This window comes from Trichosurus vulpecula, chromosome 1, assembly GCF_011100635.1.
Source record: "Trichosurus vulpecula isolate mTriVul1 chromosome 1, mTriVul1.pri, whole genome shotgun sequence".
NCBI classification, from domain to species: Eukaryota; Metazoa; Chordata; class Mammalia; order Diprotodontia; family Phalangeridae; genus Trichosurus; species Trichosurus vulpecula.
Window position 1 is genome coordinate 328828775 of NC_050573.1, and position 72089 is coordinate 328900863.

General features: G+C 36.1%; 1 pseudogene; it reads right to left on the reverse strand.

Moving 5' to 3' along the window:
* Positions 1 to 37233: 37233 nt before the first annotated feature.
* Positions 37234 to 38210, reverse strand: LOC118837910 (annotated as a pseudogene).
* Between the last annotated feature and the right edge of the window lie 33879 nt (positions 38211 to 72089).

Consider the following 72089-nt stretch of genomic DNA (forward strand, 5'->3'; position numbering starts at 1 on the left):
AAGGTTATTTCAGTCTGCACTTCTCTAATCAAAAATGATTTAGAGTACTTTCGTCATATAACTAGAAATTGGAATCATTCATTGGAAATCTGCCTGTTCATATCCTTTGACCATTTATCAATTAGTGAATGACTCAGTCTTATAGATTTGACAAAGTTCTTTACATATTTTAGATACGAGACTTTTATTTGAGAAACTTTCTATAAAATTTTCAAATTTTATGTTTTTCTTCTTCCTTGGCTATATTTATCTTATTTGCACAAAACTTTTCAGTTTAACATAATTGAAAATTTCCATTTTTTACACCTAACTTTGCTTTTTATTTCTTGTTTACTCAAATTGTTCACCTATCCACAAGTCTAATAAGTAATGTTTTCCATGTTCTAATTTTCTTGTAAAATCTCTATGTCTAAGTTATATGTCCATTTTGACCTTATTTTGTTAAATATTGTGAGATATTGGTCCATGTCCAGTTTGTGCCATACTGCTTTCTAGTTTTCCTAGTTTTTTTTTAACCAAATAATGAATTCTTCTCCCAAAATCTCAAGTCCTTGCACTTGCCAATTAAGGTTATTGTGTTTGTTTGCTGCTCTAATTGTGTGTCTACTCTATTCCATTGATCTACCTTTCTATTTCTTAGTACCAGATACTTTTGGTAATTATTGTCTTATATAGAGCTTAAGATCTGGTACTGCTTAACCTCCTTCCTTTACCCTTATTTTTCCATTATTTGTTTTGATATTCTTGATTTTTTATCAAAAGTGTTTTATTATTTTTTTAATTCAGTAAATTTTGGGCAAGTTAATTGGAAGGGCATTAAATATATAAATTATTTGGGTAAATTTTTTATTTTTACCATATTGGCCCTGCCTACCCATAAACAATTAATATCTCTTAAATATTTAAATGTGATTTTATTTCTATGAAATTGTTTTTATAATTGTGTTCATATAATTCCTGGATTTGTTTTGGAAAATGTATTCTTAGATATTTTACACCGTCTAAAGTTATTTTAAATGGGGTATTTTTTGCTATCTCTTCTTGCAGTTTTGTTTGTGGTATGTAAGAATGCAGATGATTTATATGGATTTCCTTTATATACTGCTACTTTGCTAAAATTATCAATTATTTAGCTAACTTTTTAGTTGTCTGTGATTTTCAAGAATATTATGTCATCTGCAAACAGACATGATCTTATGAACTCATTCCCTATTCTGATTCTTTCTATTTCTTTTTCTTCACTTTTCTTCATGCAATTTGCTATGAATTCCAGTGCAATATTGAATAACATTGGTGACAATGTGCACTATTGTTTCACACCTCATCTTACTGGGAAAGCTTCTTGTTTATTTCCATTACTAGTAATGCTTGCTAATGTCTTTAGATAAATGGTCTTTTTTTAAACAAAATTAAGGAAAAATCCATTCATAGCAATACTTTCAGGTGTTTTTAATAGAAATGAGTGTTGAAATTTATCAAAAGCTTTTTCTGCATCTCTTGATACAATCATATGATTTTTTTAATTTTTATTATTGATTTAACTAATTATTTTAATATTTTTCCTTATATTAAACCATCCCTGCATTCCTGGTACAAATCCCACTTGATCATAATTTATAATCTTTATCATATATTGTTGTAAATATTTCATAGTTCTAGTTCTTTAATAACTTACAGCAACTTACATATTAATTTATTCAAACATCATTTAGCCTCTTTTCATACTATATAGCATAATTGTTTGTCTTAGCTTTCAAGCTTTGTGGCAGTCAACCACAACCTGCAATCAGAACTACTCTCATAAAGAGAAATCCAACAGATTTTTCTGAGTTCTCAACCTTCTCAATCTCTCTTTAGTGTCTAACATTGTAGACTACTCTCTCTGGATACTCTATCCTCTGGATTACCATGATCTCTGTTTTGCATCTCTTCTATTATCTGCCTGGACATTTTTCAGTCTTTTCAAGACAATCGCTCAACTCCTACTCAGAAAGAATGTATATATTCTCAGGATACATCTCACTGCTTCCTGGAATCCCTTCCTCTTTTTTTTTCCAAATCTCAGCCAAAGTCACACGTTATGCAATAAACTCCTCTTAGTCTTCCTTAATTTTAGGGCCTTTCTTCTGAGACTTATCTCCAAGTGATTCTGAATATATCTTGTTTGTAAATGTTTGTTTGTATGTTGTCTTCCTCATTAGACCATGAGATTCCTGGGTGAATGAATGGTTTTGGCCTTTCTTTTTGTCCCCATCACTTAGCACATGGTAAATGCTTCAAAATGTTAGTTGAGTTACTCAAAGATTGTTCTGTGTCTTTATGCATCTTGGTGATCTCATCAGTATAGATAGATTAAGCTATCATCTCTATGTGAATAACTCCCAAATCTATATATACAACTTTCATCTCTCCTTAACTTCAGAAAAGCATTTCCAACTGCCTATTCCACATGTCCACATAGAGATCCCACAAGCATCTCCAACTTAACTTTTTCAAAGCAGAATTCATTATTTTTCCCCTAATCCACCCAATCCTCTTAACTTTCCTAGTTCTGTATCCTATGTATATGATTCCTAGGACATTGTTCTTTCAATCATATAGGTGCAAGAGTTGTAGGGGAAAAGGTAAGGGAATAAGTATTTATGTTATTTTTTGGGGGGAAGGGCAATTGGGGTTAAGTGACTTGCCCAAGGTCACACAGCTAGTACATTTGTCAAGGGTCTGAGGCCAGATTTGAACTCAGGTCATCCTGACTCCAGGGCCGGTGCTCTACTCACTGTGCCACCTAGATGCCCTTGGGAATAAGTATTTATATAGTGCCCACTATGTGCCAGGTACCATATAAAGCACTTACTACAAAAAATTATCTGATTTGATCCTTATAATAAACCTATGAGTTTGGTGGTATTCTCCTATTTATTACTCTCACTTGTCTCCATGAATAAACATTTGCCAAGTTTTATTGGTTCTCCCTCCAGGTAGACCAGGAGATCTTTACTTTTTTACATATGTCTGTCAGGGACCCATTTGATACTCTACTGAAGTGTATGGACCCCATCTCAGAATGTAATTATAAATAATTGAAATAAACACAAAATTTCAGTTAGATGTTGCTATTTAGTCATTTTTCCAGTAGTGCCTCACTCTTCATGATCCATGCTAGGGATTACTTGGCAAAGATACAGGAGTGATTTGGCATTTCCTTCTTCAGCTAATTTTAGGGAAGATATAATGGAGGCAACAGGGTTAAGTAACTTGCCCAGGATCACACAACTACTATGTTTTTCTCATCCAAGTTTATAGGTCCCCTTGGAAGCTATCAAATTTATCATTGGGACTATGGAACCCCATGTTAAGAACCACTCATCTAGACTTTTTCAATACCTTCCTTAGTGATCTTTCTGCCTCCAGTCTCTCCCACTTGAATTCATCCTTGACACAGGTACTTAACTGAGATTACTAGCATGGAATTTTTACCATGTCACCATCTGATTTTAGTACTCATTTTAAAATGCTGAAGGAATCTAACTGTCCCAAACTCATTCTCTGATTATGTATTTCTCACATAAGATCATGAGTTCTACTTCGAGAAAGAAATATTTTTATTGATATTTTTTGTTTTTATCCAATACTTTTCCAAAAATTGCTCTCTCTTCTCCCTACCTAACAAGACACCCCTTATAACAAAATAAGTTTAAAAAAGAAAGACAAAACTAAACAATACAGCAACTCTGTTTAGCAGTACAATAAAGACATCAGGCCCAAAGTCTCCGTTTCTGCAGGGAAAGGAGGAAAATGTCTTTGGTGAACTTGCATCGGGGGTGGGGGAGCAATCTTTCTCATATGTACATAAATACAGCTCATACTTCACTAAAAATTAATACCATTTTCAAAAGTTCCTCTCATCCCCCCACCTCACATCTCACATCCGTCTAATATAATCCACAAACATCTTATCGTTTTTTACAATCTCTGGTGAAGAGGTAGTCTTTCACCTTGCCAAGGTCAATCTCTTTATGGAAACCCTTGATTCAATCCCCTCCTACCTTTTCTAGCAGAATAAACATACTATCATTACCATTCTCTTTCTAACTTTTAAGCTGTCTTTACTCCAAATATTATTAAAACAGAAATTGTGTATAGTGGTATTTGGCTCAGCCCAGTATAAAAGGAAATAACACTAGGAAACTAAGTCTTTACCTTTGAGTATTATATAATCTAAATAAGTCATAGGGAACAGATTGCAACTAGGTAACTAAAAAATGGCTTGTTCTGCTGCTTCTCATCTAAAAGTTCTGTTTTATTCTTGGTAATATCTGGGCTGAAAACACTGTGGTGGAGTGGCTAATTAAGCGTTCTTAGAGGCAGGATCATCTGTGTTTACTTCCTGACTAATAAGACTACTGGTTTGATTGTGAGTAGAACAATTAGAATTTTGATGCTTGTTGGCAAAATAACTCTAGGTTAAAGGTGTGGCTTGGCTGAAGTACTTTCCACATAGGATTTTATCCATACAGATTCAATTACAGGACAACCTTCCACAAAAAGAGGACAAAAAGTTAATATTTTTTTTAAATTGTGGATTGCATATAATGGCACTGTTGATCTCTCATGGAAGTTATTTCTTTGAATCAAGCTCAATGCAAAAAAAGTTTAAAGGTAATATTTAAAAAAAGTCATTGAGGCATTTATCTATTATGATTTGTCCATGGCATCCATGTTCAAGGTGTAAAAGGATAACACTTAGCAAAAAACATAAGCTTTTACACAAGATTAATGCAAAACATCTTGTCAAATGGTGCTTCATGCATATATTTCCACATAGGTATGCAGATTTTATACATTATTCCATACATACATTTAAAAAATCATCCCACAGGATAAAATGCAAACACAATGGAAACCAAATTACATAGTCACACTGAATAAGCAAAATAGTCATTTTAACTCCCATACAGCTTCAAGATTTTTCAGAGGCTATATTTAGTCCCGGGATCTTTTTTGGAATGTAATTCATTGGGATGGAGGAGGGTAGAAAAAAAGGTAAAGACAAGAAATTGACTAAATTTCCCCATGTATCATCCATAATCTCATGTTAGCACTTTCTTAGACTTGACCATTTCCAAATAAATTTGACAAGAATTTTGTTAAACATGTGTTTTCAAGTGCCAGGAATTGTGCAGAATGCTAGAGGTTCAAAGATATAACAAAACAAAACAATACAAAAACTCAAAACATATACTATTTCCTGTCACTAAGCTCATATTGGATGTAGGAAAATAATGTGCAAACAAACAAACACATAATTAAATAAATAGTCATATCTGAATTCGGGATATTAATGTTTCTGGTTTACCACTGTAGAGCCTCCTATTCTTGAATTCCATGTGCTCATAGCTTGTTAAACCCAATTCTGACTTTCTCCTAATATTCACCTTCTGCACAATTCTTTCCATACTACTTAAAAAAAATTTGGAAGGCATGCAACTATACTGATTTTTTCAGCAGAAATTAAACTTTTTTCCTCTCTTAATTGTGGCCTTTCATCAGTCTTTTTATTCTTTATTTTCTATTCTACTCAATTAAACCTCTTTTCCCAGGTTATCTCTTCTTTCCACAAGTTCCCTATGCCGGCCTCCTGTATCAAAGGACCACATGTCAGATTTTACAGATGAATTGGAGACCACCTACCATTAATATTCTCCTATTCTATATTGGAACCAACTTCTATATCATTCCATCATCTTTCCTCATTTGCTCTGGTTTCTCAGGAAGAGGTTGCTTTTTGACCAACCCTAGGCTAGCCTCAAGATTTTTGTCATTAATCTCTACCTCTCCCCTTCTTTTCTCTTCTGGAAGCTTGTCCCTTCTCTGTGACCATCTCTAATTTTCAATCCTTATTAGCTGACTCCTCTTCTGCTGTCTATAAAAATGGCCAGGTCTTCCCAAATCCTTAAAAAAACCCTTCATTTTACCATCACCTTAGATAAGTATCTAAACTCTTGGGAAAAACTCAGACACACTCATGTACACACACAAACACACACACACATGTACACACACATGCACACACATGCACACATGCGCAAGGCACTCAAACAACCACTCAAACTAAGTAATCTCTCTTTTGTTACCAATATTCCCTATTGCTAAATGCAGGGGATTTTTTCTCAGTCCTTATTCTTCTGGTTCTATGATATGTTACCACTGTTGTCTGCCTCTATTCCTTATTGCCCTGTCCTCTTCTACGCATCATGACATTGCTTTCATACTTTTCCTACTGTTTGACCAAACCTTGTTTTTTTTTTTTACTTTTCCCAATTATAATAAGGAAGTGAATATAGTTTTAGAAAAGTTATATATGATAGACCTCTGGAGAAAACTGAATGGAGATAGAAAAGAATATACTCTTTTCTCAGTGGTAGATGGTACCTACACAAAAATTAACCATGCAGTAGGGCACAAAAACACTACAGTCAAACACAGAAAGGCAAAAGTATTAAATGCATCCTTTTCAGATCATGATGCAATAAACGTTACATTAAATAAAGGCCCAAGGAAATATAGGCTCAACACTGGAAACTAAATAACCCAATGCTAAAGAATGAATGGGTCAAACAATGAATCATAGATACAATTGATACTGTCATCAAGGAGAACGACAATAATGAAACAACATACCAAAATTTATGGGATAGAGGAAAAGCAGTTCTTAAGGAAAATTTTATATCTCTAAAAGGTTACATGGATAAAATAGAGAAAGAGGAGACCAATGAATTGGGCGTGCAAGTAAAAAAGCTAGAAAAAGAACAAATTAAAAATTCCCAATTGAATACCAACTTAGATATTCTGAAATCAAAGGCAAGATTAATAAAAATAAAAATTAAGAAAGCTATTAAACTAATAAACAAAACTAAGAGCTGGTTTTATGAAAAGCCAATGAAATAGCTAAATCTTTGGTCAATTTGATTTTAAAAAAAGAAGAAAACTAAATCACTGGTATCAAAAATTAAAAGGGTGAATTCATCACCTCTGAAGAACATCAAAGAAAAAATTAGGAGCTAGCTTACCCAACTGTATGCTAATAAATCTAAGTAAAATTGGTGAATATTTATGAAAACATAAATTGCCCAGATTAAAAGAAGAGGAAATAAAGTACTTAAATTGCCCCATTTGAGAAAAATAAATAAATTAAACAAATGATCAATGAAATCCCTAAGAAAAAATCTCCAGGGACAGATGGATTTACAAGTGAGTTCTACCAAACAGTTAAAGAACAGCTAATTCTAATACTCTATAAACTATTTAGAAAAAGTAGGCAAAGAAGTCCTACCAAATTCCTTTTATGACACAAATATGGTGCTAACGCCTAAACCAGGAAGGTCGAAAACAAAGAAAGAAAATTATAGACCAATTTCCCTAATGAATATAGGTGCAAAAGTTTTAAACAAAATTTTAGCAAAGAGATTACCACAACTTATGATGAGAATAATATACTATGACCAGGTGGGATTTATACCAGGAATGTAGAGCTGGTTCAATATTAGGAAAACTATCAACATAATTGACCATATCAATGCCAGAACTAACAGAGATCATATGACTGTTTGCAGAAAAAAACTTTTGACAAAATACAGCACTTACTCATATTAAAACACTGGAGAGCATAAGAATAGATGAAGTTTTCCTTAAAATGATAACCAGTATCTATCTAAAACCATCAGCAAACGTTATATATAATGGGGATAAGCTAGAAGAATTTCCAATAAGGTCAGGGGTGAAACAAGTATGCCCATTATCACCACTGTTATTCAATATTGTACTAGAAATGTTAGCTTTAGCAATAAGAGAAGAAAAAGAAATTGAAGGAGTTAAAATAGGCAATGAGGAAACAAAACTACCACTCTTTGCAAATGATATTAATGGAATCCTAATAAATCTGCCCCAGTCCCAATATTCTAATTTCCTTATGGGCACCACCGAACAGCATGCATGTCCTGATTTGATCACATAATCTGGCTTTAACCACAGCTCAGACCCCCAGACTCAATATCCAAACTTCCTCACTGCCTCACTAGAAGAGCAGGCATGTCTATGAAATCTTGCCTCACTAGAACAGTAGGTGTGTCCATGTGATGGAATCCTAGTCACTGCCTCTAGCTGGCCTCTGCCCCAATTCTCATATTTCTCACAGAAACAGCAGACGTGTCCATGCCCTCAACCATAGCCACATCCATTTAATCTCAGACAGGACCATGTTAGCCAGCCAATTAGAAAGCAGCACCACCAGGATTTCCAAGCAGGATATGGATCCCAAATCAATAGAAGGAACTTTCCCTAAATATACACCTGTGCAGTAATAACAAAAGCTATCCTTTGGTTAACTTTTGATGTAGAGAAGCTTATTATAATATCATTATCATATAAACATGGCCCCGCATAAGCGTTTTTCTATATGAATAGTGGGTAACTGAATGTGAAGTTCCATAAATTCTAGAGCTCCTTTCCTATTACCTCACCCCTTAACAAACCTCTCCTATATTTTAATACACTTATATTCTGCAATGATGTAATTGCATCTTTTGCCCTATAAAATTCCCCATCTTCCTCTCAGTCCACTTCCTAAGAGGCATCACTCTCAATAAATGCCTTTGCTTTGGTTGAAGATGGTCTGATTCTGTGAGTTCTTTTGAGAAAACCCCACAATACACCATGAAACCAAAAAAATATGATGGTATACTTAGAGAATCCTAGAAAATCAGTAAAAGAACACTACTTTAAACAATTAACTTAATCAAAGTGACAGGATATAAAATAAACCCACATAAACTATCAGTATTTTATATACTACCAATAAAGCCTAGCACAAGAGATAGAAAGAGGAATTGCATTTAAAATAACTGCAGACAGCATATAATGTTTGGGAGTCTACATGCCAAGACAAACCCAGGAACTATATGAACACAATTACAAAATAGTTTCACATAAATAATGTTAGATCTAGGTTATTGTCAATGTCCTCACTCCAAGATTTTGTCCTGAGGTTTTGTCTGATCTCTTTCTTCATTCTCTCTGTGATGTCATCTGTTTCTATGTGTTTAGTTATCATCTCTACACAAATGAGACATACCTGCAAATCAAACCCTAATCTCTCTTCTGAACTCTAATCACACATCACCAAGTAACTGACTTTTGGATATTTCCACCTGTATGTCTCCCAGGCCTTTAAAATCAAGTTAATGGCAGAACACATTACCTGATTCCCATCCCCATAAAACCCTTTTCACTCTTTTTTGAATTCCCTCTGTCTATTAAGGGAATCACCATTATTCCTAGCATCTATCACCTAGGTTAACAAACTTAGAAGCACTCAATACTCTTCATTCTCCCTCAAACTTACATTAAGTCAATTTCCACATTTGGGGAATGTAATCTAAGTCCCAAAGTCCATTGTCATAGGACTCTCTCCTCCATTGCTGAGATTAATGTCCATGCTTGCACAAGGGGAGGGATTGACAAAAGTGGGAAGTGAGAAAAGGAAAAATTGGGTTTTCATCAGGATCTTCTGTCTTTCTGGGTTCTGTAGTCACTTTGTGTATGTTTCCCTTTCACTTCAAGATAGAAGGTGGAAGCTACCAATCCCACTTCAGGTTGCTGGAAAAAAAGACTCTGGGAGGAAGACGACTTGAAAAGAGCTGCTAGTCTCCATCCCTACCTTGCAATGCTAGAGACTTAGGGATCTTCTCTGTGGGGTAAGATCTAGGACTCTCTCAATTGACTGAGTCAATTTATCATGCTTCTAGTAGGAGAACAAACACATTCATTCTGGATTGTGTGTTACATATACTCTTACATATACTTCCTCTGATTTCTGTTTTACAATTGAATAAATATGTTTCTTTGTTACTTAATATGTGTGCTGATCATTGACTTGTCACTTGATAGGAAATGATTCAAGCCTTCAGTATAAAACTTGGGGTCTTTCTTTGCAATGATAAACTGATTAGAAGTTTAGCTTGAACTGAAAATCACATCTCCTTGATGAATAATATTTAGAGTAATATATATGTGCATATGTTATATCTATATGCATACATGTACATGTGTTGCATATAGATAGACACATACATATATTTATATGTATATATATATATATATACACATATGTATACATACACATATAAAATACAAACCAGGCAAATAATAGACATAATGAAAAATGTCAATGGAAAATAATAAAGTAGAATTGTAAGATATGTGACTAAAGTGACTAAAATTGATTTTGGAGAAGAGTTGAGAAAACATGTTGAATAACTGGAGGATTTGGTAGGAGTAGAATGTTATCATCCTACTACATAGAGTGATAGGGGCAAAGGAAAGAGGACAGAATACAAAGTTATGTAACCTTTACTATGTACCACGCACTGTACTAAACATTTTTAAACAATATATTTTTTAATTTGATCTTTACAACAACCCTTTGAGGAAGGTGCTACTTTTCCCCCATTTTATAATTAAGGAAACTGAGACAAACAGATTTGCCCAAGGTCACATAATTACTAAGAGTCTGAGACTGAAATTGAACTCAGGTCTTCCTCACTCCAGGTCCAGTGTCCTAGCATTGTGTGAATGACTTGGTTGGCTTTATTGAACTGATGATTTTGTTTTCCTCTTTCTTTTAAAATCTTAGTTACAAAAGATAGTTCATTGGTGAGGGTAGAGATACACAATAGAAAATTATTGTAATATAAAAACAACAGGCATACAATATTTAGGACCTATTACTTCTAGATTTTTTATTTTATTTTTAAATTTATTTAATATATTTATTTTTCAGCATTGATTTTCACGAGAGAATGAATTAAAAATTTTCTACCCATTTCTACCCTCTCCCCCACTCCAAGATGGCATATATTCTGGTTGCCCTGTTCCCCAGTCAGCCCTCCCATCTGTCACCCCATTCCCCACCCCATCCCCTTTTCCCTTCCTTTCTTGTAGGGCAAGTATTACTTCTAGATTATGTAAATTCTTCCTTATTTTAGAATCCTTAGCTTGCTTTAAGGTTCAAATGCTCTGAGAAATCTTTCCTGATACTTCTATTTTTTTCTCTTTTAAGAGATTTCCATAAAAATTATTTTATATTTACTTGCCTTTTCATTTTATATGTTGTGTACCCTTGAAAGCAAGGCCTCATTCCCTCCCTAGTGCCATGACTTTAATAGAAGTTTCATAAATGATGGTAAAATTGAATAAAATTGAATCTTAAATTAAGATATTAACATATGAATATATTTTGTGCATATTATTCATCTATATTCAAACTACAACTCATTTACTCAATTAAAGCTCATTAATTCTACCTTTTTAAAAATTAGCAATTTCCATACTTCTCAGTTCCATAAAATCCTCCATCATCTCACTATTCATCTAAAATATTTCATTGCTGAAATGTCAAAACATTTTTTCTACATCATTGTCATTTAAAAAGTATTTCAACTTTAACAGGAATTATTTTAGTTACCCAAGATTGTCATTTTTGTTTTCTTCCTTCAAATATTCTATTACAACACCACATATTGTTAATTTTATTTTTTCATCAGTTATATTCATAACGAAAGCTATTTTTTGCACTAAGATCCTAAGGGAAGATAAGATCACTCTTTATCATATGTACATATGCAGAACACATACATACATACATACATACATACATACATACATACATACATTCATACATACATACATACATACATACATACATACATACATAACTAAAGCAGTAAGGCACTCTGAGGAAGAAGCAGCACATTTCAAGTAAATAAAACTACAACCACAACCTTGATCAGCATCTCCCTACAGATGCTGATGGCGACACTCCCAAAACCTGAAAGAAGGGACTTTAAGAATAGCAGTGTCTCTCTCACTCCAAACCACCAGACTTGCTTTTAGCTCAGCCCCTATAACCATCATTGAGGGGAAAAATCAAAGAAAAAATTCTTATTCAATCTGGGGAGGAGGATAAATACCCTCATCACCACCAATAACAACTGATGACCAATTGCCATCAAAACTCAGGTAGCAAAAATAGCCACTAAAATGGCAGCATTCCCCAGATCAATATTCCTTCTTCTGGCCTAGCCCTCATAGCAATTTGGAAATAACTCCTATGGAGAAGGTGCCAGCCATATGCACCAATGGCCATACAATAGTCAAGTAAGCCAGCCTACCTTAAGCATAAAGCAGCTTGAAGGAGAAACAGAAGGTAGCAGGTACCAGGTACATAAAATGATCATCATCACCATGACAGCCATATTTTCTCAGGCCCTGATGGAGATAGCCCAGGCAGCTGAACCCAAGAACCTTGGGAACAGCACCAATCACAGCACACCTTAGCTATCTTCCTGGGAAGCCAATCTTGTGGCAACTGCTCTTGAAAGTACCAAAGCTATAACTACCAAAGATTCAGAAAGGAAAGTTCTTGTCAAGAGAGTTCTTGGAACCATCAAATAGCCTTATATCTCAAAAAGATATTATTTTATCAATGGAAATGACATTAATGTCTCTTGCTTCTTTTATGTATAGCTAGGACTTGATACAGTGGCTGGCACATAGTAGATAATGAATAAGTGTTTATTGATTGATTGATTAAAGATCAAGGCATTACTATCTACTTTGCCAGTACACTCTAAGGATCATGGGAATTTTCTATTTGATTTACAGCTGAAACCTTAAATCTATTTTTTCTTACCAATTAGAATGTGAGCTCCTTGAGAGCAGGGATTGTCTTACTTTTCTATTTATATTGCCAACACTTAGCATAGTGCTTTGAACTTCTTTTTTTTACTCATGTCTTCATTACCATAGGGGCACTCAATGGCTCGGTGGATCTAGTGCTGGGCTTGGTGTCAGGGAGACTTGAGTTCAAATCCAGCCTCATACATTTATTAGCTCTGTTACCCTGGATAAGTCACTTAACAGTGTTTGCCTCAGTTTCCTCCTTTGTGCAATAAGCTAGAGATGGAAATGGCAAACCACTCCAGCATCTTTGCCTAAAAGATCTCAGATGGGATCATGATGAGTTGGACAAGACTGAAACAATTCCACAAAAAATTCTTTCACACACACACTTATAAAAACATATAGGGTATGGATACATATATTTTTAGTATGGGGCAGAGCCAAGATGGCAGCTGGAAATCAGGGACTTGCTTAAGCTCTCCCCAAAATCCCTCCAAACACCTGTAAAAATGGCTCTGAACAAATTCTAGAGCTGCAGAACCAACAAAATTGCAGAGGGGAGCTGATCTCCAGCACAGGTCTATCCCACAGTGCTGGGAGCAGAGCACAGCCCAGTGTGGGCTGCACCAGGACAGACCAGACCAGGAGTCAGTCCAGAGCAAACCTCAGGGCCATGAATCATTGAGATGTGGCAGTTACCTGACTTCTCAAGCCACAAACACCAAAGACCAAGGAGTAGGTTAGTGGGAAAACAGGTAGATTGGGTTAGAAAGTGGTCTGGATCCAGCCCTGGGGTGGCAGAGGTGGTGCTGCAGTGGTACTGGCAGCAGCAGGAAGCTCCTGAGGCTGCTTCCAGAGATCCAGCATCAGCTGCTTCCTGAGTCCCTGGATCATATGGTGGGAGGAAACAAGTGGCAGACTAAAGCAGGAGTGCAGGACTTGCATTGCCCTGTTTAGATCTAGATCACAATCATGGTTGTGGCAGAGCTTGCAGTGACAGTAGAGTAGAAGTAGCTCTGAAAATGACAGCACAGGCTCTAAATCTTGAGACAAAGCACTCTCTACTCTACAAGCAGTCACACCCTGACAAAAGCTTAAAAGTCAAGTAGTTGGATGGGAGCATGGCTAGGCAGCAGAAAAAGACACAGACTCACACTCAGACTCAGATTCTAGAACCTTTTTTTCGTTGACAAAGAACATCAAAACATACAGCCAGAAGAAGTCAACAAAATCAAAGAGCCTACATCAAAAGCATCTGAGAAAAATATTAATTGCTCTCAGGCCATGGAAGAGCTTTAAAAGGATTGGGAAAAGCAAGTAAGAGAAGTAGAGGAAAAATTGGGATTAGAAATGAGAGACATGCAAGAAAACCATGAGAAACAAGTCAACAACTTGATAAAGGAGACCCAAAAAATATTGAAGAGAATAACACCTTAAAAAATAGACTAACCCCAATGGTAAAAGAGCTCCAAAAAATTAATGAAGAGAAGAATACCCTGAAAGGCAGAATTAGCCAAATGGAAAAGGAGGCCCAAAAGACCACTGTAAAAAATACCTCCTTGAAAATTAGATTGGAGCAAGTGGAAGCTAGCGACTTTTTGAGAAATAAAGATATTATAAAACAGAACCAAAAGAAAGAAAAAATGGAAGACAATGTGAAATATCTCATTGGAAAAACAACTGACTTGGAGAATAGATCCAGGAGAGATAATTTAAAGAGTATTGGACTACCTGAAAGCCATGACCAAAAAAAGAGCATAGACACCATCTTTCAAGAAATTATCAAGAACTGCCCTGATATTCTAGAGCCAGAGGGTAAAATAGAAATTGAAAAAATTCACTGATCACCTCTTGAAAAAAGATCCCAGAAAGAAAACTCCTAGGAATATTGTCACCAAATTCTAGAGTTCCCAAGTTAAGGAGAAAATACTGCAAGTAGCCAGAAAGAAACAATTTGAGTATTGTGGAAACACAATCAGGATAACACAAAATCTAGCAGCTTCTACATTAATGGATTGAACATAATATTCCAGAAGTGAAAGGAGCTAGGATTAAAACCAAGAATCACCTACCCAGCAAAACTGAGTATAATGCTCCAAGGCGAAATATGGATTTTCAATAAAATAGAAGACTTTCAAGCTTTCTCAGTGAAAAGACCAGAGCTGAATAGAAAATTTGACTTTCAAACACAAGAATCAAGAGAAGCCTGAAAAGGTAAACAAGAAAGGGAAATCAAAAGGGACTTACTAAGTTTGAACTGTTTTGTTTACATTCCTACATGGAGAGATGATGTGTGTAATTCATGTTCATGAGACCTTTCTCAGTATTAGGGTAGTTTAAGGCAATATACATATGTACATACATATAGATATAGATATAGAGAGAGGGCACAGGGTGAGTTGAATATGAAGGGATGATATCTAAAAAATAAAATTAAATTAAAGGATGAGAGAAGAATATATTGAGAGAGGGAGAAAGGGAGAGATAGAATGGGGTAAATTATCTCACACAAACCTGGCAATAAAAAGCAGGAAGGGAAGAGGGGGCAGGTGAAGGGGAATGTGTGGATCTTTCTCTCATCAGATTTGACTTGAAGAGGGAATAACATACACATTCAATTGGGTATCTTACCCCACAGGAAAGTAGGGGGAAAGGGATAAGAAAGGGAGGATGATAGAAGGAAGGGTAGATAGGGGGAAGAGGTAATCAAAAGCAAACACTTTTGAAAAGGGACAGGGTCAAGGGAGAAAATTGAATAAAGGGGGATAGGATAGGATGGAGGGAAATACAGTTAGTCTTTCACAACATGAATATTTTGATAGTGTTTTATATAATGATACATTTGGCCTATGTTGAATTCCTTCCTTCTTAGGGAAGGTGACTATGAAGGGAAGAGGACAGAGAATTTGGAACTCAAAGTTGTAAAATCAGATGCTCAAAGGAAAAATTTGTTTTTGCATGCAACTGAGAAATAAGATATATAGGGAATGGGGCATAGAAATATATCCTGCCCTACAAGAAAGTAAGCAGAAAGGGGTTGGAGGGTGGGTGTGGGGTAACAGAAGGGAGGGCTGAGTGGGGAACAGAGTAATCAGAATATATGCCATCTTGGAGTAGGGAGGAGGGCAGAAATGGGGAGAAAATTTGTAATTCAAAATCTTGTGGAAATCAGTGTTGAAAACTAAAATATTAAATAAATTATAAAATAAATTAAAAAATAGAAATATAAAAGTTAACTGTAAATATTTACTGGATGTAATGCTAGTAACTTTGTTTTTTACTTCTACATTATGTATGCTTGAGTAATTATTATGGTGAGAAAAAGGCACATTTAAATGAAGCTGTTTTCATTCTCATGTTGTTATGCTGGGCAAACTGCACATTATTTAAACTATATAGCAATCTGCTCAAAGTATTCACAGTTTGTAGAGCTAATATATTTAACATTTTGCCAATGTTTAGAGAATTTATCGGCCTAATCTCATTGAAGATACTTCTGAGCATAAAGACTAGGTCATGTGCGTGGTGGTATGATAATAATAGTAAGGCTGAGAATATATTCTTCTACAAATACTGAACATGGACCCTTCTAGGCACAGTCCATATGATAAAAAGAGACAAAACAGAAGCTTGAATGCAGCAACTTCTTATTCTAAAGACAAATATTCAAAATAGATTCATTCAGGGTTTTTTTTTTCCTGATGATGATCAATTTATTGGTGAAGTATGAATTTACCAAAAATAGGAGCTCAACTTCTCCAGCAATACTAAGACGCAGTTATTGGGTTAACAACACATTTTATAGATTGGGGTAGTACAAAAAATAGAAATGTTAGCATCATGGATGGATGAAAATATGATTATATGGAAATAAGGCTAGCAACAACCCCATCTTTCCCTTCTTAAACTAAGAAATGTTCATTGTTTGAATGCAACTGATGAGGTGCTTGTGCTTGGACCCTAAATTCTAACAACCTCTGCTTGGGTGCTTAAACACATCCAGTTCTTATAAATGCATCTAGTTCTGAAAACATATTCTCTCTGAGGCTGTCTCTCTCTAGCTAAAGGACAGCCTGCCCCAACTTATCTCTGCTTCCTCCTTCGTAAGCAGCTATGTGCAACTATAGATTGATTTCTGGATGCTGATAACTGACTGAACAGTGAGTCATAACCATATTCACTATTCACTGACCTTTCTAATATGTATCTTAGAGATAGTATTTTGTCTAACAAGACACTAGATGAGAAACTATTCCCTTTAGCCTCCACCCATACTGAACTGAGTGACATTTCACAGTAGAAACTGTTACCAGTTACCCCACTGTGGGCTATTGCCTAGAAAACTCTTGGTAATACGCCTGTGCAGTAGATACGAAATGTGCATGTTCCTTTAAGAACTAACCACTCCTTGAACACACCCTAAACCACTCCCTAATCCCACCCCCAAACACCAAACTGACATGTTCTGCCTTTTAACCCTCTATAAAGATTCACCCCCCCACCCCCACCCTGCACCTCTGTATGATTGAAGGTTCCCTAAGAACTCTTGCCTGCTGAAAAAGCGTAATAAATATTTGCCTCCTTGACTTAAAGAATGCTTGTGTCTTGTGAATTCATTCCAGGAGGCCTCATCCTGGGAACTTTGGTTTGGGATCCCTGCATCCCTGGGTTTTTTCTCCCCCTTTACACAACTGCATCTGTAAGAACAGAGATAACAAACCAAACATCTTCGAATATCAAAGAAGACATCCATAAAGGATAGCTTGGTGGTGTAAAGATACTAAATCTGATCCCTGGTATCCACCTGAATCCTTCAAATGTAACACATTTCCTTGACGTAAGAATAGAACAGTGATTGGCAGGAGAACTTGATTTCTAAACTTAATACAAGTTAACTAAATTTCTGAATCAAATTCAGAGACAAAGAATCATGATTTAGGCAATTACAGGATAAAATCAATCAATTGTAAATACAATCAATTGAAAAAAGACAAAGAATCATTCTAATTATTTCAATTTGCCTCCCTTTGACCTATGCTTATCTTTAGCTAATATGATAAGACTTTTTAACACAGTCATTTTGAACAGTACATTCTGACATCAGTTTTTCTGGTGCAACTTCATAACAGACTTTACCACAGCAACTAATACAAAGTCTAAGAAGGATGAAAAGGCAGAAGGCAATAAATACCCATTTACCAAGGGGTGGTTAACAGGCTGTTTCCCTGCAGCCAAGCGAATCAAAAGACAGGAATCTACCAGGGTTTGCCTGTGGAAAGTAATTGCATTTCTTCTATAATTTGTTGGAACTTTGTATTCTTGCCACAATTTCTATTCACTGGTTAGGGAAAGAACATCAAATCATAGCACAACCATAGTAAGAATATCTAAAAACATGGACTAATTTTAGAGAGGAGATTTATATGTCACCAAGGTATCCAAGAAAACTCGGCGAACATAGATGCTGTGAAACAAAAAGTCAAAGTAATAGAATAGTTACCATCAACATTAACATCAAGTCTCCTTGTAGCTTGGTAATGCACTCCCAATGTCCATTTAATCAGTCCACTTCATCTTGGATCTTAGATGTTCCCTGTAGTCATCTGGTCTCTGGCACATTTTTCTTGGACATTTTGGAATAGATCTCATTCTCAAAGCAGCTCTGAAGGGGACTCCTCTTTAGTAGATTTACTTTTCTGGTTCCAAGTCACTTAAAGAGTTTCCTAGATAATTCTATTAACATCTGCAATTTTATGTTGTAGAGTAGGGGAGGAAGACCTTTTAGGGGTGGGATGGAGAGGAGATTTTTCTCTTCCTTTGTTCTTTCTCTCATATACATCTATGGAGATGCTTCTAAGTTTGTCTGTACCCTTTTCATAGCACCTTAGCTCGGAAAGGCCAGGACTGAGGTGAGGGGAGTCTAATCCTGGCACAGCTCTCAGATGAGAAATCTGTGGGTGGAAAATCTCACCTGAGTACACTTAAAGAGGAATTAGCCCCCAAGAGGCTGCCCTGGAGATCAACACCTTCTCACATTTCCCTTAGTGCTTGCCAAGCAACTAGATGACTATGGAGCTATGCACTTTTCTGACCCTCAGTTTCCTCATCCTAGAGAGAAGCACCAACATCTGGGTTTTCAATGGCAAGGGGGAGCTCTTGATGGCTACCCCGAGTCTCATCTGGCCAAATCACTAACACTCTTTCAATGAGTGGAATGCCACCCCCCCCCTCCCCTATTCAGGGATTTTCAGTTAACATCAGGTGCTCACTCTGTTGCTGGTACTGAACTAGAAAGGAGAAATTATCAGATAAAAAAGTTAGCTGGGATTATTTTTTTTTGTTATAAAGGCCCCAAACTATTTTGTGGGAACTAAACACACACACACACACACACACACACACACACACACACACATATGAAGAACTTTTTTTTTTCTGTTTCTATGTGGACTTATAACCCATTGCTGTTGTTGTTATTCATCATTTCCTTCATGTCTTACTCTTTGTTACCCCATTTTGAGGTATTCTTGGCAATGATAATGGGGTGGTTTGCTATTTCTTTTTCCACCTCCTTTTATAGATGAAGAAACTGAGGCAAACAGGGTGAAATCATTTTCCAGGGTCATGCAGCTATTAAGTGTCCCCGGATAGATTTGAGTACAGGCCCTCTTTACTCCAGGCTGGGCACTTTATTCACTCTGCCACCTAGCTGTCCTTGTAACCCATTATATTGTGCCTTTTGCCTCCCTTTGAGGTATATCTAATAAATTTCATTGTTAGAAGTAAGTGTTAAGTGTTAAGTGACATCCAAAAAGAAGCAAATTTTGTTGGGCCTTTGATATAGAGAAAGGAAGCTCTCTTACAAATAAGAACTTTTGAGTAGACTATAACACAATTCGATTATTTTAGATTACTAAAAAAACACTGATATAAAGGCAAAAAAAGAAGTTGTTTCTTTTATATATCTGACTAAACAGGAACTCAAAAGTTCTTTGGCTAGTGGTTTCAAACTCAGATGGAAATAGAAGACATTAATCCATCCATAAGAATCCCTGGAGTCTGCATCTTGAAAATTGAAATTGTAATGTTGTCTATGTTTTATTGTATTTTTATTTATTTTATTAAACATTTCCCAACTATATTCTAATCTGTTTTGGACTGTGCTTAGGAGTGGTATGAGTCTTTGCAGCTTGTGGATTTCATCTATGACATATCCGTTAGATTTTTCCCATAAATGAGAGTAACCAGAAAGCTAGTTGCTCATTTTGGGAAAGTGTTCTGGCAATTTCCTGTGGTGTGGTTATGGGCAAGTCACTTGAACTCTCTAAGTCACATTTTTATCAACTATAAATGAGTGCAACAATATTGGTACCATCAAACTTGTGTGACTGCTTAAAAATTACTTTTCAAGTATAAATCTTCCAAATAAATATGAATTGTCATTGTCAAAAATAATTATCAACAGATAGTTTACTATCAATCACATGATTACTTTTTGATATTGTAGTAAATATATGAAAATATACAGAAAATTTAATTTTTTATGTTGTGGTTATTTTATTTAGTTCTATCTTCTTTGTTTTTTTTTTTCCTCAACAGTATTTTATTTTTTCTACTTACATGTAAACATAGTTTACAACATTCATTTTTGGAAGATTTTGAGTTCCAAATTTTTCTTCCTCCCTCCCTTCCCCTTCTTCTTCCCTCCTCTCTCTGTTTCTCTCCTCCTCCTCCCTTTTCCCCAAGAGGGCGAGAAATCTGATATAGGTTATACATGTACAATCACGTTAAACATATTTCCACTTCAGTCATTGTACAGAAATTTTTAAAGGGAAATTACACTGACAGTTTCCTTACATTTCCCTAGATTCATGAAAACTCACATTAAATCTGCATATAGAAAATTAGTGTCAGAATGTTTGTCCTGTGAACCACTTTAGAGTTTTCATTATTCACTTTGTTTCAAGTTACAATCAGGAAGTCAGCTTTTCAAAAATGTAATGTATAATAATAGACCCCTTGCTTATTTGTGTCTGGGATTGTGGGAATTATAATATCTTATGTAAAAATATACATGTAAATATAAATATGTAAAATATTTGTAAAAATGGCAATATAGCATAATTGTGATTTTGTTCTTTGTCTTAATCATAATTTTTATCATGGTTCTGTTATATCAAAAAGTATAGGTAGGTCTGTTTATATGTGGAATTTTTGTTGGTAAAACAAATGTAACAACTTAGCCTTTGCATTTCAGTCTGTAAATCATCTTTTAAAATGTTGTTTGTTTGTTTACCAACCCAAATGATTAGCAACTGTGTTATGGAATTAGAGCCAAGCCCTGCCCTCCTTGGACCTCCATGCCCAGGGGCCTGCTGAGATAAACTCAGGGCTCTGAGTTATGGGTGGAGCCAGGAGGAGGGGTCTCACCTTTGTTGCCTCCCTAGGAATTCCAGGTCTTTGCCAGGACCTACTTGAGCACATGGAAATTCCGGCTCTCTGTCTGGGCTTGCCAGAACACATCGAACTTCCGGTTCTTTGCCTGGACTGCCTGCCTGCAGGGAGCTTTCAGTTAGCGTGGGAAGAGAAGGGGAGGAGAGTAGGTGGAGTCCTAGTACCCAGGTGTCTTGATTTTTACCCGTCCTTTTACCCACGTAACCTAAAGAATGTACCTATGTCACTAAAGATATAAAAATGCTGCTTGTTGACATAAAATTCCGAGTCATTCACCATCCTTCCGCTCCTACCCCATACATTGTCCACGAGATCAGGCCCTTTGCTAGGCAAAGGCCTGGGTCTTGGGGGGAACCCCAAGTTGGTTGCGAGGCCGGGGACTTGCAACACAACTGGCCTTGCAGTATTCTTTTTTAGTTTTTCATATTTTCAAGTCTGTTTCCGTTTTCTATTTCAAATTCATGTCAAAAACCATTTATTAATGCCTACTATTACTATTGCCTCCTTTTGTTCATTACTGTGCTAAGTACTTGGAATTTAAAAAAAAAAGTTAGTCCATGCCTTATAGAAACTCACAACCTAATATGAGAGGTGACATGGAAACAAATATGTACAAACTTCCGCTCTCTCTCTCTCTCCTTTTTTCTCTCTCTGTATATATTTATATATCTATGTCTTTATGCATACATACATATATATTTATACCTATATATGTATATATATATATATCTCAATACATATATAGGTAAAATTGTCAATAATATCAGAGGAAAGGCTTTTGCAGTGGGACTGGGGTGGGATGTGTGGCTAGAAAGCCCTCTTGCAGAAGGTTAGATTTTACTTGGGACTTGAAGGAAGCTAGGACAGACAAGAGGCAGAAACAAGAAGGTAGGGAATTATAGACATTGGAGACATGCAGTGAAAATAAATCCAAATGGGAGATGGAATGCCTTGTGAGAGGAATAGCAAGGAGTCCAATACCCCTGGATTGTAGAGTATGTTAGGGACCATGGAGACAAAATATAAGAAAACTTTAAAAAGTTTGAAGAAACCAGGTTATGAAGGGTTTTAAAATCCAGAGAAAGGGTTTTGCATTTTGATGTATTTGATAATAACTAATGGAGTTTGTTGAACAGGAGGGTGACATGGTAAAATTTGTACTTTAGGAAGATCACTTTGGTAGCTGAGTGGAGGATGGACTTAAAAAAGGCTTGAGACAGAAATACTGACCAGAAGGCAATTACAATAATGCAGGCTTATGTGATGAGGACTTGTCCAAGGGTGGTTGCTGTGAGAGAGTATAGAATGGGACATATATGAGAATCCTGTGAAGGTGGAATTGCAAGTACATGGCAACACATCAGATGAGGGAGTTGAAAGAAAGTGGAGATTTGAAGATGACACTTAGGTTGTAGTTTCATTAAATTATTTCATATATAGAATACAAAAAATAAAGCAAGTCAACCCAATAAAAACCCCAACAATATTTAAAATTCACAGTTAAATAGCAAAAAATAAAACAAAAGGATAAGAGATAATAATTATCAACATAGGGCAAACTGTGCATTTGCCACAGAATGCTCACTACCAGAGGGATGACCTTCCTACACATCAGAGTCTTCATTCGCATACATTGTGTTACTTCTTTGTCTATTTTCTAGAGGATTAATCATCCCATCTCCCCATACAAATGCACCCAGTCAGACTGCCTTCTGTTGCTCCTTCATCCCTGCCCTAACTTGACTTCCAAGAGAAGAAAAAAAAAATCTATTTTTGACTCATTCAACTACATTAAATCTAAGGGGCAAAAAGAAAGCCTATAAAACATTAACTGAAATTCTTGAGTATAAAGAATACCTTTCTCTACCCAGGTTTTAAAGCCACCTGTAAATAGCCACAAAGAGAGACACTTTGCCCCAGTTTTCAGTATGGATGACAAGCATCCATATGAAGGGTAAAAATATTCAAAGCCATAAACAAATATTTTATCTGAAAACCAATATCTAAGATTAAAAATTAGACGAATTTGGGGGAAATCATTTCCTCAGGTAAACTAGTTTGGCCATAGAGACAATGTTACTCTCAATCATGTGTATCAGGCTATTCTCCACCAAAAATAATTGCTTGTCATTTTGAAATGTGTGGATGTGTGTATCTGTATTTCTTATAAATGGTCTTCACACAGCTTAATACAGAAAGGGGTTTAGAAGAAACAAGTAAATTGAGAAATTACAACAATACTTTTCCTGGGAGAAATCTTCATGTATCTGTTTTGAGATTTTTGGACTTTTTAATATCAATGTAAAATGATGGTTTTCATTGTGATTTCTATTGACCACAAAGCAGTATGTGACTTGAGAACTTCTGTACTTCCCATGCCACTCTCTCTTCATCTTCATTCTCTTCACACTGCAGTTCCAAACACTGCATCATCCTTCAGACACACACACACACACACACACACATCTTAGGCACACAATTTGCCAATGATATATCACTTTTCCTAGTCAGTTCAATGTTGACCTTTTCTGCAACATCTCAAGGATAATAAAGCTAAAAAGAAATTGCCAATACCAAGCCAGCAGAAGAGCAGTAATCTTCAAGGGTACACAGGTAAGGCATATGGGATTAATATGCATTTTCTTTGCAGCCTGAAAATTGCCTCTTCCCAAGAGGAAGACAAACTGTTGACACAGACTCATTAAGATGTCAACATCCAGCATGAGCATCTATTAACACAATCTATTTTCTCAAAGAGGATGCATATAGTAAAATGTCAGATAAAATGCAAGATAAGAGATGAAATTAATTTTCTTTTTCCCCCTAAGGTTATCCCATTTTGAGTGAACACCACAACAATAATGCCACCCTCCTGAAGGTACTATTTACTTGGACTTCACGAATAGATGCCCTCAAGTTTATGCCAGGACAAAGAACTTGACCTATATGGCAAAATGAGAAATGTGTTATTCTTGAGGGAATTTAAGACCTTTTTTGCTCTAGATTTTTTTAGTCTGTTAAAAAATAATTAACTCTTTCATGTTTAGGGGAAAGAAGATACATGTGATTGTAATTCAGAGAGTTGCTATTTTCCCCTTTCACTGAGACATTTCCATTCTAAATGACCTAAAGCAGTAGTGTCAAACTGAAACAGAAATAGGGAACAATAAACTGTACACAAAGATTCATGGGGGAAACTATATATCACTATTATTGATGTTTTATGGTAGTTTTTGTTTATTTGGTTAAATATTTCCCAATTGCATTTTTATCTGGTTCAGACTGAACTAAGGAGTGTTGTGGGCACCATACCATCCATTGGTCATATGTTTAATACCTCTGAACTAGAGCTTCTGGGATTACCTTATTTAAATACACAATGTGCTAAGAGATTATAGTAATTTCATTCAATATATAAAAATATTGCCTAAAAATAGGGGGCTATGAAGGGGTTGCATGGATTACATAGATTTTTGTAGTCCTTGTCTGCTTATGTTTCTAGGATTGTGTATCAGATTGCATGTACCTCATTCTGACTTCATTCAAAAAACCCCATTAGGGAAGATTATTTATTATAGGATTTATAAGAGGAACTGACCTTTAATCCAACCCCTTACTTAATAGATAGAAAATTGATGTACAGAGAGGGAAAGTAAATTGTCTAAAGTAACACAATTAGTAAATAGAAAAGTTAGGTTTTGCACCTAGGTTTTCTGGCTCTCAATCTAATGTATGTTCCAATGTACCAAACTTGAGGAACTACAGTTTAGCTCAGCAAAGAAGTGGCAAGTTACATATTTGGGGATTTTTTGACAGTTGTCCCAAAGCCTAATGTACAGGGAGACTCTACTTATAAAGGATGGGGATTGAACTTTAGATGTGTAAGAGTAAAGCAGATCTAGCAAAGGAAGTGTGTTTGGATGAATGGTTCACAAAGATGACTATAGAGAGGTAACTGCAACTTAACATCCATCTAGTGTTCTTTCCAATGGGTGCATACTTAGTGATACATCAAGCAGTTTGATTATTGATGATGTGGGAGATGTGTGAAAAAACAGTTATCTTTCAACAGCAGTGCCATAACAGGGACCAGGAGAGGAGGTGACAAAATGGAACCGTTCAGCAGCTATGGTGATACTATATCGGGGGAAAAATAGACAGATAGATAGATAGATAGATAGATAGATATAGACATACATACACATATATACAGATATGTGTATATATATCTATATATCTATATATGTGTGTTTGTATATATATATACACATATATATGTATATATATATATGTGTATATATATGTGTGTGTGTTTGTGTATGTGTGTGTGTGTGAGAGAGAGAGAGAGAGAGAGAGAGAGAGAAAGAGAGAGAGAGAGAGAGAGAGAGAGAGAAAGAGAAACAAGCATTTGTTAAGCACCTACTATGTTCTAGGAGTTGTGCAAACTGATTTACTAATATCTCATTTAATTTGACCTATTAAAGTTTAAAAATACACTAAGATTTTTGGTATACCCTGTATAAGTGCATTTCACTGAGGTTAAGGGCTGTGTAACATTGAAGATACAATATTCTTTTTTTCATTTCTTCCAACTATCAAATAATTTATTTTTTAATGAAATGCTCAACTTGGCTTGTACTGAGCTCCCAGTAACTATTATCCTATATAAATTCTCCTTTTCTTGGCTAATCTCCTTGAGAAGTATATACACAATAAATGTCTCCCTTTTTTCTCTCTCAATGTCTTCTTAAATCTTTACAGTTTGTCTTGTGACCTCATAATTCAACTAGAATTGTTCTATCCGTAGTTACTAGGAGTGGAGCCAAAATGACAGAGTAGTAGGAAGAAATATAACGAGCTTCTCACAGAGAAGCAGCTCCAAATAAGATCTAGAAAATGGTAGTCACCAAATGCTAGGTGTCTTAAAAGGCCAGGTACAAACTGACTCTAAATGCCAGTACAGGATCTGAAGGGATTGGATCAGTGAGGCACACAATAAAAACAAAACAAAAATCATTTTTCTGGTTTACAAACACATACTTAGCCAGAATAGGCCAGTTGGCCACAACAGCTTTCCAAGTCCCCACCCAAATGGACCCATCCTGTTACAACTGCCTGCATCAGAATCCTCAGTCAGTCAGCTCTAAAGAGCAACAGGTAAAATAATATATGCCATAAAGTTAAAGTGAGTACAATTAGCCTATTCCCATTCATAGTCTTCGGGACTAAGGGCTGTCTATTAGTACTTTAAATTGTTGAGAGAATGCAGCCTGTTTAGCTCCTTAGGTTCTAAGACCTAGGCAGAAAAAAAAAACTACACTGAAAGACACCAGGTCTTCACATCCTGTCTCTGTGCTTTTAGGAGAATACATCAAAACATGGAGGCCACGCTACTTCTTGCTAAAGAGTGATGGCACCTTCATTGGCTATAAGGAGTAGCCACAGGATGTGGACCAGCGGGAGTCACACCTTAATAACTTCTCAGTTGCATATAAGTATTTCCCTTGATTCTGACAAACTGATCCTTGTGTGCTCACTGTTTCTCTTCAGTACATTTGCTACCAGATTTAATTCTGAGAGGGAGCCACAAGAAAATGTCTCAGTGAGTCATTTTTCCAGGCCTGCTCTGAACAGAGAGTCAAAGTGAAATCTGTAGGTATTGAAGATGTGTGAGCATACCACACATTGAGCAAGCACTCCAGTACAGGGAAAGGCCATGAATCAGGTTATGGGAAAGTCCCAGGTTACCCACAGATCTATAGCAACAGAACAGTTACAGGGGACAACTGGTAACTCTATTGCTTGCTATGTATTTCTAAGTGACAGACGGTAGACTAAGGGAGGACCCTGTGCCCAGTGGTAGTTGTTTAGGATTATACCACTGTGAGTACAACATTTATCAATCTAAAAATGACGTGAAATGATAATGGTCAATGTTGAATACAATGTAGAAGGACAGGTACACTAATACGTTGTTGGGAGAACCCAAATAGTGCAATATTTGGAAAAATTATCTGGAATTGGACAAATGAAGTGACTAAAATGCTCATACCCTTAAATCCAAAAACTCCATTCCTCAGCTTATAACCCAAGGAAGCAATCAATGAAAAGAAAGTCACTACAGACAATACATTATTTATAGCAACACTTTCTATGATAGCTAAGAATTGGGCAAAAACATAGATGCCCCATCAATTGAGATATGGTTAAACAAGTTGTGGTACATGAATATAATGGAATATTACTGTGTTGTAACAATTGTTATGTATATTAATGAGAAACATACAAAGGCCTAGATGAACTTACGAAGAATAAAGTAAGCAAAGTCAAGGAAACAAAATATAGAGAAACTATGAACGATGTACACAGAAAGAACTATACACCAAGAAAGCAAAAGTAAATATAGCAAAATTATAAAAATCAAGCAACACTTGAATGAAGAGAAATGAGAAGATTCTCCCAACCTACCAATTTGTGGAGGTAAGACATTCATAGGTGTTATACATTTCATGTTGTGTTTGGACTTTGTCATTATATCAATCAGTTATACTTTTTTCCCATAAAATATGTTTCTCACACAGGATGGCTTTATGTCAGCGCCAGGAATACTACAAATAACTACAGTGATTTAAGAAACAGAAAATACCGATATAAACTTATTTTTAAAAATTAATTTTATGATCAAACCCATGGTGATTTGGAATCAAAACTTTCTTTGCTACATTATATTTAAGTCACTTGTGTATTTGAGACATTGTAAGTAATCTATATAGTGTTGTGAACTTACTGATAGTAAGATTAAACGTTTTAAAATGAAGATAGAGGAACATGGGAAAAAACTCACCACATATACTAAATCAGGCACAATATAATAGTACAACTTAGGAAGAAGAATATATTTTCAAATAGTTACTAATACAAGGTAATATCTAAGAAATGGTACAATTATAATAATTAAAGCCTTAGGGGTGAATCGATAAATGAATTAAGAAAGACTAATAAACTATTTTGGTTGACTCATTGACATACCAACAAATATTTCCCCGTTTTTTATTCCATCACCCACATTAGCCCATTTTATCTATTATTATTACATAGCTATCCAGTGTGGCATAGCAGACAGAAAATTGGCCTTGGAGTCAAGAAGACCAGGATTTAAGTCATTTCTCAAACATAAACTCAATGTATGTCTCTGAGCAAATCCCTTAATTTCTCATGGTTCTAGGTAACTCTCTAGGACCATAAATTCTGGAGAAGGTGCCAACCTGGATTGGTAGAGGATGTTTCCTCATTGGAAAGTGACTTTTACCAATGAAATCACCAGTCCTTTCCCTATAGCTATGTCTTCTGTTCTCCCAATACATCTCCTTTACTTTGGCTTCACCAATTTCCGCTGCTAGTTTGCATCCCTTGTTTAAATTTTTCACTAGCTACTACCATAATATCTCCTTTCTCCTTGAACTATTACTGTTTCTGAATTATAAACATCTATCCCTGGGGAATCTTCATATTTACATTTATTTGATTCTCTTCTAAGGTTGATTAACATTGTGGGAAAAAAGGGAAATTTTTAGCCACTACAATCTCAACTATGCTTAATGATCTTTTTAATCTGCCACTTCCAAATTATTCTTCTCTCATTCCTTACCAGAAACCATGATAAACCTTTTCTCCCTGTCTCTTGTACTTACATTGTGAACCAGTTTTCCTCATCCATCAACTTTTGAGCAATATTATCTACTCTCATGTTGTAAATTTAGCAACTCTGCCAGTCAGTCTATAAATGTTTGTTTAGTAACTACTACGTTTCAAACACTGTGATAAAAATTGGGATCCTAAGAAAGGCAAAAAACATTCCCTGCTTCAAGGAATTTGCAATCTAATCAGGGAGGACAACACATAAACAAAACAAAGTAAAATAAAATGAAACAAAACAACAATTAAAAAAAACTACATAATTATGAATGGGAAGAGGATACCAATATGGGAAAATGATTATTTTCTATAGTCAGTGGGAAATGCTTTTAGGACCCCATTTAAACAGAGGACTTGAGAGAAAGTCTCAGGTGTCTATCTGCCCTTTTCTTCAATCAGAGGGTGACATGATCCTCTGTGGTGTGGGGTTACTGAGGAGGTAGGAGTTTATGTCATCGTGCAAGATGATGAGTTTCTGGACATCATGAAGTCCAGGGGAGCGGTTGGGAGGAGACTAAGTACCAATGAAATCTATATTTAGAATCTTGACTTTTCAGCTTTCAACCCATATTCCACCTCTTTGACCTCCTTCCTGTAGTGTGTCAAACCCAACATACCCCAAACCAAAATAATTATATAAATTCTTAAGCCTGTTCCTTTTTCTCATTTCACTACTTCCATTTTAGGATTAAAAGGACCTCACACCATTTTATCCTATATACTTTATATTAAGGGAGAATTGGAGTGAATTCAGCTTAAAATCTGAATCATATGTACATTTGTGTATACTTTACAGAAATCATTCTGTGTTTCTTAGATGCTTTAAAAAGAAAATTCCCCAAAACACAGTTCAAAGTGGTTTTAATCAATTCATGTCCATAAAAGTATGGTCAGTGCTATATCACCTCCATGATTTGACATTCTTATTAAATCTCCCAGTTGAAACTTGAAATATGAAGCTGAAGGGTGATCAAAAGCAAAAGCACCAAATAGTAATGTTAAGGCTCACACATAAATAATGGTCAAAGGAGATATAGTAAAGCCATCATAAAGTTGTCATGATTTGGCTCTTCTTAGTTCCTAAAATATTAATATGGTCTATAGAATGGTGTTAAGGACATTTTTCATGTTGAAGCCAGTCTAGAATTTGTATAGCCAGAACCTATCTACAACATTGTCATGAGATCAGCTACTTGGGACTCTTGCTAAAAAATAGAGTGCAGTAATGCTTTTAATGTGGCCTTGAAAGTACTTTAAGCAGGAACACCCCTGGCATGAGGTACCAAATGGACCTATATAATACTAAAGATACAAAATCCTTAGTTTATCATGCAAGACCCTGCAATATTTGGCCAAAAATTTCCAACTTTTTTCTTATTTCTTTACCTACAAGCATATGTCAAACTGAATTTCTCTCTAACTCCTGAAAACCTGTGATTCATCTTTCTATTACATCTTTGATCATATCATTTCTTATTACCTGAATGTTATCAATTGCTTCATAAAATAGAAATCCTATACAACTTTCATGCTTTAGCTCAGACGTTACCTTCTCACTGAAGGAGTGAAATCAATAAGTAGTAATTTCTCCCTCATCTGAATTCATACAACACTGTATTTTTCTTGAGCCCTTACCATTGTATCAGTCAGGACCCCTCATACATGGGCCCCCCAAAATATTAAAAGTCCAATTATTTTATGGTTCTGTGTCTCACTCCAAACATAGCATATATGTGCCCATATCTCTGTAATCCAATGAAAGGGCACATTAGTTCAAAACAAAAGATATTTAATTCAATAATGTAACAAAATAGCGAGAAATATTTCACCAGTATTCACATGGATAAACTTTTTGATAGGTTACTTTGTAGAATTCGTCGTTAGATAAATGCACATGCAGTATACACATGTGATAAGAGAACATGTGTGGAGATTTAGTCTACGTCTCCTGCTGCTATTATGTTCTAAAGATACAATAGTGTTGCTGCCTGATGCATATTGATGGACATATCATATAACTCTTTGACTTCAATTGCCACAGTCTTTATGAGTATAAATTTGTATTTGATGTGAGTAAGAAATTCCCTTTAAATTATTTCCCACTCCTCTGATGCTATTTGTAGGTCGTCCAAGTCATTGGGCTTAAACAGACAAGAATGAAAGGGATCATGACCTCTGCTTAGTATAATGTGTAGTGTGAAGTATCTGCTATATAAATGTTTATTTCATTTCTCTTCTTCTGTCCATTATGATAAGTCTTGCATCAGTGAAGAAAGAATACCACTCATGGTGGCTTGTTCTTTGCCATTTCTTGTTCTTATTCTTCCATAGATAATCCACAGAAGATCTCCTATCTATGTGGACAACATCATAAATCCTGGCATCTCACAAATTACCAAGTTTTTCATCATTTGTTAAAGCAGTAAAAATAATCAAGTGAATGAAATTGTGACTAAACTAGAAACTATTATGAAATTTGAGTAAAATCAACTGTCATAAATGTTTATAGAGACATTTCTTTTCACAGTCATTGCAAATGGAACTTACTATATTTAAATTATAAAAATATTTTTGTGTGCATATGTGTGCATATGTGTGCATGCAAGTACATGTACATGCATGTCTGTGTATGTGTGTACAAGGGAAGATCTCACTGAATGTCATCAGACATGAAAACGTTTTGAAATATTTACTGATTAAAAATACTTTAGAAGAGATGGCATGTCAGAAATCTCATTTACATTTGCCAAACAGATTTAAAACTGAATTAACATGCTTCAATAATATTTTAAAAGTTATCCTAGGACTATTCATGTTATATCATCTTTGTATCAATCCTTGAACATAGGCAAAAATGCTATTTAATTTCTTGTTTCTATTTTATATAGTTTTAACTTGAAATCAAGCAGGTTCCCCTACAGTTATGACATAAATTCCAAAATATATTTAGCAATATGTTTCTCAGAAAACGTTAAGCTTTAATTTAATTTTCATTTCTTTAATACATGTAGTTTTATAAAGAGCTTTCCTCATGGAAAATGATCTATTTTAATCTCCCAGAGTCACTGTGGCTACATACCTGCTCAAGGTTCAGGGAATAACTGTGAGGAGTTTGTGGAGTTGTTGCTTTATTGCTGCCATCACACTTCAGCCCACTGGCTGTGTTTCTTCCATTATTAGGAGTTAATTGCTACAGCTTTAGTTCCATTTAAACTCTGAACACCTGGTAGAGTTTCCAATGGATATTTTCTTTGAAGATGAAGCAAGAATAAAATGGAAAGATGAGTCATAACACTAAGAAACATACTCTGCCCCAAAACCACCGTTGTATTTAGCAAGACTCAACTTACCTCAGTCATTATATTGCCTTCATCCCAGCGATTTCACATTCAAAAGTAGTATTGCTGAGTGTGTAATTTTTTTTCTGAACTGTCACTGGGATGGGGTTGCAAAGAGTCCTGAAAGTCTATTGCAACAATTTGGCTAGCAGCTGCTGTGGGGGTGAAAGATCAACACAAGCCCAACCACAAGAACACTGCCTGCACAGGTTCTTTGATCTGCTTTACTAAGGAAAGTAACATTAAGGGGTTAACAATCTTACTTTAATCCAACGTATACATATATCATTCACTTAGTTCAGGAGGAAAAGACAGCATCCTGAACTTCAGAGCAAATACAAACAAGTTACAAACATACATTATAAACAGACCAAATACAATTCATAGTTACCAAGAAACCATCAACAGCTAGGTGAGCCGGGAGGCTCTTACAGGGGCTGCCCAGAGTCCCATGCCAACACTCCTCCAGGAGTGAGAGCATCAAGGGAGAATGGCGACCTCTGATTTTATATATCTTGTCCAGTGTCAAAGGTGAGTCACACATGCGACTCACCCACGTGACCTAAAAGCATCACAAAAATGTGACTTAAACCCTTGTGGTCTAAAAGCCTCTGATGTCACAAACATGTCACTAAAACTCATGTAAACTAGGCTTTCCCTTGAGGCAAGGAGGTCATCAAAGACTCCTAATTTAATCAAGGAAACAAAGGCCAAGCTCTTCAAGGGCACTTGATTGAATAAGTGCTAAGAGCCCTTCTTAATTACCAATACAAAGTCACTCCTTACTCTTTTGGGCATCAATTCTCTAAATTCAAAACCCACCATAGACACTTACTAGCTTAGTAACCCAGGGCAAATCACTTATCCCCTCTTTGCCTCAGTTTCCTCATCTATAAAATGGGAGTAATAATAGCACATACCTCACAAGATTGGTGTGAGAACAAAATTAGATAATATTTGTAAAGTATTTAACATGGCATCCAGAAATTTAGTAGGCTCTATATTAACGTTTGTTAGTCTACATATTTCATCATCATGATCATCTTCATCTTCATCACCATCATGTTTATCATTATAGTTTCTGCTCATGATTGCCAACTCAGAGTCCAGAATGCCAGGATGCTGTAGAAGGCTTTACTCCTTTTATATCCAAGTGCGTTAGTGGAGACCTGAAATCTGGAGTATTGGTTTGCTGAAAAGTTCTACAGACATTTTGACCTTATGAGGTTATATTCCCATTACTAGTGGTCCTGAGCTATTTATTTGAGCTTCCCTAAAAAGCAAAGAGCTAGTGGCTGAAGCTGACAGGAATTTTTTTAATGCCTCCATAGCCAAACAGAACATCTCCTTCCAACATGCCTAACTGACCTGGACCAATTACAGAATGTCTGCATATTCTTCATAGTCCCTTGAGGTCTCTGCCATTTAACAACATCATTACTCTCTTAGAAGCAAGGAATAAGGTCCCCAGTGTTTCCTTGTAGGGAGATGTAGCCAGAATGGACTTTGTTTTCTTTGAATGACTCAGCTTGCCTCGTTGAGCTTCCCTGGACGCTGGGGCTTGCTCTTCTGGGGCAGGACCAGAGCTTCCTGTGTGATGAGTCATGGCGCTGGCTGAGGGGAGGTGTGTTAATGTGGTCTACGCTGGGGGAGGGGCCAAGTCAAGAACCAATCGGCCCTGGTCGTTCAGGCGGCGCTTGATGATGTCAAAAACTCTACAAAAGGGGAGAGGACAGCTTGAAGATCCTCCTTTCTTTTTCCGGTTGGAGCCAGAGACGCCCACAGCCGAAGCTGAGCTGCCGGTAGCAGAGCTGACTAGAGGCTAGTGGGTAATCTTCTTACCGTAGAGGGGAAGCATGTATACGATTTTGCCTTACACCATCTCGCTTCTCTGTGGCCTCCTAGTTACTCTTGTGAGGCGGACTTATTGGGCCTGGAAGCTTTTGATGAAAATATCAAAATGGGGACGCTGGTTTGTGGGATTGTTACTGTGGAGTGTAAATACATGCTTTAGTTCTCCTGCCTTCTGCCTAGAGAATTCCTTATATCCTGCGTTTCCGGACCTTTTAGGCACATATGAGATTCTCTTTGAAATCATAAATTCTGCCTTCCTAATATAGGAGATAACATTAACATTAATGCATTCATTAAACTTCCATTACCTTACTCTGTAAAGTAGGTAGCCTAAGTATTATTGCCCTCTTGTTATCAATGAAACAACTGGAAGCGGGATAGAAGGAGTTAATATCAACTTGTGTAAGAAAGGGGAGGAGGGAGAAAGGGAAGGAAAGAGAGGTATTTTGATGGGCTTGAAGAAAGGAGGTTAGGGCAACCCCGTTATCATAGCACACGTCTGAGGAGCACATATAGGACTCAGCTACGGTAAAGAAGGGAGCTATCAAGGAAGATATTTGGATTTATAGGTATTTTAGAGCAGAAGACTTGGACTAAGAGTAGTGCAAAAAGTATTTTCCCTTTCTCCATTTTTGCATCTTCGTTCCAGTCTGTCCACATTGTAACATATAATCTGCCATTTTATTTCTAAAATATTTACAGCAAACTGAGCCCTAAGTGGCCCAAGGCATCCCGATAAATTTTAAAAGCCATTGTATAGTTCCATGTCCACAGGACATCCTGCCCTGTCCTGTATTTGGCTGAGGGCAGTAGGGACCACACACTAAGACAGCAAAAGTGATTTTCACACAACCACAAAGAAGCTAAAGGCTAGCTAGTAATAGTTATAATTATAATTTTAGGAAGAGAAACCAAACTCTGACTAAATGCAATAAATGTTCTTTACTTGTTCTTAAGAGCAACTGTGACTGCATTAATAAGTATTTGTCTGAAGAAACCCCTAAAAGGCAAAGATGAGGGAAACCATAGTACAAAAGGTTTCAGATAGACCAATACATCGGTTAATAAAAAACAATTAATAAAACTTTATCTGTAATCACAAGGGGAGAAGAGCAGACGTCAAACTGGTACTGTCTTGGAATGTGGCCCCTATTGACCTCAGCCAAGAACAGTACCTGGTAGGATGCCCTGTGGACATGGAACCATGCAATATTGGGCTTATGAAATCCAATGTGAGGTCTTGGGTCCTTCAGAGAATAAAATTTTAGGCAAAGACAACATGCTACATAAAAGAGATTGTTCTGTGATCCATAGAGGAATAAGTTGAAAGTAGTGAAAGTAAGACATTTTCTAAATTTTCAAGAGCATATAGAGAATTTGAGCCAACTGTGCTTCATAGAAAAAGGTTTGAGGTATGTTTGTGTGTGTGTGTGTGTGTGTGTGTGTGTGTGTGTGTGTGTGTGTGTGTGTCTGTGATTCCCTATTTTGGAATTCATTAGACCTAGAATTTATACGTAATGAGGGATTGGTCCTGAATTAGTCAAACCAGTTTTCACTGGTTCAAAATCTACCACTTCTAACTCCTCAACTGCCAATCCTGCAAACTTCATTCAAATCAAAAGCTCTCTCTTACTGGAATGCTAAGCACTATATTATTTAATTAATGGAATGTGATTGTTGTATACCTCATAACTCTAAAGTGGTTTTAAAATGTCCAGGGTAATAAAATCTATGATTTCCCATATGATAACTTGGAAATACAATTGATGTCATCTGAAATTTATTACTTGTGTTATTATTCTATTTCTAAATTGTATTATATTTCTAAGTCTATAATGTGAAACCTGAGAGATAATTGCAAACCAAAATGCTGTTAGACAAAACTTTCCTTTTAATTTGGATGCTGTTACACATTAATTGGTCTCTCAAAACTATGTGATAAAAAGAGAGATATTTAAAAATGTTAAACATTTCATAAAGGTAAATTTAGTCATAAAACAGGTAATACTACTACTAAAATATTATTAATAATAATTAACAATATTTACTTGAATAGCAAATTTTCATTTGAAAATCTTGGCTTTTATGAAAGTGTAAGGTGATTTTAGGATGTAGATTCAACCTATTAATGATGAGTCAACTATCAGGTATTTGTATATTTAAAGCTATAGAATATGGGTAGTTTTAACTTATAAGTAAAGGATAAAAGTTAAATGTTAACTGTTAGGGAAACATCAGGAAAGATATTCAAGCACTAAGCTGTGATTAGTGAAATTTTGTTATTTAAGGTAAAACTTCCTGGGACTGCAACTCACTATTGTTTTGATCCTTGATTATGGGAATGGTTCTCTTGAATTGTCATGAAGCCAATAGAAGAAAATGGCATGTGCTGCAGTCCGGGAACTGTTAAAGTCTATGCCTGGGAAAGACTGTGGGATCGACTTAGTCTTGGCTTAGTTAGGACCATCCTGACTCTATTTCTCCATAGTTCTATTTCCTTACTGAAAAGGAAAATTTCTCATCTGGTTAATCTGAGACTTGCCTTCAACACCCTGTGACTACATGCATGGCTGTCAGATACGACATATGCATGAAATCAAATAGAGCTAAGAGAATTTTTCCTCTAACAGAGAGTTTTTTACTCTCTCATGATAGATGACATTTTTATAACTATATCTTGCTTCTTCCTTTTATAGTAAACTTTTATTATCAAGAAGTTTTGTAATTACAGCACCAAATGTATTAAATAATAGATTGACATTGGAACATCTCAGGGTAACCGTAATAGGATTCAAGTATGAACAATTTACAATTTAACCGATATTTGTAGTCAAATTATAATTTAAAGATGATATCCTGCAAAGGGAGAAATGATTGAACAAGGTAATAAGACAAAGATGTAATACAAATGTTTTCTAAATAAATGGAACTGTATCTATTTTACTTATTTGCAAGAGAAGTGCTGAAGTTATTCTCATGAAAGGTAGAACTTGAGGTATCACATTGTACTGGAATATGTTAACCATGCTGAAGTGGCTCTGATCTTCTGATTTAAACCAAAGTGCTTATACGAGAAATGATTTAATAAGTATATACACCAAGAACACAAGAAAAAGTATCTGACAAAGTTTGTATCGTTCAAAATGCCATCAGTTCATTTCTTCCTGTTGCTCCCAATTGCTAGCATGGTGACTACTCGCATAAAGATTTTTACTGTATCCGTGTAGATTCTCATCGTGGAGTTAATGGGGTCACATCTTTCTGGGCATTATTTCTACGCACTTGACTTTTTGGGTATCATATAGAAGGAAATTGCTACAAAGAACTGATCCACCATACATTGCCACTGAATAAAGACTAGCACCAATTGCCGTGTAAGTGGTAGAAACATAGATCCCAAAGAAGAAGCAAAAACAACACCCAGGCACAATGCCATCGGTATTTCCATGTTTAGACATTTTCCCTTGGAGCACATATGGCTACAGTAGAGAAGCTACCTGCAATGCCTGCTGTATACCAGAGAGCTCTGAGGATCAGAGGACCACCAAAGAAAGTCAGAGAGGGCACCACTGTACCCATGACATCAGCCTGGAACATCTGGAAGATGTTTTAGGCCTGGGCTCCATTCATATGATATTGACTGAACCAGTATTCCAGCTCCAATCATGGCTGCTCAAGTTGCTCCAGTTTCAACCAAGAGCCTTTCATCATAAAGGTCATTAAAGCATGTGATTGGCTAACTGCTAAGGCAGACAATGGTGTTAAACCAACACTCCCTGTGAAATACATATGTGGTACAAATTCTATCCTTCACATAATGTGGCCAAATTACTGCTTTTTCAGTAGCCCAGATCTCATTTGGCATTCCCAATCCATAAAAGCAGAGTGCTTCAAGACCAACAGCAGCTCCTCCAGCAACAAACCATTTTCCCATCTGATGAATTTTAAACAATCTTTCAGCTGATGGTTCGAATGCTGTTTCCTTAATTTTTTCCACGTCAGACCCCAATTCTTGATTTGGTAGCATAGCCCCTGTTGGAGTGCAAGATTTGTCTTCAGAATGGAATTCCTCAGAACAAGAGAGGTCTTTGTGAGTGCTGGGTGGAGAGTCCTGGAAGGTAGGGTTAGCATATGGAGAAACACAAACCTTGTTGCCAACGTGGTGTTGCCACAGGTTCACTGATTATTTCTGAAATACTCATCCCTCCTGGTCAGATCAGCTGCGTGTGCAATCTCCTGATCTTGGAACAGTAAATTTTGAGAAAAGCAACAGGATTAGACTGTTTTCTCTAAGAACTATATACATATGTTTATGATTGGCTTCCAAATTTATCTCAAGTAAATTCAAGCTTTCAGTATGTTTTGGTAATAAGTTCTAAGGTTTTATTAATTAAGGATTAATGATAATTTACAAATTGTATTGACAATGGTACAGAAAGTGAAATTATTTTCCTATTTTAAAGTTCTGTGTGGTAATTTTGAAAGGCAGAACAACAGGCCATGAATGAATTTCCTAAGAAAAAGCATCAGTACCAGACAGATTTACAAGTGAATTCCATGAAATATTTAAAGATCAACTAATTCCAATATTAAATAAATTATTGAAATAATAGGTAAAGAAAGGATAGTACTAAACTCCTTTTTTGAAACAAATATGATACTGATACCTGAATCAGAAGAGTAAAAAGAGAAAAAAGCTTTCGTAAAGTGAAACACCCATTTATATTAAAAACATTTGAAAATATAGGAATAAATCAGTTCTCCTTAAATTGATTAAAAACATGTTTATCTAAACCTGCCAGCAAGTATTATTTGTAATGGGGATAAACTAGAAGCTTTCCTAGCAAGATCAAGTGTGAAGCAAGGATGCATACTTTCTACTTTCACCAATATTATTCAATATTGTATTGGAAACTCTAGAAATAGTCATAAGAGAAGGGTCAATACTATCTGGTGCTGGCTAAGAAATAGATTAGTAGCTCATAATTTTTTAAAAAAATATTTTAATTTCAGGTATAGGATTTAGGTAAGGACAGAAACAGAAAATGATATGTACACTGAAATTCTATGAAGTTTCAAAATTGGAAAGCCAAATTTAAATGGTTGTACCTAACCTCTAGATTCAGACCCAGAGAAACAGAGCCCCTTTTAGAGAATAAAATGTGTTGTATATGTAAATGTCCCTTCTTAGAACCAGTCCACTGTGAGCCCTCTAAGTAGTTTGATCTGTATCTGATTTAATGTAATTATGAAATTATGGGAATCATGTGAATAATTTTATTGCATAGTTTGAATCTAGTTCTGTGTGCCTGGGAAACTGGACAGTCTCTACATGCTGTTTAAGGACCTATACTATGCTAACCAGAAACTTAGATCCACCATTGTGCATCTCAAGGAACCCATATGTCTTATCTGAAAACTAGTGATCAATCATTGTTTGTAAGGGCCCCTCCATGTCCTTCTAACTATGCCCATAGCTGCCAAACTTGGAGGTGTGTAATTATGTGCCCAACCACCAAGGTCCTGATTCAAGCTTGTTGACATTTTCTCCCTCTACATTCTTGGTTCTTCTATTTCTTCTGCTTGCCAAGAAAAGAATGGCTAACAATGACACATGGGACACATATCCCTAATAGGTCCCCTTAGGGAGCTAAGGCCCTGGGAAAAATCTCATCCTGGCTTAACTGGTCTCTTGTGGCATCTTGGATTATGTCTGTCTCTCCTTTATTTATTGCTGGGTTAGGGTTCTTTCAGATTCCCCCACTTTGTCCAAAAGGGAGAAATGTCAAAGTATTTGGAGATATCCTGTTTCCCAGAGCTAAGGCCCACCAAGAAGGCTGTGCCCTGAGTTTGTCATAACAACAATCCTTTGTGCTCTGGATACTCTCATTCTCTGGAAAAATGTATTATTTTGAGCAGTACCAGGTGTTCACTGAGGGATTTATCATTTTCATATTAGCCAATTACTGCTTAGATTTGTTGGAGTGCGCCCTATTTCCCAAAGACCTGAGAAAGAGAAGCAGGTGACATGCGGCGATGTAAAGTCATCCATCACATCTCTTGACATGTTCACAATCCCTGTGCTTATGTAACAGCTAAGTAAACTGAACCAGGTACTGCATTCCTGTTCTGCCACGCTGACACTGGTTCTGTATACCACTGAATGATCATAAAAATGTGCATATCACTTTAATCCAGCAATACCACTTCAGAGAGATCAAAGTGGGAAAAAGACCCATATGTACAAAAATATTTATAGCAACTCTTTTTGTGGTAGCAAAGAATTGGAAATCAAGGGGATGCCCATCAATTATGGAATGGCTAAACAAGTTGTGGTACATGAATGTAATGGAATATTATTGTGCTATAAGAAATGAGGAACAGACTGACTTCATAATAACTGGAAAGACTTACATGATCTGATGCTGAGTGAGGGGAGGAGAGCCAGGAGAGCATTATACACTATTACAGACACATGTTATCTGTGATGACTAACTTTGATTGACTTGGCTCTTCTCAGCAATACAAGGTTCAAAGACAGCTCCAAAAGACTCATGATGTAAAAAGCTATCCACATCCAGAGAAAGAACTAAGGAGTCTAAATGAAGATTGAGGCAAACTATTTGCTCTATGTTTTTTTTTTCCTTCCTTTGTGGTCATATTTCTTCTTTCTCATGATTCTTCCATTGGTTGTAATTCTTCTTTTCAACTTGACTATTGTGTAAATAAGTTTAATGTGAAGGTATATGTAGACGCTACATTGAATTACATGACATCTTGGGGGGAGAAGAGGGAGAAGAGTGTGGAGGAGAAAATTTGGAACCCCAAAACCTGTGGAACTGGGTGTTGTAAACTAAAAGTAAGAAATAAATTTTAAAAAAAGCTCAATGACCCTTAAGACTTGAGAGAATCTTTCTTCTTATTAGGGTAGTTAGAAGACATATATATATATATATATATATATATATATATATATATATATATATATATATATATAAAGTGGGCACAGTTATGAGCTGAATAGGAAGGGATGAGAGCTAAATAATAAAATTAAGGGATGAGAGAGGAATTTACTGGGAGAAAGATGAAGAGACAGGGAGAATAGGGTAAATGATCTCACATAAAAGAGGCAGTGGAGGGGAAGAGAGGGGATCTGAAGGGGAGTGAGTGAGTGAACCTCACTCTCATCAGAGTTGACTCAAAGAGGAAATAACATACACACTCAACTGGGTATAGAAATGTATCTTGCCTTATAGGAAAGTAGGGAGCAAAGGGAAAAGGGGGGGGTGATAGAAGGGAGGACAGATTAGGGGATAGGGTAGTCAGAAGCAAAATCTTTTTCAGGAGGGCCAGGGTGAAAGTAGAAAGAGAATAGAATAAAAGGAGGAATAGCATGGAGGGAAATATAGTTAGCAATAGTAACTGTGAAAAAAATTTTGAAGCAAGTTTCTTTGATAAATGCCTTCTTTCTCAAACATATAGAGAACTAAGTCAAATTTATAAAAATAAGCCATTCTACAATTGATAAATGATCAAAAGATATGTTCAGTTGTCAGGTTAATTAATTGAAGCTATGAATAGCCATATGAAAAATAAATATGCTAACTCATTATTGACTGAAGAAGGCAAGTTAAAACAATTCTGAGGTACTAATTCATACTGATTAGATTGGTTCATAGAACAGAAAAGGTAAATGACAAATATTTGAGGAGATATGAGAAAATTGGATCACTAATGCATTTTTGGTGGAGTTGTGAACTGATTCAACCATTCTGTAAAGCAATTTGGAACTATGCTGTAAACCCATGCATACCCTTTGACCTAGCCATACCACTACTAGATCTGTCCCAAAAGAGATAACAAAAAAGGAAAAAGACTTATATGTACATAAATATTTATAGCAGCTCTTTTCTACTAGTCAACAGAGAATTAGAAAATGAGGGGTTGCCCATCAACTGGGGAATGGCTGAACAGATTCTGGAATGTGATTATGACAGAATACTGGTGTACTATAAGACAGGATGAGCAGGATGATCTTAGAAAAACCTTTGAAAACTTACACGAGCTAATGCAAAGTGAAATGTACTGTGTACAAAGTAACACAATATTGTAAGATGACTGGCTATTTTCAGCAATACAATAATCCAAGACAACTCTGAAGAATTTATAATGAAAAATGTTACCCATCTCCAGAAAAAGAACTGATGGTGTCTGAATACAGATTTAAATATTTATAAAAGGAACTTTCTTTATATCATCTCCAACAAGTAGTGGTCTAGCCTCTGCTGGAAAACACTAGCAAAGGGGAATATGTCACCTCTTGAGACAACCCCATCTACTTTGGGATTGGTCTAATTATTAAGTTCTTCCTAATAAGAGGCCAAGTTTGCTTCTTCACAATCTCCACTCATTGTCCTCAGTTCTTCATTCTGTAACCAAGTAGGAGTCCAACTGTCCTGCACAACAGTTAGCTGTGCCCCTTCATATCCTTGAATCTAACTGTAATGTTCATCCCCAGCCTTCATTTTTCTCTTTTCCAGTCTAAGCATCTCAGTGCTTTCAAGTGATCTTCATAGGACAGAGAGTGAATGCCCTTCATCATACTGGCTGCCTTCCTCTAAATGTTTTCCAGCTTATAACCACCACAACAAAAAATAGCATTTATATAGTGTTCTAAGGTTCACAAACCACTTTATATTAATTATTATATCAATTATTTTATTAAGATGTAACATAGACACAATATTCCAGATGATCTGACCAGGCTAGTGTATAGAGAGTCCATCACCTCCTTATTCCTAGAAGTTTGGCCTCTGATGATATAATTTCTATTAGCTTTCTTGGCCTCTATGGCACCCTGCTTCCTTTTGTGGAACTTAGAATCCCTTAAAAGCCCCAGATCTTTTACAAATTGCTGTCCAATTATGCTGACTATCAATGTTGTGCTTATAACATCAAATTTCCAAACTCTAATTTAATGCTTTACATGACTGAACTTTATTTTATTAGATTTGGCCAATGGTTGAGATTACAGAGATTCTCTTGTATTCTGTCATTCAAGGATTAACTATACTACTGAGCTTTGCATCATCCCCAAGTTGTATGAGTATGTCATGTGTGATTTTGTCCAAGTAAATGATAAAAGTCTCAAATAGTGGAAGGCCAAGCATGGATCTCTGGGGCACATGACTGGAGACTTTTTGCTAACATGACATGGAACAAGATATTAACCACTACTCCAAATCTAGTCATTCAGCCAATCTTGCATTCATGGTTTTAAGCTACCATTCAGGCCACACAATTCCATCTTTTCCACAAGAATAGTAAGATATTCTTTATCAAAGCTGACCCGTCTCTGTATAATAAAAATGAAATAAATTAAATTGTTGGTTGGTAAAAACAAAAACGAATACTTGAGGGACTGCTCCCATGGGACACAAGGCTGAGAAATGTCATTCATAGTAATTGCTTACTGAAGACCTAAGAATGATTTTGTTGTGGTCCGGCCCTTTTCATGTATATAAGCCTTGACTTTGCCCCAACATGTTAAGCCCCCTTTCTTGGGGAGAGTGTGAAGCGTTCCCATTTGCAAGCATTTTCCTCACTCCGAAATAAATTACACTTCTGTTTGATTCCTGACTTCTCTTATCTCTAGCCTGTGCTGTTCAGCTCCAGTCATCACAAATTAGAGGCCAGTTCTGATCCAGTTTACATTTAACGCTGACAGTGAAGGAATTAGTGAGTTAGTACTGAATTCATTATAGCCACAGGGGATTATCATCAGGATTGTGACTATGTCCATCAAGCAGAAAGTCAGGTTTTTGAAGTAGGTAATATTTTAAGACAAATCAATAAGTCAATAAGCATTTATTAATTGCTTACTAAGCATTTATTAATTGCTTACTGGCTACTATTAACTGTGCTGTGTACTGGAAATACAAATACAAGCAGAAAGACAGAAAGCTCCTGACCTCATGGAGCTTACATTCTAATAGGAAAATATAATACTTAAAAGGAAGTGTAAAGCAGGAGCTGGTAGGAGAGAACAGGGATAAGGAGGTGAAGGGAATAAGAAGTGCAGTCTGGGAAGAAATGTACTCTTTAGATGTGAAGTTCTGGGAGGAACATATCAGTAAGAAGAAAAGGCAGCAGATATAGAGGGTTCTTCTAGTATGAGAGGCCCAGGTTTGAAGTGAACTTTAAAAGTGCAAATATTTCTCTGATATGATAAAAAAAATTCTGAGAATCAGGACTTCAGTCTGGAAAAGCAGAGAGGAGAGGGGCCTGAGGAAACATTCAGAGACTAACCAAAAAAGCCCACAGGGTTATGCGGCATTGTAGGCAGTGTTCTTTTGGCTGGCCTCAGAAACCACATTTCCTACTTTTCTCAGGTGAATTGTACAGTTCCAAGAGTGTATCTCTCTATCCAGACTAACTAGATAGGCATGGGAAACTTTTAGAATCTCATCTCCTGAAATAGGGGGTGTTGTGTGTCTTTCCATCTATCTAATGAAATGCTTAAGGATCTCTCACCTTGGAAAACACACACACTGCAACATTTACATCCCAATCTCTCTACACACTTATTCAACATCTTTGGGAATTTACTATATCCCAGACTCTGTATACAAGGTCTTTTCAAAGGGACCCTCATTGAAGTTCAATTATGTTAAAAATTACACAGAGCAAATCTGCGGTAATTCCACTCTAGTTGCTGCCTATGTGAAAATAGGGCTAAACATTTACTTTCTACATTTTACTGCAAGGATACGAAATGACTTAATGATTTTTAATAGGCTCTGTTCTTTCCCTAACAAGTAGGGGATATCTCTATTTCTGTCCTTTTTCCTTGGGTAAATAGCATCTCACAGAATCCTGTACCCTACTCTTGCTTACAATTTTGAACATGAACATAGATTTTTCAAATTCTTTATTTAAAATATTTAGACAGTTATTTGTTTCCACTTCACTCAAAACACATCTTGATGAACACATAGCATAAGGTCAATTAACTTGTAACTAACATCCACCAAGCAAACTATGATAAAAAAAGTTAAAGGAATCATCTGTTACAAGTTCATAAGAGAGCTGGAAAGGATCGTAAAGGATATGCCAAAGCTTTATGTGGAATCTGGTAACCTGAGTTTGAACCTGCTACTCACTACCTTTGTGTCCTTGGGTCTGTCATTTAACCTCTCTCAAGCTTTGTTTTCTTAATTGTGGAGTGAGAAGTTTCAACTAGATGATCCCTTTCAAATTAAAAATCTGTCATCCTATGAACTTGAGATGATTTTCTGCTTACATTGGCTCTGACTACCATATTTTTAGGTGAAGATCAGATGTTCATTGAGAGATCTTTTTTTTCAATATACTACCAAATTTCTCAGCCCCTTCAAGACCTTCAAAAAAGTTGTTAAAAAGCAAAGGAATTTTGCTGATCAGTATGACAATGCACTTGACTGATTTAGGTCTTAATTATAGCAATGTGAGAAGTAAACTATTCCATTCAACCAGGAACAAGCATTTAGGGACATCCATTTACTACGAATGTGCCTTACACATGCTAATCAAATATCTGTTGAATTAGTGAATGAAACATCTGAGAGTTGTTGTTGTTGAGAGACAGGTAGCAGAAGGACCAAGCATCTTCCTCTGTATCACTTATTTTCAGTCTCAACAGAATATAATTAACTTCCAAAGACCCATTTAATATGTAATTCTAATGGTGGCACTGAAATTATAGAATTACTCTTTGGTTCTCCCTTCTGAAGTTCTGTAATTATCGTGTGATCTTCTTTACCCCTTCAGAATCTTCACTGTGTCCTTTCTTGTCTCTGTTCTTTTCATTGTATATCACTATAATCACATATTTTAGATTCCCTAGACATTAGACTATAGCTATTTGGGGGAATTAAAAGGCTAAATTTGCTGGTAGAAAAGATGGCCATCACAAACATAAACTTAGTCAGAATATGGATCTATTGTCTCCATCATCTATATCTATTTTTGTCATCTTTGTCTGTATCTTTTCAACTAGTTGCACCCTGACTTGCTTCTATGGTCCCTATTAGTTTCTCCTTAACATGTCCAAAATATATTTCATTGCCTTTTCTCCAAATGCTTTCCTTATGAATTTCCAATTTTTGTTAAGGATACTACCATAGCCTTAGTCATTTGGTCTTTCAAATTCTGTCTCATCTTCATTTCTCACTCTCAATCATGCCACAAATTGAACCAGTTGCCACATAATGTCATTTTAATCTACGTAGCATCTCTCAGAGACTGTCCCTAATTTTCTCCACCCACATAGTTACCTTATAAATACACACATAATATCTCAGTTAAAGTAGTATGATAGATTTCTAATAAATCTCACTCATCACTACTCAAACACATCTGCCACTCAGTTGTGAATGTAATATTTCTAAAGTATAGGCCTAACCATTCGTCTCCCCAAATTAGCAGTCTCTAGTGGTCCCCAACTACCATCTGGACAAAATATAAACTCTTTTTTGGTATTGAAGCACATCTTTACCGGGCCTCTTTCTAACTTTCCAAACTTCTTATACTTTACTCCCCTGCACACTTTTCATAATCCAGCTAAACAAACAGCCATACTTGATCACAGCTTTTCTTCGCCTATCTCTTTGCATTGAATATATCTCATGCAAGGAATGTACTATCCCTTCAGTTCTGCTTCTTGCTTTACCCTGGTTCCATAATGTCTCATTTCAGATCTCACCTTCTAAGAGAGGTCTTTCCCCATCCGCTCATCCTAAGCAACTTCTAGTGATTTTCCCTCTAACCTTAGCTTGCAAATTCTCCGAATTTATGTTGTATGTTCCTATTTATTTATATATTCCCTCCCCTATTAGAATACATGCTTCTTGTGAGCAGAGATTAGTTTTACTTTTTTCTATGTCTCTAGACCTTAACACTTTGCCTGGTAATTAGTAGGTAAAATTAATGAATGCTGATTGGTTATTGACTAACTCATTCATATTTGGACCAATATTTCATTACTATTTTGGATTCCCTCTTTGAGTTTCTCTTGCCCAAATTGCTACTTTTAACCTCAAAACTCATGAACAGATCTCATAATTAGGTCCTTTCTTTGCCCCTTAGCTTCAGATCCTTTTGTCTATTTTGCTAATAAATGATCTCTGGCTAAAAAATGAAGTTGAATTGTTGTCACTCTCATCATGTTTGGATGTTTGGGCACTGTTTCACATCCATTGTTCTTAATATCTGAGGTTTTCTAAATTTATATCAGCTTTTATAATAGCTGACATTTATATAGGGTGATCCAAAAGACTTAGTACAATTTTAAGCTATTAAAGTAAGTTTAATTAGAATATTCATCTACATTCATTTCTATATTTATAATTTTAAAACTGCATTAAGACTTTTTAAATACCCTGTATAGCACATTAAATCAAACAGAGCACTTTTAGATACATTATGTCTTATTGGTGCTCAGAACAATCATGTTGAATATGTAATACATGTAATATTATCTACAGTTCAGAGATGCAGAATCTGAAGCCCAGAGAGATTAAGTTACTTGTCCAGCAAGTATGTAGTAGATATGGATTAAACTCAGGTCTCTACTAATTCCAAGGTTACTATAAGATGTGATCCACAAGACTCACCTTTTGGGTCACAAATAAAAATATATGTACCCTAAATGAATACTTGAATTTAAAATTACTTGGACTTATAACAGAAAAATTTCTCATTTATACACTCCAGCATAATTACCTCTTTGGGGATCTGTGGCCCTATACTTTTTATTATTTAGTTCAAATAGGTACAGTCTGTGAACTTTTGCTCAATAATCAGTATTTATTGTGGTGCATCTTATGGGCCAAAGCAGAACTAATAGTCTTCAAGCTATCACTTGGCTCATGTTCTAAAAAGAAAAACAAGCTGTTTGAAGCTCCTGCAAATGTTCTTATCTTTGGAAATCAATGCAAACTTAATGAAACTTTTATTCTTCTACTTTACACCATTTTTGAATGCCAGAAAGAATAGTTGGGCTCAGCCAGAAATAGTGGCATTCCGAGACAGAGCACCCAGTAATTTAGTAATAGACATTCCTGCTAGCCCAGCATGACCTTTAATCTAAAGAACTAATAACAGGTGTCCAGGTTCCGGCACCTGTGGCACATGGTCAGTGGAGGAGAAAACATCCCAATCAGCCAAGCTCAATTTTTAAATCCCTGTCTGTGAGTCACAGATGGCAATAAGAGCACTGTTCCTGCTTGGGAGAGCTTAGAAAATAGACTCTAGTTGACCTGGGATGTGCTATTAAAGACATGTTTGCCTTATTTGTAAATTAGCCAGAATCAAAACCATTCCCCAAGCTAAGGTGACCTGTGAATTCTCAATGATGTCAAATTTAGATTGGGAACTTTACTATTTGATGAACAGTTAAAAATTATTTAGTTGGGTCATATCAACAACCAAAAGGTGCAAGTTAAATTATTAAGAAGAATAAAAAATTGGCTTCTTGTTTACATTTTACAGTCTTAATTACATTCAGATTTTAGATAAAATAATGACACAGCAATAGAAGTTAAGGGAATGCAATTGTTATGCCTTTTTTAGAACACAAAGTAACAAAAAAATTTCTTCTTTGTTCCATCTTGTTTTGTCTACCTGGGGTTCAACTGACTTCAACAAACATTTTATTTTTGCCCTCAAATATCTACCACTAACAATAAAAAGGTTCCTATGTATATATACTCTCTCTCTCTCCATATATGTACATATGAATGTATAGTGTACATACATACATACTTACTGTCATAGATACATGCATGTACATGTGTGTGCATATGTGTATATACATGTATACAACCTATATGATATAAACATACATTTTGTATATGTGAATATAGTGCATGTGTATGAATAGATATATGCTTATCTGGTCATATGCATGGACATGGTATGTATATGTATATACATATATGTAGAGAGAATATGTATGTATATGTACATATACATATATGTCTGTATATCTACACACATGTATGTATACTGGGGAATAGAGAATAGAATTGACCTGCTATGAAACAAATGAAGAGGGAATTCAAGGCTAGAAGACAAGATAGAATAGAATTGCTTATCTAAAAAAATAAGAGAAAGGAGAAAAGTAAAGTCATAGCATAGGTGATGGCTTCAGCAAGCACTGAGTAGAATAGGAATCAAAGTTTTTGATTAGGATACAAAAAAAATAGGAGGTGCAAAACATAGGGACATGTGTAGAGATAAAAGGACTTGATAGAATAAGTGAACTTGTTTTTGATCACTGAAGTGACATACTTGTGTCCAATGGTAAGATCAAGGATATGACCAACTTTGTGTGTGATTTGACTAAGTTGGAGTGGAGGACTTGGAGTGGAGGCATTCCAAATGTGGAACTATGTCTTTCATTCCCTTCATCGCAATGCATTATAGAGTGATGAAAATAGGAAAATCCAGGGTATAAAGTCAGCCATTCAACTTTTATTCCTCATACATAATATCTGAATTATGGTTTTGCCATGATTCACTGGTTTTTTTTTAATTATTATTGTCTTGTTATTATCCCTCAGCATGGTTTCAAAGGGTTGTGGTGGGTGGATGAGAGGAGAAGATGGGAAGACTAAGGGAATTTAAAGATACACTGACACAGGCAGTGCACAAGAAAGGAATTACGGGTAGTGCTTGATGATAGTGAGCAATAAAAAGGGAAATTGGGGATTATTAATAGAAATCAAATGTTTCATGTAATGGGGATGGTGCCTTTTCCAGATGATTACCAACCATTCTTTTTAATATTAGAGTAAGAGTTTTCCTGAAAATAAAGTCAAACACATTTACCCCATATTGAGATGGTCCTCATTCCATTTTGGAAGCACATGTGTATTGATTTTCTAATGTCTTGCAAAGATAAATGAGCATGGTTCAGTGATCACATTTAAAAGTTCCTTTAGTACTCTCAAAGGCAGTATGGTACAATAAAGGTAATGCACTGCAATGGTCTCATGGGAAGACTGCTGGCAGCTAAATTAACTTCTTGGTTTAGAATGGTATAAATGACTAAAAGACCAAATTGCTACAAGCAAGGTGATGGTAAAATAATAGATTTATTTAATTTATGTGAATAGCATTGTCCAACACAGGCATACATGTTGACAACTATACTTCAGGTTTGATTGACTCCATTTGAGAAGCATGCCAAGATCATTCCTAAAGTAAAATTCCACTTTCTATAAGAGGTCTTCCCAATCTGCCCCCCAATTCCAGTGCTTTCTGTTAATTATTACTAATATTTGTTGTATATAGATTGATGGATCGATCGATCTATCTATCTATCTATCTGTTTGCATATTGACTCCCCCATTAGACTGCAAGCTCCTTGAGGACAGAGTTTGTTTTTTGCCTCTTTTTGCATCCCTAGTGATTATCAAAGTACCTGGCACATATTAGGCACTTAATAAATATGTATTGAATGGAATAATCTTCTTTGTTCTCCACAGAAATAAAAATTTCATAGTGAAAAATAGCCAATACTCTCTATAGAATACACCAAGTTTGAGATGTCAGGACACTCTTAGAGGGCCTATTCATAGGGTTAAGAAAATTCGAGAGATCGCATCTCCAGTGCAAGGCTTTCCTTTAGGGATGTAACAAAGAACCCAGCTTATCTATGTGGTAGTGGTTACTATCCAATAGCATCCTTAAACTCCCAGACAATTATAATCTCTCTCTGAAGTTTTATCTGCAATAAAGCCTAAGAACTGTCCCCTTGAAATTTTGCCTATTACCTCATAACTCCTTTTCATTTGTAGTGTTTATAGGTCTAGCCTCAGAATGCCACAAACAGAAAACATGTTGTACTTTTACAATCAGAAGTCTGAATTCCACTTCTGCTACCTGGTAGTTATGAATTTGGGTAAAACATTTATCTGTCACAAAATCAGTTTTTTTTTATTTATAAAATTATGAGAGTGATATTTGTGACATTTACTTCACATTAATCAAATGGATCAAATAAGGCAAAACACTTAAAGTTTTTTCTTGTCTATCAAAAATATTTATTTTATTATGAACTAAACACATCTACCAATATTGACATTTCAGCATTAACGAATAGAAAAAGAACATTCTATATGAAAATATAAACATATTAAATAAGAGACAGCATGACATAGTGGAAAGAAACCTGGCTTTGAGGTCAGAAAAATATGAGTTTAAATTCTCCTTCAGATATATTACTGGTTATGTAATCCTACCAAACTCCTTTAACCTCCCAGTCCTCTATGATAACAACTCTCTAAGATTAGAAGCTATCAGATGAAATAATATTTTTAAAATACTTAGCACAATGCCTGGCACAGATTAGTTGTTTAATAAATGCCTGTGTCATTAATGCATTTCTGCTTAATTTGAAGATCTCTCATCTATTAATAGGCCCATGTAACCTGCTTAAGTGACATGGAAGCCTCAGTAACACGAAGGCTGTGGTGGGAGGAGCTTGCTGAACAGGTGGAACAGGAAAGCATGTAGCAGGAAGGTTAGAGCCTAACAGAAGAAGTTGGTCAGAGAAGTTAGAGCTGAGAGAGAGAGGAAGCAGCTAGCAGTGAGTTTTTGTTTCTGTGAAGGCTGGAGCATGAGGAAGGCCTTGGAATGGTGGCACCCTGCATTGTTATTGTGTGCGGATTTCTTTGTTGCTGTGATGAATTTGGTTTTCTGATGTTAGGATTTGGCTTTCTAGTGTTTGAATAAATGATTTGGTTCTGTCTTCTGTACAGAGAATCCGCTGTATTTTGCAATTCAGAACTACACCAACATATTCATAGTCACTGTTAGTGCTGTGAACATTGTGTTGTTGATACAATGTCTCTTCTCTTCTAGTTCCTTTCCCTTTTCTATACTTTACTGAATTGGAAAATGCTTTCCAAAAAGAAATAAGCACTACAAATAATAATAATAACAATTATTATTATTTACTGCTGCTGCTGCTGCTACTACTACTTGTAATGGTAATGTAAATAGGAAGATCTTTCCCATCCATTAATAAGCCCATGTGATGTGCCTGGGTCACATGGAAGCTTGAGTCACATGAGCCTGTGGTGGGAGGAGCTTGCCAAATAGGAATGGGTAGAGCAGGAAGTCGGAGGTTGTTGCATCTTAGGAAGGGAGAGAGGAGGCAGAGAGAGCAGCAGCTAGCATGGGTGAGAGAGGGGCGTTTTGCCTAAGGGAGGTTGGTTTGTGGGAAGGCCCAAATGGAGGGAAGGCTCGGGGATGTTGGTGCCCCCTGCACTGCTAATGTGTATAGATTTCTTTGTTGTTATGATGGATTTCACTTTCTGGTATTTGAATAAATGTTTTGCATCTGCCTTCAATGAAGAGTGTGTTATATTTTGTGATTCAGAACTACACCAGTATATTCACAGGCACTGTAGGTGCTGTGTGTACAGTATTGGTGCTACACTACAACTACTACTACTACTACTACTACTACTACTACTACTACTACTACTACTACTACTACTACGACTACTAAAACTATTACTACCCTGGTATTTAATTCATCTCAATCTGATGACTTAAACCAATCAAAGGCAACTACAGCTCTGTCACTACCTCTGTACTTAGGCCCTCAGCTCCCTATTTGTCGTATTTTCCCTGTCCTTTCCAATTCAAATATCAATTTACTTGGCAAAAGAAAATAGAAATATGATAAGTTGGACAGCTCTGCTTTTTCTCATTCATTTCTCCTCATTGTTTTGGCCTCCTCCCCACACATATCCGTTCCTAGATCCTCTTCTCTTTTTCCCAAATGTGTCTTTTCCTTTTTTGTTATTCTTTTTCCTTGATTATTCTGAGACTTAATATTCTTGATACTGTCTATGGAACCATGCTCTATTTTTGTGTTCATCCACTGTTCCCATCCTCATTTTGTCTTCTACAGCGTCTTTACAAAATATAACTTGGTTGATGAGTTCATTCTGTAACCAAATCTGTCTTTAGATGGCTCCCCCTTTTTCCTCTTCTTTGGAATTATTTCCATTTATGTCTTCAGAATTTTTTGATTGAGAGTTATATTACCTCTTGGACTCTTTTCTACACAATTTTACTCTATGTATGCCTAGGCATTATTTCTCTGCACACTTTAAAATCTGCTGTCCTGAAGTCGACTATACATGTCATACTATTCCCAGCTAACTTCTTCTTCTCTATCATGAATTTAAGGAAGAGTGGTGACTTCCCCTCAAGATTCCCATAATCTCCTACACAGCACCCAGTTTCTGCTCATTTTTAAGATTCAGGTCCAGATTAGGATTTGCCTTCTGGATTCCTCTGCCTTCTGAAGTATGAAATTATCATTAGAGAAGTTGAGAAATGATTAATGGCTCTATAGAGCTCATACAGAACAATTTCCAGGAAAAGTATGGAAAAATTGAATTCCCCACCAGTACTATTGCATGCATAATGTCCTATTGGGCCTGTGATCTGTATCCCAAACTCCTCATCCTTGTAAGCACACACACACACACATACACACACACATATGTATATGTATATATATGTATATGTATGTGTATGTGTATATATATATATATATTTGTGAGTGTGTATGTGTCTGTGTGGGTAAGTGTGTCTGTATCTGTGTATATGAATGCGTATATATATATATATATATATACACATACATACATATATATATATACAGACATACATATACACAAATATAACAAATACATGGTTTTTGCATATATGTATATTAATATATGTCTATACATAAATGAGTACATATATATGAATATATAGGTATATGTATAAACATATCTGTGTACATATTCCACTGAGAAAACTGCTTTTGTTTTTGCATTTATTCAAATCATCTTGACCGTTTTCCCCTTTCCTGCTTGCTGTAAATCCTTGATGAGCATATCTTGTTAGTAATCAAAGCTATTCTTCTGCACTTTCCCCCCAACTACAACCTTTAACATATTCTATTTCTTTGAAAAAAATGTATTTTCTAGTGCTATATTTTAGTCAAAGTTTTCATCTCTCTGTCTCAATGATGTCAATGTCATCAATTTTCCTATTTCCATTAGATTTCTCATTCACCTTTGACATTTCAGATTATCTTTCTTATGTTTGCATATTAAAACCCTGTTTTCATTTTTTATTAAAGTGAAGCATATCCATCTTCCTTTTAATCTATAGCTTAGAGATATTGCTCTAGGCATGCCTTTTATAAGAGACTAACCTGCCCTCATGGTGAACTCAAATACAGCCACTTTGACTGTGACAGAAAGATTAATATCTGACCCTCTGTGCAGGTCATTGTACTATTCTCCCTGGGTTCTTTGCCTGCACCAATTTGAATTCTTTGGCCCTTTGCAGTTCCTTCTAACAGAGTACCTGGGAGAACTTTGATGACAAATTTTTATATTTCATAAAAATATAAAAAAAATTAATATAATTTCACCTTCAGTTCATGAAATATTCTACTATAAAAGCTGAAAATTATTAAAATAATATTAGAAGAATTATTAAATAAGATTTCTTTCAATGTAAACATTGGCTCATCAGTCAAATATTAAAATTCAAAAGAATTATTTCTTCCTACTCAGTCATGCACAGAAAATATTGATTTTTCTCCCTAAGTTTCTAATCTAAAGCAAAAGTCCTTTTCTACCGTATCAAATTTATTGAAGAATGAATATCTATTCCAGTAATTTTGTTTTTCCTGCAAAAATCAAGCCTTCCTTCCAAACATGCTAACATTTTAATCAAATTCAGCTCAAAGCAAGCTATTAACTAACAATATGCTGCTTTCTCACTAATTATATTTTAGTTAAAAATAGAATACTTATTGGCTGAAGTGTTATATTGCAGACACTCCCCCTTAAATTCAGAAGAACACAATTGATTTTTTTTCTCTCCTTGTAAAAATGCATTCTGCAGCTGGTAATTAATTCAATTTACTTGGTCAGATTAGAACAGGATGTTACAAATGTTTAGAGCACCATGTGGTTAGGTGATTACCACAGTCCTGTGGTTCTCAATTATCCATATGAAGGCCAAATGAATGAGTAGTCAAATGGGGACAATTATCACATTTGCAAAAGAACATGACTCTCTGGACAGAGTTTTCTGCAAGGCTCTTTTGTTATTACAAAGTCAGTATCTGCACATTTTCATCCTAAGGAGAGAAGGACAAAACCAGACAAATCTATTATTATTATTTTCAGGATGGCTCTAGCATGGTTTAAATAACATTGTTTTCCATAGTTTATTTTAGCAATGAACTCAGCATAGGGCTCTGACCATTTTAGGAGGTTTGTAGATACAAGCATCAAAACAAATAAATTTAACCTCATTTTAAGGCAGTATTTATCAGAGGCATTTCAACTTTTAACTAATGTGCTACATATTATATTAAGTGTTTTGTCGCTGGGCACAAAAGGAGAGGATGAGTTAAATATGCAATGCATCTGTCTTTAAATCAGAATAAAGAACTCAAGACTTGGGGTAATTTTGTTTTAGAGAGTTTCAAAAGAAAAATATCTACCCAAAAGATGTCAAGAGAATTGCTAGTTCAGTTCCTATTGAGATAACAGGCATATTAACTTCTTACTGTTTATTTGTTATTCTACATATGTAGCTGGAAAGAGGGAGAGAAATAAATCATGAAATACTGGATTTTGTGATAAGCATGACACTGCCAGAGATGACTCAAATATGACATTTTCTACTGGAAAGCAATTACAAATATGAGAAAAAATAAATTGCTAATTATGAAAAGTCCAAAAACTTCTTAGCCATTGATTTAAATTAAGCACTTAATTCTAGGGGGAAAATCCAAATATTCTATATACTACTACAGTATTTTTCTCTAATAGAAAAAAGTAAGAAAAATAAATCATTCCATTGCAAAAGTGCTCAAATCAGCAACGACTGATTTCCTGCACTCTAGATACTACTTTTCTTTTTTTTTTCTTTTTTTTTTTTAAAAGGTGTTTTATTTATTTTTAGTTTACCACACACGGTTCTACATAGTTTTGAGTTCCAGTTTTTCTCCCCTCCCTCCCCCCTCCCTCCCCAAGACGGCATGAAGTCTCATATAACTGTCATGTATAACTTCGCATTGAATTAATTTATGCTCTAGTCAAGTCGTGGAGAAGAATTTTGACCAATGGAATGAATCATGAGAAAGAAGAAACAGAACCAAAAACAAAAAAAAACAAAAAAAAACAAAAAAAAAACCCCAAAAACAAAAACAAAAGAGAAGCAGAAAAGGCGAGCATGTAGTGTGCCTCAGTCTGTATTCAAACTTCGCAGTTCTTTCTCTGAATGAAGATAGCATTCTCCATCGTGAGTCCCCTGGAGTTGTCCTTGCCCCTTTAGGTTGCTGAAAGAAGCGCAGTATGTCAGGGTTGGTCCTCACGGAATCCACATATCTGTGGCTGTGCACAACGTTCTCCTGGCTCTGCTCCGCTCACTCAGCATTATGTCGTGTAGGTTTTTCCAGGTTGTTATGAAGTCTGCATCATCCCCATTTCTTATGGCACAATAGTATTCCATCACCTTCATATACCACAGCTTGTTCAGCCATTCCCCAATTGATGGGCATCCCTTTGCTTTCCAATTCTTGGCTACCACAAAGAGAGCTGCTATAAATATTCTTGTACATATGGGTCCTTTTCCCGCTTGCATGATTTCTTTGGGATACAACCCTAGAAGTGGTATTACTGGGTCAAAGGGTATGAACATTTCTATAGCCCTTTGGGCATAGTTCCACACCGCCCTCCAAAATGGCTGGATCAGCTCACAACTCCACCAGCAATGCAACAATGTTCCAATTTCCCCACATCCTTTCCAGCATTTATCATTCTCCTGATTTGTTATTTTAGCCAATCTGACAGGAGAGATGTGGTATCTAAGAGTTGTTTTGATTTGCATTTCTCTAATCAGCAGCGATCCAGAGCATTTTTTCATATGCCTGTAGATAGCTTTAATTTCTTCCTCTGAAAACTGCCTGTTCATATCCTTTGACCATTTCTCAATTGGGGAAAAAGTTGATACTCTAAATAATTTGGGAAAGCAAGGAATAGTTTACTTATCAGATTTGTGGAAAAGTAAAGAATTCATGACCCAACAAGAGATAGAGAGCATTACAAAATGCAAAATGGATAATTTTGATTATGTCAAATTGAAATGTTTTTGTACAAAAAAAGCCAATGCAACAAGAATTAGGAGGGAAGCAGAAAATTGGGAGAAAATCTTTGCAACTAGTATCTCTGATAAAGGCCTCATCTCTAAAATATACAGGGAGCTAAGCCAAATATATAGGAATACAAGCCATTCCCCAATAGATACTACTTTTCAAGAAGTCTCCAGATGCTGATAGTGTTTTGGGGTTTGATGGTATCCAAATACATACCTAGACATTATAGCAACATTCTCATACTTTCTGACCCCAATAAAAAGTGTTCCGCATGTAGTTTGATGATTAAGAATTGCACTTTTGAAAAAAAAAAGGTTTACTTGACATAGTAAAAAGTACTTTGGGAGAAATGGATATTAAAATAAGTAAGTAAATTGTATTATCGGCCACACCACTTAAAGAGATGCTAAGATAACATATCTTGGAAATTTTAGGACTAAAGAATTAGAGCTGGATGGGATTTTATTTTTATTAAATTATGGAGCTATTTCTCCACTCCCACACCACCATAAAAGCAAAACATTATTGATAGAAACATCTAAAAAATTAAGATCTCCAATACAAAATTTTGGTTTATAGACACAACCTGTCTACTAAGTCAGTATTTGAACAGCCAAAGTTTGCAAACCTTTATGAATTAGTCCTGAGGATTCATTGCTCATTCAGCCTAAGTGGTCTTATTAAGGGCTACCATGCAAGAACAGAAAAACCCATATGTGTTTAGGCATACAGAGTTGAGTGTGTCCATATACACTTAATAAACTTAGGTTTTGTAGGATATAGACTAATGGTCCTTGCTAAATTGCTAAAAGGAAATTATTTTCGACTAGCATTTAGAGGATCTAATCCTAACACTGTTTCTAATTTTTAAATGAGAGATTGGAGATTTATCTGCACACACTCTCCATCTAAAATTGGAAACAAGAAAGAAAACTACTTCTGCCATCTCAAATTAACATCCAGTTTTCTCACCCTAATTGATGCATTCTTCCCTGAGCAATGAAGGGGAATAAGCTGATTGTGCTAAAATGGACTGCTAGAATATTTATGAGATGACTTATGGAAATTTTGTAAAATTATAGATATTTGAGAAAGGAAATATTTTTAAAAGTTCACCATTCAAGAAACTGATATCAAAAAGTTAATGTTTTTATATTGACTTTACCAATGAAATTAATAGAACATTAAATGCAAAGGAACCATTAGAATAAAAGTCTTTTCATTTTAAAAGTGTTTTTTTAAATTTGTTTTATTTAATTTATTTAATATATTTAGTTTTCAGCATTGATTTTCACAAGTGTTTGAATTACAAATTTTCTCTCCATTTCTACCCTCTCGCCCGCTCCAAGATGGTGTATAATCTGGTTGCCCCGTTCCCCAGTCAGCCCTCCCATCTGTCACCACACTCCCCTCCCATCCCCCTTTTCCCTTCTTCTCTTGTAGGGCAAGACAAGTCTCCATCCACGCCCTATTGTCTGTGCATCCCACCCCCCAGTTGCATGCAAAAACTTCCTTTCCTTTTTTGTTTTTGAATGTCTGTTTTTAAAACTTTGAGTTCCAAATTCTTTTTCCTCCTCCCTCCCTGCCCACACTCCCCAGGAAGGCAAGCAATTCAACATAGGTCACATGCTATCATTATGCAAAACCCTTCCACAATACTCATGTTGTGAAAGATTAACTATGTTTTGCTCCTTCCCAACCTAATACCCTTTATTGAATTTTCTCCCTTGACCTTGTCCCTTTTCAAAAGTGTTTGTTTTTGATTACCTGCTCCCCCTGTCTGCCCTCCCCTCTATCGTCCCCCTTTTCTTATCCTCTTCCTCCTTCTTTGCTGTGCGGCAAGATACCCAATTGAGTGTGCATGGCATTCCCTCCTCAGGTCAAATCAGATGAGAGCAAGATTTACCCATTCCTCCTCACCTGCCCCTCCTTCCCTTCCCCCCTTCTTGCCTCTTTGGTGAGAGATAATTTACTCCATTCTATCTCTCCCTTTCTCCCTCTCTCAATATACTCCTATCTTATCCCTTAATTTGATCTTATTTTTTTAGATATCATCCCTTCACATTCAACTCACCCTGTGCCCCCCGTCTATATATATATATATATATATATATATATATATATATATATATATATACACACACACACACACACATACATATATATATATATATACACATACGTCCACCCATATACATACATAGACACACACACATGTATACACACACATATATGTGGTCTCATGAATCACACACATCATTCTTCCATGTAAGAATGCAAACAAAACAGTTCAACTTTACTAAGTCCCTTATGATTTCTCCTTCTTGTTTACCCTCTCATGCCTCTCTTGACTCTTGTATTTGAAAGTCAAACCTTCTATTCAGCTCTGGTCTTTTCACTGAGAAAGCCTGAAAGTCCTCTATTTTATTGAAAATCCATATTTTGCCTTGGAGGATGATACTCAGTTTTGCTGGGTACGTGATTCTCGGTTTTAATCCTAGCTCCATTGACCTCTGGAACATCGCATTCCAAGCCCCTCGGGCCCCCAATGTGGAAGCCATCCACATTGTGCCATCCCGATTGCCCCTCCACAACACTCAAACTGTTTCCCTTCGGCTTCTTGCAGTATTTTCTCCTTGACCTGGGAGCCCTGGAACTCGGCAACAATATTCCTAGGAGTTTTCCCTTTGGGATCTCCTTGAGGAGGTGATCTGTGGATTCCTTCAATTTCTATTTTGCCCTCTGGCTCTAGAACATCAGGGCACCCCTCCCTGGCAACCTCTCGAAATTTGATATCTAGGCTCCTTTTTTAGTCATGGCTTTCAGGCAGTCCAATAATTTTTAAATTATCTCTCCTGGATCTATTTTGCAGGTCAGTGGCCTTTCCAATGAGATACTTCACATTGTCCTCCACCTTTTCAGTCCCTTAGTTCTGCTTTATAATATCTCGATTTCTCATAAAGTCACTAGCTTCCACTTGCTCCAATCCAATTTTCAAGGTAGTATTTTCTTCAGTGGTCTCCTGGACCTCCTTTTCCATTTGGGTAATTCTGCCTTTCAAGGCATTCTTCTCCTCATTGGTCTTCTGGAGCTCCCTTGCCATTTGAGCCATTCCACTTTTTAAGGTGTTGTTTTTTTCAACACCTTTTTCAGTATTTTTGGGGGTCTCCTTTAGCAAGCCACTTACCTGTCTCTCATGGTTTTCCTGCATCATTCCAATCCCTCATCCCAATTTCTCCTCCACCTCTCCAACTTGCCTTTCCAAATCCTTTCCAAGCTCCTCCATGGCCCGAGACCACTTCATGTTTTTCTTGGAGGCTTTTGATGCAAGATCTTTGACTTTGTTGACTTCCTCTGGCTGTATGTTTTGGTCTTCTTTGTCACCAAAGAAAGATTCCAGAGTCTGAGACTGAATCTGAGTGCGTTTTTGATGCCTGGCCATGTTACCAGCCAACCCACCTGACCCTTGATTTTTTCCTCGGGGCATGACTGCTTGTAGAGCAAAGAGTACTTTGTTCCAAGCTTGAGGGGATGTGCCATTGATTTCAGAGCTATTTCTACACAGCCAGCTCTGCCACACCAGCAATTCTCCTTCCTCAAGAACTGCCAACCCTGGACCTGATGCAAACCTTAAGTAGGCTCTGCACTCCTGCTATAATCCGCCACTTAATTCTTCCCACCAGGTGGGCCTGGGGCCAGAAGCAACTGCAGCTGTAGTTCTATAGCTGCACCACCCCCTCTGCCCCTGGGGCGGTGGCTGAACCACGAACTCTTTTCATTCTGTCCCTCACAGCTTTTCCCACTAACCTTCTCTGTTGTCTTTGGTGTTTATGGGTTGAGAAGTCTGGTAACTGCCACAGCTCACTGATTCAGGGTGCTAGGGCCTGTTCTGCCCAGCTCCTGGTCTGGTTGGTCCTGCCGCCGCCCAAGCTGAGCTCTTCTCCCCTCTGCTTCATGCGCTAAAGACCTCATCCAGTGACCATCCAGGCTGTCCTGGGCTGGTTCTCTGCTTCTCTCTGCTATTTTGTGGGTTCTGCAGCTCTAGAATTTGTTCAGAGCCATTTTTATAGGTTTTTGGAGGGACCTGGCGGGCAGCTCATGCAAGTCCCTGCTTTCCAGCTGCCATCTTGGCTCCGCCCCCCTAAAAGTGTTTTGCTTGTCTTCTTCAGATGAAGATTAAATGTTTCTTTAACTGGTAGACTATTAATTCTATGTCTTGATTTGTCCATTTTTCTCATTGTCACCCCTGTATACTGTTGTTCTTTTAGGGATGAAAATTTGGAATTATCTTTGGCATAACCATTGACAAATAAGTTATCACATTTGGTTACTCCCATTTGGAAGACATCAGTACCATTCTTTCATTTCCATTTCCATTTATTGGCCTAGTCTACTCAGTTGAGATTAATTGAATGGAAGAATAACATCTTTATATTGAGACATATTACCGTTGATTTTTGTTATATGATAGCACTCATACATTACCATATTAATATGTAAACAGTCATTTAAATTTGTGGATTTAAATTTTTTTATAATTAGCTGAAATGAAACACCATAATTTTGAAAGAACTAAGGTCACATATGACTAAAAGTGAAATGAAAAGTTTCAATAATGATGATCTGAATTTAGAAATGGTATAAAAGTAATTATCCAGGAAATGTATGCCTGGAAAAGGAAGAAAGAATAGAACCTGCTAGATTGGGTTTTGTTAAACTGGAATAGCAAATGGGCTTTGCTGCTATTAAAAATGTTAAAAGAACAAAAGAACATCTAACTCGTTAGATAGATCTGTTCTGGAATATTTACAGGAAGATATGGACAGAAATCACACAAGATTAAAAGGTAAGATAGAATTATGATATGTACCAGGAGAGAGAGTATCTACATCAGTGGAAGCATGAGTCCATTTAAATATATGCTTAACTGAGGGAGATAGACAGACAGAAAGATAAAAAGATAGATATACCTATGTAATTTAAAAGTATTTTATATGTACGTGTGTGTTTTCATTAATATTGACATATCAAATCTATTAATAAGCTAAGTTCTCATAATGGTTATGCTGTGCCAAGAAACAGCATATTACAGAATGATTATGTCCATCTAGTGATACTTCAAATTATTCACTTATATTATAGCACTTCAGTTTTAACATGTTATTTTTTTTTCACCATAACCCTGTGAAATGTTACCAATTTCTCAATCAAAAGAAGACTTCTGATTTCCATAGAAGTTGTGTCATCTTTAATTAAACTGAAATCTTTGAGGTTTTCTTGAAGCTCAGACAAATTAAGTTACTTTCTCACAATCAGCCCAATGACTATCAGGGCTGCGTTTTCAAATGTAGGCTCAGAGTCTAAGTCTAAGTCATTTTCCACTAGATAAAGGGAATAAGAATTTGTTATAGCATCTACTAGTTTCCAAGTGTGATACTAAGCACTTTCTTATTCTCATCTTTTTCTTTCTTTTTAACTTAGGTCATCATCATTGTTATGGCAAAGAAAATTCCGACCAGGTCCAGCACTCTACCCAATGTACCCCCTAGTTGCCTTACCATAATACCCAGTTTCCCTAAATCAATGCAGTCAAGTACATACCTCTAAGTCATTGTAGTTAGTATCCTTTAAAACACTGATAACTAAATGCAAACTTTCCCTTCTACTTACAAAGCAGCCTATAAGGTCTTTGAGGGACTAAGTCTTTGTCACGTTATTCGACTTTATTTACATAGTTCTAACCCTATCAATCACTTAGATAGTGTTTAATTAATGAGATATTTCTCAGTTACTGTAATCTATGAGATCACTAATGGCCAAAGAGCTAACAAGAGACATTTTCTTGTGATTAACCTTCAGTAGGGTTATTTAAATATTTTAGACAGTAAATTATGTACATATACATATCACATACACACACAAATACTTATACATATTGAATATAAACCTACATACATATGCATATTCATGCACACACACATACAAGAAAGTCATGTACTTTTATGGCTCAAAATTAAGAATGTGCTGATTGGCCAATTATTTCCAAGTTAGGAATGCAACTTCTATTTTCTTTCTTGATTAGACTTCTCGGTTGGTTGGTTGGTTGGTTGGTTGGTTGTTGTCCTTTGTTCTCGAACAGGACCAAAGTGACATCACTATGCTAGAATTAAATTTCAATGTGTCCGACTGTGGCTGATCGGACCAATATAAGCTCAGAATACTCTACCACAGGTTGGGCACAAATAGTCCACATGAACATTTGGGGTGGATACTCTAAATTTGCATATCCTGCATTTCCTTTGAGCTGTTTCAATTCTGCTTTGCTTATAGAGCACAGCACCTTCTCTGATGGGGAAACACCATGCTGAGTGGTCCTGTGCCAGTGTCTGCTATGTCACGCAACCAATTTCAAAGTTCTTGAGAGAGACCTCGAGAGTATCCTTATATTGCTTCTTCTGACCACCATGTGAACACTTGCCGTGTGTGAGTTCTCCATAAAAGTCTTTTTGGCAAGCGTAAGTATTGCATTAGAACGACATGGCCAGCCTATTGTAGTTGTGCTCTCTGAAACAGAATTTGAATGTTGACAGTTTAGTTCTAGGAAGGACCTCAGTGTCTGGTATCTTATCCTGCCAGGTGCTCTTCAGAATCTTCCTAAAACAATTCAAATGGAAGCGATTCAGTCTCCTGGCATGGCACTGGTATACTCTCCAGGTTTCACAGGAATACAACAATGAGGTCAGTACCACATGTTTATTTCATGGATGCACCCTCGTAGCCAACATTGGCATTTAATAGACTATGTGATTATAAGGAGAAGAGACAGGATGTGAGAGTGATGAAGTCAATATGTGGTGCAGAGTGCTCAAATGATCATAGACATCCTTTACAAGCTAAGAATTCATGTTCAAAAAAAATGGTGTCCCCAAGGCAAAATGACTACCTGAAGAATTAATGTCAACAAATTAAAGTTCTTCTCTGAGCAGGAACAGTTTGTTGCTAGCGAAGAGGGAAAGTTGAGCCAACACACAGTTGGCAACAGGGGACATGAAAAGGAGTGGCAGCTTTCAGAGACTTGGTGTATAGCACTGCATTTGTCCATCTGGGTCAGAATATTCATAAACAACAAGACTGGCTTGAAAATAATGGGGAAACTCAGAAGCTGCTAATTGAAAAATGAGTGCTCCACAGAACTTACCAGCAGCATACTTCATCCATCTTTAAGAAGGAAGCATTTAATTGCATCAAAAGCAATGTACAAGCAAAGGTTAGAGAGATATAGGATTCTTGGGTTAGTAGGAAGGCAGATGAAATTCAGTTTTATGATGATAGTAACAATGCAAAGCACTTTTATGATGCCCTGAAGGCTATTTGTTGGACAAGTTATGTTATAATTACATAACAATAGGTGACAAACATTGAAATGTATATTTTGAAGACCAAAATTTCTGCCTTTCATGTTTATAATGAAAAAAATATATGAATAAAATTGTTTCCATTAAAGTAGAGACTCAGCATTCCCACTTGTTGAGTGAGCTTAAACAAGTTACTTTCCTGCTCTGAGACTTCTACTACTTTCCTCACTGGCTTGTAAATGAGGTAATTGCTTTCAAAATGTGAAAATGCTATAGAAATATGAGCTCCTTCTTTCAAATAAATCTTTAAGTGCTAGTTAACTAGACAAACAAACTTTCTCGAATGCAGATATTTCGGGACCTTGTTATAATACTTGGTCAAGAATTTGCAGTGATTATTTGCACATTTAATTCATTATTTCCGTGAAGATATTAGATATTTTCAACTGAATGAGGTGTAGGTATCTCAAACTCAACTGGTCCAAAACAAAGTTTATTGTCTTTTTCTACAAATCCCAAAATCTTCATAATTACATATTTTAATAATAGTATCAATTTTCACATCAGACAAGTTTACAACCTTCAAATCATCCTTAATCTTACTTCCCTGAACACGCTATTTTCAATTACTTACTATATTTGTTGATTCTTACACCAGGATAGCTTTTGAATATAATCAAATATTTTTCTCCATTCATGAAGTCACAATTCTAGTTTAAGCCCTCATCATTATTCTACTAGACTAGTGACAAAGTCATGACAATTTGTATTCATGACTCCAGACTCTCCATTCTCAAGTTGATCTTCCACATAATTCCCAAGGTTAAATACCTAAGCCCAGTTCCAACCATGCTGCTGCCCTGACACTGACAACCTACTCCTTCAAAAATCTCTAGTGACCTCCTATTCCTTGCAAGATAAAATTTGTAATCCATTGTTTTATGTCTCTCTTATGTGTCCTGTGTTCCAACAAAAGTGACCTCCATGATGTTAATCATTCAAAGCATTCCATTTCACATTTCTTTGTATTTGCCCAGGCTGTCTTTGTTTGTACAATTCACTTCATCTCCACTTTTTAGAATCTGTAGCTCTTTCAAAACTCAGCTCAGTTGGTCCCTACTACATAAGACCTTTCATAATCCTGTATACTTGCAACTTCTTTTTGTTGATGTTGTTTTTGTCATTTTATTTTTTGCCTAGTTACATGTAAAACTATTTTTAACATTTATTTTTAAAACTTTGAGTTCCAAATTTTCTCTTTCCCTCTCTCCTTATCCTTGCCCCCATTAAGAAAGCAAATAATTCAATGTAGGTTATACAAATGTAGTTATGCAAAACATATCCATAACAGTCACATTGTGAAAGAAAACAGACAAAAAACTCAAGAAAAATAAAGAAAAAAGTATGCTTCAATCTATATTCAGACACCATCAATTCTTTCTCTAGAGATGAATTGCATTTTTTTCATCTTTAAGTCCTTCAGAGTTGTCTTGGATCATTGTATTACTGAGAATTGCTAAGTCATACAGATGGATCATCCTAAAATATTGCTGTCACTTTGTACATAGTACATTTCACTTTGAATCAGCCAATGCAAGTCTTTCCAGGTTTTTTTTTTCCTGAGAGCATCCTGCTCATCATTTCTTATAGTATAAAAATATTCCGTCATAATCACATACCACAATTTGTTCAGCCATACCCCATTTCAAATTCTTTGCCCCCAGAAAAGAATTACTATACATATTTTTGTTCATATAGGTCCTTTTCATTTTTGTTTCTTTTTATCTTTTGGGATACAGACCTAGCAGTGGCATTGATAGGTAAAAGTGTATGTGTGGTTGGTTTTATATCCCTTTGGGCATAGTTCCAAATTGCTCGACAGAATGATTGAATCAGTTCAAAACTCCACCAACAGTGCAGCAATGTCTAATTTTTCCTACATCTCCTCAAACATTTGTCATTTAGCCTTTATGTCCTATTATCCAATCTAATAGGTATGAGGTAGTACCTGAGAATGGTTTTAATTTATATTGCTTCAATAAATAGTACTTAGAGTATTATCTCATATAGCTATAGATAGTTTTGATTATTTCAACAGAAAACTGATCATATCTTTTGATCATTTATCAATTTGGGAATGGCTCTTGGTTTTGTTTATTCACTTTTTAAAAAATTTGACTCGATTCTCTATATTTTAGAGAAATGAGGCTTTATCAGAGAAAGTTGCTTCAATGTTTTTCAGTTACTATTGTTAACTGTATTTCCCTCCATCTTATCCCCCCCTTTATTCTATTCTCTCTCTCCTCTCACCATATACCTCCTCAAAAGTGTTTTGCTTCTGATTAGCCCATTCCTTAATCTGCCCTCCCTTCTTTCGCCTCCCCACTCCTCTTATCCCCTTCCCCTCCTTCTTTCTTGTAGGGTAATATAGATTTCCATATCCAAATGAGTGTGTATGTTATACTGTCTTTCAGCCAATTCTGATAAGAGTAAGGTTCATGCAGTTCCCCCCTCGTCCCTTCCCCTGTAAAAGCTTTTTCTTGCCTCTTTTATATGAGACAATTTACTGCATTCTACCTCTCCCTTTCTCTTTCTCCCAGTACTTTTTTCTTTCACCCCTTTATTTTATTATTTAGATATTGTCCCTTCATATTCAACCCAAACCTGTACCCTCTGTCTATAAATACTCCTTCTCACTACCCTAATAATCATCAAGATCTTATGATTTACAATATCATCTTCCCTTGTAGAAATATAAACAGTTTAAGTCTATTATTATTAAGTATTTTAAGTACTTATTAAGTCCTTTATGTTTTCCTTTCTTTTTCTACTTTACCTTTTTGTGCTTCTTTTGAGTCTTCTATCAGAGAGTCAAATTTTCTATTAAGCTCTGGTCTTTCCATCAAGAACTCTGTCTCATTGAATATTCCTTTCCCCACCCGAAGGATTATACTCAGTTTTGCTGGGCAGGTGATTTTGGGTTGCAATCCTAGCTCTTTGCCCTTCACAATATCATATTCTAAGCTCTCCCATCCTTTAATGTAGAAATTGCTAAATTTTGTGTTATCCTGACTGTGGCTCCATGGTACTCGAGCTATTTCTTTCTCACTACTTACAATATTTTCTTCTTGACCTGGGAACTCTGAAATTTGGCTATAATATTCCTGGCAGTTTTCATCTTGGGATCTCTTTGAGGAAGTGATTAATGGATTATTTCAATTTCTATTTTACCCTTTGGTTCTAGAATAATCATGGCAGTTTTCCTTGCTAATTTGTTGAAAGATGATATCTAGGCTCTTTTTTTTGATCATGGCTTTCAGGTAGGCTAATAATTTTTAAATGATCTCTCCTGTATTTGTTTTCAAGGTCAGTTATTTTTCCAATGAGACATTTCACATTATCTTCTTTTTTTCATTCTTTTTGTTTTGTTTTATTGTTTCTTTATTTCTCATAAAGCCATTAGCTTTTAATTGTTCCATTCTAATTTTTAGGGAATTATTTTCTTCAGTGAGCTTTTGGACTTCCTTTTCCATTTGGCCAGTTGTGCCTTTTAAAGCATTTTTCTCCTCATTGGCTTTTTGGACCTCTTTTACCATTTGATCTGTTGTTTACCATTAGTCTGTTTTTTAAGGTGTTATTTTCTTCAGTATTTTTTTGTATGTCCTTTACCAAGCTGTTGACTTGCTTATCATGATTTTTGCATCTCTCTCATTTCTCTTCCCAATTTTTTTCTCTACGTTTCTTACTTGATTTTCAAAATTATTTTTGAGCTCTTCCATGCCCTGAGACCAATTTGTATTTTTCTGGGAGGCTTTGGATGTAGGAGGTTTCACTTTTTTGTCTTCTTCTGAGTATATGTTTTGATATTCCTTGTTATCCTAGGAACTTTCTGTACTCAGAGGCTTTTTCCCCCATTGTTTGCTCATTTTGCCAGACAATTATTTGCCTTTTAATTCTTTGTTAAGGTAGAGCTTTGCTTCCAGGATGGCAGAGGGGTGCTCTGGCCCAAGCTCCAGGGGTTCTGTGCAGCTATTTTCAGAGATACTTCTAGGAACCTCTGACTTTTCAGTTCTTCCAAGGTGGTATAATTTAACGAGAGATCTGTACTACTCTTCTGTCCTGTGTTCTGATCTTTGAGTGACCACAAAGCAGTCTTTTCTACCTTGGAACCCTGAGGAGGGTCCCCTTCCACTGTGGCTCCAAACTCTGCTCTGTTAATTCTCCTCCTTGCCTTGGTTTTACCTCCCAGAACTGTGACCCACACCAAGGTAGGGTAAAGCAACAGAATCCTGCCTCAGTACTAGCAAAATAAGACACTTGCAATCTCCTTTTGACCATTTGTTCGATCCCCCTAACAGTCTGTGCGTCGAAACCTTTGAAAACAGCTGCTGCTGATGATGATTAAGCCACTCCCAAGGCCTGTTGCAGTTTGCTGTGGCCAAGGCTGTGCAATGGTGCTGGACTTTTTTACACTCTCACCCTGGTGGGAGAGACATTTCCTGCTGACCTTCCAAGTTGTCTTTGGTGTCTGTGGGCTAAGTCTGGAAACCACAATTACTGTAAGTGATTCATTTACCTGAAGTTTGCTCCTCATTTGTTGGGGGCTGATTTGTGCTTGCATGGTCTGCACTGGACTTTGTTCCTCTTTCTCCCTGGTGCAACAGACCTTTCCTGGCAATCTTATAATTTTTCATGGACTAGAAATTTGTTTCATTCTATCTTTTGGGGGGTTCTGTGTCCTAGAATTTGTTTACAGTCATTTTACACATATTTGGAGGGGTTGTGGGAGGAGTTCAGGCAAGTCCCTACCATTACTCTGACTCCCATACTTTGTGCTTCTAATCAAAGCTAAGTTCCTTGAGAACTGTGAAAGTTTGATTTTTATTTTTTCATTGTATCTTCAGTGTTTACCACAGATTCTTCTTTCAAAACATGAGTAATGTGGAAATAAGTTTAATATGATTGTACATATGTAGCCCATATCAGATTGCATCCCATCTTGAAGAGGTGGAAGAGGAAGAAGGGAGAAAAAAATAGAATCTCAAAATCTTATAAAAGTCAATGTTGAAAGCTATTTTTACATGCAATTCAAAAAAATACTGTTAAGTATTCTGACTAGATGAATTCACAAGTGAATTCTTCCAAATATTTAAAGAACAATTAATTTATTAATACTATACAAACTATTTGGGAAAATGGGCAACAGAGTCCTAGAAAATTCCTTTTATGACACATATATGGTAATGATACCTATACCCAAGAAAGGAAAAAACAGAAAAAGAAATTTATGGACCAATTTTCCTAATGAATATTGGTGCAAAAAATAAATAAAATACTAGCAATGAGATTATGGAAATATATTACAAAGATCATACTATAAGCAGGTAGGATTTATATCAGGTATGCAGAGCTGGTTTGACATAAAAAAAAACTATCAGCATAGTTGACCACACTAATAACAAACCAACAAAAATTGTATGATTATCTCAATAATTGAAGAAAATGTTTTCGACAAAATAAAGCACTCATTCCTGTTAAAACTTTACAGAGCATAGTAATGAATGGAGCTTTCTTTAAAATTACAAATTTTTTGTCCTTTGTTTTCGAAAGAGACCAATGACATCATGAATTAGTGATTTCTTGATTTTTACATCAATTGGATTTAAGTGAGGCTTAGCTACATAAATCATCAGCCTCACTTTCTCTTCATCAAAGTCCAATGGCAAGAAAAAAGTCAGGACAACTGTTGACGGCTCTAGATGCAGTGAATGACCTTGACATTTTCAACATTTTCCTATGTCTAAGTGATGCACAGTGCTTGCTTCAGCCACCTTATTGGCTATCATACCAAACTGTACGCATCCAGCCTTTCTTCTGGGAAACATATGCTTGTGATATGCATCTTCTTTACTCACCAATGTCTTTAAAACCTATCAGCTACAATGAAAGTGATTTAGTCAATCTGCCATAACTCTTTTTCAGTGTATGACCACTGCACATGCTACTGCTTCTTGGAGTGACAGGTGAGATTTGGTGTGTTGGTAAACAAAATGGGCTCTTAGCACTCAGTTCAACCAAGTGCCCCTGAAGAGTTTGGCCTTTGTTTCCTTGATTAGATTTGGGAGTCCTTGGTGGCCTCCTTGCCTCAGGAGAAGGCCTAGTTTACATGGGTTTCAGTGACATGTTTGGGAATCAGAGGCTTTTAGACCACGGGGGTTTAAGTTGCTTCTTTGTGACATTTCTAGGTCATGGAGATGAGTGACATGTGTGACTCACCCTTGACCCTGAAAAAGATATAAAACCAGGGGTTGGCTTTCTCTTTTTTGGAACTCTTACATACAGCCATGGTGGCTCTAGTGACTCTGGGCCAGGCCTTGTTATGAGCTCCCAGGCTGAACCTAGATGCTGGTAACTATGAATTGTATTTAGTCTGTCTGTTGATGTCTGTAATTTGTTTGTATTTGCTCTGGAGTTCAGGGTGCTGGCTTTTTCCCCTGAACTAAGTGAATGGTATTTGTATGCTGAATTAAAGTAAACTTGTCAACCCCTTAATGTTGCTTTCCTTAGTAAAACAGATGAAAAGAACCTGGGGTTTTACAATGTGCTGGTAGCATGCTTGTTGTTGGGCTTGTGTTGGTCTCTTCACCCTCACAACAGCTGCTGGCCAGATTGTTGAAACAGTTGGGTGGCAGGTGGACACTAAAGTTGGGTGAGCAGCTCTGAAAAGGGGTCAGCAAGCCCTCTTGCCAGTGGTGTTAGTTCTCCTTGAATACTTCATATACCCCAAAATAATATCTATCTAAACCCATCAGCATTCATTATGTGTTATTTGGATAAGGTAGAAGCCTTTCCAATAAGATCAGGGGTGAAGCAAGGATGCCCCTTTTAACACTATTATTCAATATTGTATGAGAAATGCTAGCTATAGTAATAGAGAAGAAAAATAAATTGAAGGAATTAGAATAGTCAATGAGAAAAAAAACTATCACTCTTTGCAGATAAAATGATATCATACTTAGAAAATCAACTAAAAACCTAGTGGAAATATTTATCAACTTAAACGAAGTAGGTTATGAAAGAAACCTTCATAAATCACACACACACACACACACACACATATATATGTCTGCAAATGTATATATACACACATATATGTACACACACATACACACATATATAAATATACACATAGACACGCATATATATACACATATATACAAACACACATATCTGTATATATGCATATATACATATATATATATATATATACATATATGCATACACACACATACACGTGTGTGTGTGTGTATTACCAATAAATTCCAACAGGAAGACAAAGAATAGTTTCATTTAAAATAACTGTGGAGTATATAAAGTACTTGGAAGTATACCTAATAAGAAACATCCAGGAACAATATA